This window comes from Pseudochaenichthys georgianus, chromosome 8, assembly GCF_902827115.2.
Source record: "Pseudochaenichthys georgianus chromosome 8, fPseGeo1.2, whole genome shotgun sequence".
Classification (NCBI taxonomy): domain Eukaryota; kingdom Metazoa; phylum Chordata; class Actinopteri; order Perciformes; family Channichthyidae; genus Pseudochaenichthys; species Pseudochaenichthys georgianus.
Genome location: NC_047510.2, coordinates 4,528,335 through 4,600,423, shown reverse-complemented (window position 1 = coordinate 4,600,423; position 72,089 = coordinate 4,528,335). Strand labels below are relative to the sequence as shown.

The 72,089-nt window shown below is 41.7% G+C and overlaps 3 protein-coding genes across 6 annotated transcripts in view; 1 reads left to right on the top strand and 2 right to left on the bottom strand.

Annotated features, from left to right (window-relative positions):
- timm29 (translocase of inner mitochondrial membrane 29) overlaps positions 1-1,786 on the bottom strand; it is a 2,630-nt gene extending 844 nt beyond the window's left edge. The window contains exons 1-2 of the mRNA XM_034088929.1: positions 1,563-1,786; positions 1-101 (exon numbers count right to left, since the gene is read on the bottom strand). The exon at positions 1-101 is cut by the window's left edge and continues 844 nt beyond it. Coding sequence (XP_033944820.1) covers positions 1-101; positions 1,563-1,668 — 207 coding nt within the window. The 5' untranslated portion in view covers positions 1,669-1,786. The remainder of the gene's footprint in view (positions 102-1,562) is intronic.
- Positions 1,787-2,004: 218 nt separating this feature from the next.
- yipf2 (Yip1 domain family, member 2) lies at positions 2,005-12,171 on the top strand. Its single transcript, XM_071203928.1, has 10 exons — positions 2,005-2,252; positions 2,461-2,526; positions 4,898-4,988; positions 5,033-5,099; positions 5,177-5,257; positions 5,404-5,491; positions 9,145-9,261; positions 9,360-9,526; positions 10,523-10,705; positions 10,796-12,171. The coding sequence occupies exons 2-10, from the start codon at positions 2,496-2,498 to the stop codon at positions 10,883-10,885; spliced, it is 915 nt and encodes a 304-aa protein (XP_071060029.1). The 5' UTR covers positions 2,005-2,252; positions 2,461-2,495; the 3' UTR covers positions 10,886-12,171.
- A 14,127-nt stretch (positions 12,172-26,298) lies between these two features.
- On the bottom strand, positions 26,299-68,997 carry carm1 (coactivator-associated arginine methyltransferase 1). 4 transcript variants are annotated; one of them, XM_034088965.2, is made up of 16 exons: positions 68,771-68,997; positions 51,123-51,245; positions 47,212-47,318; positions 45,269-45,373; positions 43,060-43,170; positions 42,778-42,955; positions 40,413-40,503; positions 39,752-39,833; positions 39,578-39,663; positions 39,406-39,495; positions 39,193-39,330; positions 33,753-33,842; positions 33,529-33,638; positions 29,821-29,898; positions 28,626-28,682; positions 26,299-28,133 (listed from the first exon to the last, which is right to left on the bottom strand). In XM_034088965.2, the coding sequence occupies exons 1-16, from the start codon at positions 68,910-68,912 to the stop codon at positions 27,994-27,996; spliced, it is 1,728 nt and encodes a 575-aa protein (XP_033944856.1). In that variant the 5' UTR covers positions 68,913-68,997; the 3' UTR covers positions 26,299-27,993. The 4 variants fall into 4 exon arrangements, with proteins under 4 accessions (XP_033944856.1, XP_033944854.1, XP_033944855.1 ...); XM_034088963.2 differs by having other exon boundaries at positions 29,782-29,898; positions 68,771-68,996; XM_034088964.2 differs by having other exon boundaries at positions 28,614-28,682; positions 68,771-68,996.
- Positions 68,998-72,089: the final 3,092 nt, after the last annotated feature.

The following is a 72,089-nucleotide window of genomic DNA, read 5'->3' as shown; positions in this document are numbered from 1 at the left end:
AGAGGCGTATATGGAGGCTTTGATTGGTCGCTCCCACGATCCCACCACCACTTCCCGACACGCCTCCTTGTAGTCAGTGAAAAGGCCGCGGCACCACACACCTACAGAGGGAAGGAAGCAGTACTTTTAATATTTGTTGTCAGCACCAGGAAGTATTTGGTCATTTACATAATCATTTTTGTCATTTGGATGCTGTTATTTTATTATCTTTGTTTACACTGTACACACAACATCTATTGCATGTCTGTCCGTCCTGGGAGAGGGATTTCAAATTCAAAGATTCAAAGGTTTTATTGTCGTATGCACAGTAGCTATAGTGTAGTTATGGCAATGCAAATCTTAAATACCAAGCTTCTCCAACAATGCAACATAATATATATAAAATACATACAACAATACAAATGTTTAAATAAAAAATAGTGCAAGAAGAAACAGAGTAGAATAAAGTAGTGCAAGATTATGTTGTGAGACAAATGTGCCAATGTTCCCCATACATTGTGGGGTTTCTTTGGGAGTTCTTCCTTGTGCTTTGCAAGGGTCTAAGGATAGAGTGCTGATGCTGTACACACTGTAAAGCACCCCAGAGACAAATGTAAAAGTACACTTCTTTCTCACCCCCTGCTCCTGTTTTAGTGTGTGTGTATTGTATGCAGTATTGGTTTCTTGCACCCTTTTTTCTGACGCCTGGACTCAGCCCTCTTCAGCTGAAGATTGTGTAATTCTGTTATACTTGCTTTTGTCTATGGGTTTAAAAATATAAATAAAATGGCAACTTTGTTGTGACTGTATTATTTGTTCATCTCTAACTTTGAGGTAATTCGCTTAGTTTTTTTGACCGTACTAAATAGTGAAATAAGAAGAGCCTTGGTGTCCTCAACACACACATCACAATAGGGGTAGGGTAGCATCAGCGCTTTGTATTTTAAGTACTAATTACTTCATGGAAAAGTATAACCTTCAGGATTGTCCTTTAAATCCAATGCACAGTATATTACAAAAATATACTTTAGGTGTCAGTGCTCAACGATAACTGTTTCCCCCAGGATTACAAGTGTATGGCTGTATTTATGACTGCCTATGTTTATTAATAATGTCACGTTTTCAACAAGGATGCCGTGTCCCACAAAAGGTTTCTCAGCATCCTCTGTGATGGAGGAGCTAATCATTAACTACTAAAATATATTTGATAAGGCAAGATGTAATGATTGTTCAGTGGACCGAAGCTATGCAAACACTATCAGCTGATGTGTGGTGTGGAAACAGCCAAGGCATGACTAGGAAAAGCGACACTATGTCAAACATATTTCAGCTAGCATCTGCAGATGTTTGATTATATGTGCTAGTTACAAATGGCATCTAAAATACATGACAAAACCTGTCTTGTGGTGTGTCGCTTCTCAAAACACATGACAAGTGAACTGTGTAGTATGGAATATAACTTTAACCTGTAAATCGAGAGAAACATAGTAGTGTCCCCATCACCGGAACGTTGAATTAACCTTAAGCTTACATTACACTAGCTAACGTTCCAATAGCTAGCATTAGCATATTGAGTTTCTCACCAACTTTACTCTTCTTCAGTCTCTCCCATCTGGTGCCGGGGACAGGAGCCGCTGCTGCCTCCGCCGCCGTGCACAGCGTCCTCCTCAATACACGCCACGAAGCCATTCTAGAGTAATTCAGTCCCGAGTGCAGTCAGTCACCTTCAGGCAGAGCAAACATGCTGATACTCAGGAAGACAGCTCACATTATGCCGGGGCCAAAATGGCGCCCCTCAAGGTGAATCATTTTCATCTTCCGACAGAAAACTCTACCTCGCAAACGTTCCGCTTTCTGTCACCATAGGCTTTCATATTTTTAATAGATCGTGTAATTGTGTTAGAAACAAACGTTTATTGATATTTTATTGAATCTAATATGTCACTCAACTACATATTACACAGTATTATACATTTAAATCAACAAACCTCCTTTTAGAAAGACTGAAATGGGTCACGTGACAGCTTTGTTTACGTGGTGACGTGTACCGGAAGCTAACAGACTTGACTGTCAACTCGCTACAAAGACAGACGCTAGCAGTGTGTGATTATTTTCTGTCCGTTTATTTAACCTACGTGCACTGGGGTTGATACATTTAATTTGGCTTCTGTAAATTCTTCAAACAAATGATAAACATAAGTGTTGTGTGAATGTAGCCGAGCGTTAGCCCGGATCAGCTGTCACACAGGACATCCTGCTGCCGAGGAGCACAGGTGGGTTTAACCTGTTCTCAGCACAAAGCCAAGGAACAACTATAATGTAAACATTATTTCTTAACATTCGAATCTATACTTTAAAGAGATTGCTTGGTAAGGTTGAAGATTGGCTAATGGACAGATGATTGATGTATAATACCTTATGTTTGACTGACAGAAAGGAATCCCTAGTATGTAAACGTGTCTTACCTGTATCTTCTCCTAGGTCTTGCGTGAGGTTGCTGTTTGATCACTGAAGCAATGGCCAGTCCTAATGATCTACAATTCCAAGGTAAAGGCTGACATTTAAATTAATCTTACTCAGATTGGCACATGTATGCAGGGACGTGCATAGACATTTTGGGGGGAGGGAGCTCAAGTGGGAAAAAGGGCACTTCCCATAATAATTTATAAAAAAATGTTTTAAATCAAAAAGTTAAATATAGTTGCACATCTCTGACTTACTGACCAATTTATTGTAATACCCTCACACTCACGCAATTGTTTAATACTTTAATTGTTTAAACAGAATTCTACAAAATAATCAGCTAACACCTTCTTTAGTATTCACTACGCACAAGAGCAGACAATAAACTAGTCAAATTAATAGTTATTAAATGAGCAGCCAACAATCAAAATTATGAAGTTACTGTTTAAGGACATTACATGCAAAAATATCGTGTTTTCATGTACTTGTACATTTTGTTATTTTGGTCTATTTTGGTTCCATGTTTTCTTTCACTCTAATGGAAAGAAAAGTTCCAAAAATAGTGTTTGCTATACTACCATGTCTGAATTCATCTATAGCCTAGATTTAAAGCTAATCTGCATATTTAAACTAAAATAACATTTCAGGGGAAAATACTGACTTGACGTAAGTAACTATCTGGGGAAGTTGTGAGGTGATATGTTTTTTTGTTTGTTTTTTGTTTTATCCTTTTCACCTGCAATGCCTTGGTAACTGCATGCAAATTAGTCACATTTTAATTAAGATAAGAGATAATATAGTAGACTACTTTATTACTAGTGTACTAGTTAACGCCTAATTTGCATATCAATGTGGCGATTGTGATGACGTTATTAGATACACATTTTACTGTATTCACCTGTAGTGTCTCCTCTTAAGTACAGTAGGCTACATTAGCCTGAATGCCATGATACATTGCCTTAGCTAAACCTTGAACTAGCTTATCCATTAGCTAGTAGCCTACCTTAGTTAACTATTTGTGTCTTTTGGCTAATTCGCTGTAAACTCGAGGCACTGGCAGTTTAGTCATTTGTTCATCACCACTCACCTTCAAACAAGCCAAGAAAAGCCGGCATAACATGGCACAGTAAAGTGGGAGGTGCTGCTACCTGTCTGTCTGAAGTGACCGTTAGGGTGGAGGTGCTGCTACCTGTCTGTCTGAAGTGACTGCCGATGTCCGCACCGCTGTGCGCGAGACGTGGAGGGAGGGAAGCATCGAAACTTCACAGTCTAATCTCCTGACCTGATATTTTTATTTTGTAATCAATATCTTTTTGGAAAGGGAAACTGTGCGCAAACAGTAGTAGGCTAGATATATATTCATTTATTGGAGAAAAAGAAAAGCACCCCATAAAAAGGGCACTTTCTCTGGAGGAAGAAAAAGGGCAAGGGCTCAAGCCCACTTTGATGTCTGTGTGCACGTGCCTGCATGTATGGCTTTGCTATTATAATCCTTCCTAATGCAACCTTTAAACCAAGCTTGCCTCCCAACATGTTAAGGAATGTTTGGGGGCAATTTTGTTAAGTGTAAAAGTATGCATATTTTAAATAAAAACAAATCTTGTACTAAATGCACAAAGAACAGTGTCATCATATGACTGAATGGAAATGAGTTGACATTGTGTTTCTTAACTACAGGCTCTCTCTGGATGTAATTCGTGATAATGGGTAAATTAGATAACAAGTTTAAAAGAAGGAAACATCAATTAGATACAAAATGAAAGTTATTTATGTTCCAAAAAAGTTACATTTTCCTGGTGTAAAACAGAAGTGAAATGTCAAAACAACGGGCTAAAATGCAGAGTCCAATCTTTAACAGATTAACAATAAAGGACTGTTTTGCTGAAAAAGACTCTGGCTAAGGGGGGGTCGTCTCCTCTGAACAGTCAGGGGCGCAGTGAGACATACACGAGAAGCAAGGACACATGATTTGAATTAGAAGCACCTCAGTTCTGCAGTAGATTTATTGTCACCCTTTTTTTGTTTTTTACCCTGCACAATTTGCTCAATATATACATTTTTAGTAGATGTTACTATTGAAGAGTACTCTAAATCATTATGTGTATTTTATGTGTGTATTATTTAGATACTCCATAGATATAAATATGTTCTACTGTTAATATGTACATATATATATGTTTTCACATTTTTTAAATGTTCCAATTTTAAATGTTTTGTCATATCTTTAACGTGTGTGTTATACCTTAAACACACTTAAAATGCTCCTTAATGTAACATGTAATCCAATCGAATCAGTTACAGTGAACTCTAGTGGCACATTGGTCATATCTAACATTTATTTGACTGCTTAAGAACTCCAATTTACATTATCCATTTCCCAAATAGTTTGGATTATTTTTAAATTAGATTAGTAATGTGTATCACTCAATACCCGTGTGTTGATGCATGTTTGTAGAGTTTGACGAAGCAGCAGAGCTGTTGTCTGCAGACCCCGGGGCCTCCACCCTCAGTATGTCTGCCTCAAACACCAGCACTACAGCAGCAGCAGGAGGAGGAGGAGGAGGAGGAGGAGGAGGAGGAGGAGAGGAGGAGGAGGAGGAGGGGAGGATGTGAAGCTAGACCTCTCAGAGGAGGAGGGTGAGGAGGAGAGTTCAGAGGTGAGTAAAGTTTCCGTTGACACGATGACATGGGCTGCTGCAGATATTTGATGTTCGATGTCTTGATGTGCTTCCAGCTGTTAGGAGGACAGAAACCAACGGGTGGCTTCTGGACCTTTGAGTACTATCAGTCCTTCTTCAATGTTGACACAGTGCAGGTATGAGACCCACCTCTCTGCAAACACACTCACAAGTCTATGATTATGGTGATTTTGTCAAGGTAAACCAAGATTAACTAAAACATGTACATATTCTATCATAAAAATAACTTTTGTTTTGCTTTACGCCCTATCATGTGATGTAGGTCCTGGACAGAGTGAAGGGGTCACTGATGCCATTACCTGGAAGAAACTTTATCAAACACAACCTTAGGAGCAACCCAGATCTGTATGGTAATGTGTTTTTATATTTCTCTTTTATACTTCTTTAAGATGTCTGGACTATGAAGGCCCTGTTTTAGATGGTTTTTTGCTATTGTAATAGTCATAGGCTACAATGATTGAGGTTAGGAGTGACACTATTTCAAATAAAAAATGGATCAAAGTTAGTTTTGATTTTGAACCTTGGAATGACTCTCTACTGTTGCAGGAAGAACAAAACACTGACCACGACACTGCATAGTTGCTGCAGCTCAAAGACAACACAGTGTAGTGTACCATTTAGCAACTAGCTGAAGTACAACACAATGTAGTTTACCATTAGCATACTGCTCAAGCACAACCATGTGTAGTTTACCGTTAGCATACACCTCAAAGACCACACTGTAGTTTACCGTTAGCATACACCTCAAAGACCACACTGTAGTTTACCGTTAGCATACACCTCAAAGACCACACTGTAGTTTACCGTTAGCATACACCTCAAAGACCACACTGTAGTTTACCTTGTACAGCTCAAGACCACACATGTAGGTTACCATTAGACTACAGCTCGAAGACCACACAGTGTAGTTTACCATTAGACTACAGCTCGAAGACCACACAGTGTAGTTTACCATTAGACTACAGCTCGAAGACCACACAGTGTAGTTTACCATTAGACTACAGCTCGAAGACCACCCAGTGTAGTTTTCTGTTGGCATACAGCTCAAAGACCATATAGTGTAGTTTATCATTAGCATACAGCTCAAAGAAACCATAGTATAGTTTACCATTAGCATATTGCTCAAGCACAACTATATGTAGTATAGCCTACCGTTAGCATACACCTCAAAGACAACACTTCAGTTTACCGTTAGCAAATAGCTCAAAGACCACACAGTGTAGTTTACCGTTAGCATATAGCTCAAAGATGAAACGGTGTAGTTTACCGTTGGCATACAACTCAGAGACAACATAACAGTTTATCGTTAGCATATATTATATATTGGCAAGAAAATCTACAAGAGATTGTACAGTGCAATCAGAGAGATCCAGTATGTCCACGTTTTTGAGCAAGTCCACAAATCCAGTCTTTGTCAAGTCTGTCACCACCTTCGCGCAGCTGCTGGCGCCACTTCGTCCGGTCCTCCGCCAGCCTCTCCCAGTTGTCCGTCGCAATGTCCAGGGCCTTCATGTCACGCTTTACGAAATCCTTGAAGTGCAGCAGTGGTCGTCCTCTGCCTCTGGAACCAGCGCTCAGCTCGCTGTATACAGTGTCCTTTGGCAGGCGGCCATCTGGCATTCTGCGAAGGTGACCGAGCAGACGCAGCCTCCTGACCTTCAGTGTTTGGAATATTGACTTGCTGCCCGTGTGCGCCAGCAGAGCCTCGTTGGTGACCTTGTCCCGCCATGTGATCCCGAGGATGTTGCGCAGGCACCGCATGTGAAAAGCATTTAGCTCTCTTTCGTGCTGCGCGTACGTTGACCACGCCTCGGAACCATACAGCAGGACGCTGACCACGCAACATTGGTAGATACGTGTCTTAGTGCGCTCGGTGAGGTATTTGTTGCTCCAGGCTCTTGCGCGCAAACGACTGAAAGACGTTGCGGCTTTGCCGATACGAGTCTGGATCTCCTTAACTAACGACAGGTCACTGCTGATTGTTGAACCAAGATACGTGAACTGGTCAACAGTCTCCAGCACATGCTCGTTCACCATTACCGGCGACGCTGCGCTTCCCGCTTGGTGCGGGAAGATGCCGAAGAGCATGGGCGCTAACACGCAGTCTTGCTTGACTCCACTGCGAACGGCGAAGCTGTCTGAAGTAGATCCTTCAAAGAAAACCGTTGCTGACATGTCCTCGTGAAGCAATTTGACCAGCCCGAGCAGTGTCGGTGGGCAGCCCAGTTTCTGAAAGATGGCGAACAGTCCTTCCCGACTCACCATGTTGAACTCCGTCCTTCGTCAGGTCGACAAACGCCATGTGCAGTGGTTTGTTTTGCTGTCTGCACTTTTCTTGCACCTGGCGCACCGTGAAGACCATGTCTGTTGTTGATCGGCCACTTCGACACCCGCACTGTGACTCTGGGTATACGCGAGCGGCCAGTTTCTGGAGCCGCACCTGCAGAATTCTGGAGAAGACCTTGCCAAGCATGCTCAGTAGCGAAATACCACGGTAGTTGTTACAGTCCCCTTTGTCGCCTTTGTTCTTGTAAAGCGTGATTATCTTGGCGTCCGATGGGAAAGCGCCCGCTTGCCAGCATTGACGGAGCAGCTTGTGTGGCAGTAAGCAGCTGTCACATTTGAGCAGGTCCATGCCCGCAGCTTTGTCCTTAGCAGTGTGCTTCAGCGCGTTCACTAGCTCTGCCATGGTTGGCAAGTTGTCCAGCTCAGCATTGACGTCAAAGCTGGGGGTTGAGGCCAAAGCCACGTCGCTGATGCTCCTTGGTTTGCCCTAGAGCTCCGAGTAGTGCTCAACCCATGGTGACATCTGCTGCCCTGTGTCAGTGATCAGTGCTCCTTCTGCAGACTTCAGCGGACACACCTTCTTTGCTCTCGGCCCAATAGCCTTGTTTAGGCCCCTGTACAGTTCCCGCAGGTTACCAGTGTCTGAAGCCTGTCATGTCATCGCAGAGCTTGTTCCAGTACTGGTTAGCACAGGATCGAGCTGTCCTCTGAAGTTCACGCTGCACATCCTTGAGTGCAGTGAGAGAACTCCTTGTTGCCCGTCAGAGGTCAATAATTTGTATGGCCCTCGGAGGATGTTGAAAAAATGCAAATGGCCCTTGAGAGGAAAAAGGTTCCCCATCCCTGGTTTAGAGTTTTTCTTTGATTGGTAGGTGAGATTGTAACGTCCATGCTTGCTGCCACCACCCCATCGAAGCAATAGACGTGGCGGGTCAGAACCTAACTGGCCAGGGGCTGCCTGGCTTGAGGCGGGTGGTAGATGACCATTGGGGCACGATGACCCCTCCCACTGACGCAGAGGACCGTGGCGCTCCGTGTTACGCCAATCTGACTGGAGCTTATAACTCGTAGACTGTCGCTCTGCCGTGTTGTTTCCCCGGCGCCTTTACAACACCGCGATGAAGAGTCCTCTCCATTGCACTTGCCCGGGAATGAGGGCTCCAGCGTTTCCCAAGCTGCAGGAACCACACTTGGCCTCCGCTGGCAGGACTCCAAGGAAAGACGGAGGTCAATACGTTGGCGCCAGCATCGGCTGCAGGAGATGGCCGTTGGCTCACGAGGAGCTCATTCGCTCTTTGACAGGTTTTGTATTTAGTCCTGCTGGGTGTCTCCATCACCCGCCACACAATACCGAGGCCAGGTGGGGGAGCCGGTTTAGTCGCCGTTAGCATACAGCTCAAAGATGACACTGTGCAGTTTACCATTAGCCTGCTGCTCAAACCCTGGGTCGCAAATAAATATGAAGTGATGCAACGTAACTAAGAAACATACCGAGGCAACGAGTACAACCCAGTGGCTTTTTTATTTTGGACAAAACACAACAACAATCTTATATATGCTAATAAAAATCAAGTCACATACATCTTCCAAACATCTTTTTGTTTCTTACAGCTTTAAAGGGCCAAGTTCGGGACTCAGATTTAGGCTGGAGGAAGATTGTTTGATGAGATTTACAATATTACAGAAAGTCTTCATGAACAGTTGTGTTTGTTTATAGGTCCGTTCTGGATTTGTGTGACCCTCGTGTTCTCAGTAGCGATCGGCGGAAACCTGTCCAGCTTCCTCAGTGAGAAGGGGAACCCTTCGTACCACTACAGACCTCAGTTCCACAGAGGTCAGTCCTCAACAAGCCTACATTGACCTCAGTAGTTTTTTCCTTCTTGTATTGAGTCATGCTGAGCCTGGAGTCTTTGTCCTGATTTTTGCTAACAGTGACGATAGCTGCACTCGTGATCTTCATGTATGCCTGGTTGGTGCCCGTTGGTTTATGGGGTTTCCTGACCTGGCGGCAAGGGGCTGAGAGGCAGATCGGAGGCTATTCATTCCTGGAGACTGTGTGTGTCTACGGCTACTCCCTCTTCATTTACATCCCGACCTCGGTAAGTCTATTACCTTTTAAAGTTTTACTAGCAGGTTCAGGATTACTTCTTGGTTTACTGTAGTGTAGAATGCACCACAGCAACTGTAGAAAGTAGTGAAAACCTCTATGAAACCTGATGTACTTATATGATTCTGTTTTTTTAGCGGGCTGGATACCTGGGTAGAATTAAAATAATGATGTGCAGAATCTCAGGAAATGCTTGGACAGATTAAGAAAAATATGAATTATTTTATCAGTACATTAGGCGAGCAGTGTTATTTTCCTTTTCAAACTGGGTTGTACACTAGTTATTGTACCCTACTGGTTACACAAACTGTATCTTACTAGATATCAAGTAAAGTAAAAAAGGTTGTCACTAGTTAAATAGTGACCATGATATTTTTCTCACTAGTTGACTAGCAAAATACATTTTTGTCTCACTAGTCTGGCTCCAACATGTTGGGTTTTTCCTTTAACTAGTTAAGTGTTGCCCAGTACTAGTGAGCGGCTGGAGAACACCGGTTCAATATTATTGGCCTTTTTTATTTGTGTGTGACTAATTGTGGTGTTCAGCTTTCTTACAACAAAATTACCTGCTAGTTGACATGTATGTTCAACCAGTTAAACTAGTGACCAAAACTCACTTGTCAATATTTATTTAGTGCACATAAGTGCTTAACTCAAGTTAACGAGTCAACATCTGTGCCTTGACTAATACACATGTAACAAAGTGTATGCAACTAGTTATCAAGTAAAGGCAAAATTAACCAAACTAGTGCAAGTAGTGAATATTGTTGACCTATACAAGTTAACCCGAAAAGTCTCTAGGCCATTTTGACCAAGAGCAAACGTTAGCGAACATAGCCAGGCTTTCTGCTGGCCAGGCAGGCGAGGTAACTGCATTACCACGAGTCCTCAAACACACACATGCCAAACGTGAAGTAGATCAGTCCAAAAGCTGGCGAGGTAATCAAAACTCAGTCACAGGATGGTTGCAATGTGCTGTCTTCTCCAGGTTCTGTGGATCATTCCCTTTGAATGGTTGCGCTGGACACTGATCCTGGTTGCCATGGTGATCTCTGGCTCAGTTCTGGTCCTCACTTTCTGGCCGGTTGTGCGCGAGGACACCAAGGTGATGGCAGTGGCTACAGTGGTGACCATAGTGGTTTTGCATACACTGCTGGCTGTCGGCTGTAAGGTGAGTGACGGCTTCATACGGATTACACATTTAACCTAGACAGAATAATATTACATAATGATAACAATAAATGTTTATGTTTTCTTTCAGATGTACTTCTTTCAGACCGAAGTCCATGTTCCATCAGTGGTGCCTATTACCCCCACGATTAACATGACAATTGCCACGAAAGCCCACTAACCAAAAGGGTGCTGGCAGCGAGGAAATGAAGGAGGTGTCGTTGTTTGGAATCACATGCAGCTATAAAACATGTAGAAGCAGGAGGGCTAAGTGATATGTTCTGTAGTAGCGTGATGAAGCGCTGGGACAGGAGTGTGGTTGTTTCTCATTTATCCTGAGTTGGGTCTACTGGGACACTGCAACATTTCTACATTTTTACTGTGATGTTTCAGGATGTGGTTTATTTTTGTAGTTGTTTAGTTTACAAATAATTTGAGAAAATGCTCGTTCAACATTTTCCAAGCCCAAAATTATGATTTTGTAGTAGGAGGTCTGAAATGTTATTTGCTGGATAAATCCGAGAATATTGTGAAAACAATACTAGGGGGTATTATCATGAAATACACAGGTTTTTCTGATAACATTAATGATAGCTTTGTTCTATCGATCCAGAAGCCTAAAGCTAAAGTAGCTAAATGGAATTCAGCTATCATTAATTTCCCTATTGAAACTTTATACACATATCATTCAAACTGTAACTACAGGCTACCAAGTAATTTTGAGTTTCAGATACCAGAAGTTTCTGACATTATTGCCACCTCCCTCGTGTATAAAAAAAAGTGTTAAAAAAAACAAATGGCTGCAAGACAACCAACAATGGCATTTACATCCAATCAATTCGACACATTGTAACTGAGCAAATTAGATAATCCGCCAATCCGGGCTAGTTAAATGATGAGACTGCAAGGCTAGAAGCTATGCCTGAACGCTATGTTTTTTTGCGCTGCTGTATAAATACTTGGGTAAACCCATGAAAGTAAACTCAGCCAAAAGCAGTTATTTAAAATAATTTGTTTTTCTGACCAAATACCTTTAAAACTACTTAGTGCATTAGCTTCAGCTGTATTTTGTGTTAATTGCTAATTAGCCAATGTTAGCATGCTAATTAAGATGAACATAGCAACATAGTAAGTTAGCATTTTTCAAATGGTAAACTGCTGCTAACATTATTTGAGCTAACTCAGTTAGCCACAGAGCTACTCTTAGTGAATACATTACATGTCCTGTTAATAGTTTCTATCTAATAAATAATTAGATGGTGCAGGGTTAAGAACGTTTAAATTATCTAAGAGTGATGCACCACCTCTCCAACCTGTAAGGAACCTTCACTTACAAAATGAGTTTTTGTGATGTTATTGCAGTTAGGATTAATTGACAAATTGAGAAATGTGTTTGTTTGCAGAACTATTTATTCCCTACTGTGATGCTGTTTAGGGATTTTTGTTGTTAATAAACGTTGTGCTTTATCCGGTATTTCATCTTAATTTAATTAATTTGACAATAAGACAATCCTGAGTTCTGATTGGTTAGTACGTTTCCTTAGAGCCAAAGGGAAGTCTCAAATAACACATGTTTCCACCTACATCAGCATTTCATCAAACTAGTTTAACGTAAAAGTGCACGTTGTAAGCCTCACAAGTTAACTAAGAACATGGTCCGTGGTCAGTGTATGTTTTGGTCATTGGATTTTCTTTTCACAAAAGGATATTCAAAAACAAAAAACGACTGGATATTTGATTTTTGTTTTCAAATTGAAAAACCAAAATTGAAATACAAGTCGTTTTTATTTATCATGGTCAAAATGGGATTTACTAAACTTAAAAAACGGGATGATTTTCATTTTCTACTTCTCAAAACAAAAAATAAAATCACTGGAGCCTCATCCCAATACCCCTCCTCGACACCTCTCTTCCCCTCCTCTGGGACATGACCCGGAAATCGATCAAGACACGCCATTTTGAAGGACGTTGAAATGCACACGGAGGAGGAGGGGTAAGGGAGGAGGGGTGCGGGAGGGGTGAGGGAGGAGGGGTGCGGGAGGAGACGAAAGGGAGGATACACCCGAGCAGACTACGCGGAAGTGTTTTCACTACTCATGTAAAACCCCGCCCCCACCTTCACAGCTGGTCCATTTCAACAGAGGAAAACCGACAACTGGAAGATGAGTGGAAAAGCGTCACATAAATGTAAAAGTGCTCACAGCTCCGTGGGAATTATTATGTGCAATTCATTTCTAAAAGGCCTTCACATTACTATAATTATATTTTTTAATTAAATGTAGGCTACATTTTACACCAAAACGGAACACCAAAGCAGGACCAACCATCATACATTGAATTCCTTGACTAACAAGAGAAAGATTCATTCATTTAAATAAATATTTAACCAGAAATGGGCCGGTTCTAAAGGTTATTCAGTTAAGCCCGATGAGAGGGGATACAGCTGTGCGCATGTCATCATTAACAGACGTCGTTTAAGAGTGACGTTTGAGTGACCGAGGACATCCCAATTAATACCTGAGGACTCCTCGTGTCTCTCGCTCGCATCTTACGGAGGCGGAGCTAAGACGCAAGGAAGGGAAGCGAGTGAGGGGAAGGAGGAGTCGAGGAGGGGTATTGGGATGAGGCTAAGGAAACCACAAGAAGCAGGGAAATGAGTTTTAAGAGCAATGGGACGTCCTTTCCTCCGGAGCTTCACGTGAAGTGATGTCCGTTTGTGATGACGCCGCACAGCTGATCGTCTGACAGCAGCTCTGTCCCCGTTGTTTTCACAAACACCCACGCCTACACCTTTACTGACACAAACATTTGTATCATCTGTTGTTGTAGACCCAAATAAAATAAATAAATAAATCTCAAAAAAGATAAACGCCATTCTTAAAATGTATAAACGAACAATAGTTTGATTAATATTGATTAGAGTGCACAATAGAAATAAAATAATTGAGAGAAGAAAAAGAGATATGTTATCTATCAAAACCCAGTTAGATTAACATTCATTGGATTGAACACTTTGTTTGTTTGGATATGTAACACATTAACATTTTAAATAGCACTTAATGACTGACTGAATGGAAATGACAATAAATGAAAATGTAAAACGAAAAAAGCGATCATGAAAATGTTTCCAACAAATGAATAAAATGATTTTTGACCACTTTGTTGTTCAGATATATCACATATTTGTAACTAAATGAAATATGAATTGAAACAAAACACAGTAGAAACCGAGGAGTGACTCTCGTGAGGTTCATGTATTTTCTTCACTCCGCTGGGAAACTGCGCTCATGTCAAGAAGCATCAGATCAGTGCATGCGCTGCCTCGTCCAATCAGTGAGCGATACACAGTAAGGGGGCGGGGCGAGTATCTGAGGATTTCATCGGAGGATGGTCTGATGGTTCCTCGGTTATCGCATCTCCATTATCGCTCCTCCGGCAGAAATAAGAGCCATGGGACGGTACTCAAGATGGCGCAGACAAATCAACTTCCGGTGAGACCGAGGAAATGAAAATAGTCGACCTGAGACGGGACCTGTGGGTTTTCTCCGGAAGTTTTTCCTTGTACGATGTGAGGGTCTCAGGACAGAGGGTGTCGTGTGTATTGTCATACTGATATTCTGTACAAACTGTGAAGTCTATTGAGACAAATGTAACATTTGTGATATTGGGCTATATACATAAACATTGATTGATTGAAACGCATATCTGGATGTGAATGTAGAAATAAACTTCTGGGTTCCAGGATTGAACTTTTAGAGCATTGCCATTATATCCTCGTGTCTTTTATTTTTGAAATATGTTGTTTAACTTCCGGTCCACCGGACTGCTTTTCTTCATTCTTCAAAACGGAAAAACCCAAATCTGACCGTTTTTTCAATTAGGTCTTCTTGTTATGCGTTTTTTTTTTCAGACAAACGGAAAAATGGCTTTTGTTGCCCGTTTTTTCGTTTTAAATCAAAAACGAAAAAAGGCTGGTATTTTCGTTTTGGCTTTTGGTTTAAACGAAAAATCAAACTGACAAAACGTACACCGACCGAACATGCTTAGTCTAGTAAAGATGTTTGCCTTAACTAGTTGACTTTTTGAGTGTGTGTTAAACTAGTAGACCGGTAAAGTCAAAACACTCTCCTATTAGTGAACTAGCGAGCAGTTTGGCTTACGGTACAACTAGTGGTAGAAACTGCGGTCTGATATCAAGGATTTGGAATAAATACTCAAGAGGCTGCAGACTCGTTCTTGTTGTGTTTGGTGTAGTCGGGCTTGGACAGCCGTGATCCTCGGCAGTGTAGAAGTAGAGTAAAGATGTCCAGCTCAACTTTACCCCTGAGGTGAAGAAGGAACTCATCACCTGTGTACAGATCAACTTAACAGACATGGCTTGTGGCCTTCACTCATTGGCTCCGTGTAGACATTGAAGGCTTGACCGCACTGCCAGCACCCCAGATGTACCTGAGAATAATTGTTGTTTCACTTCCTAAGCACCACCTTCAGGAGAAAGAGAAGCACTACCTGTGGTGGGGGCCACGCTGCGCTCCTGCAGTGAAGAGGGGACACTGGTGTTCTCACCAGTGGCGTCGCCTGGCCTGGGCGAATGTTTTTTCTGTAGCCCCGGACAATTCTCCCTCAATAATATAATACATTAACCGGGCTTTACGTGAACCTCATCAAGCAACACATCCTCACTCCCAGGTCGGCCTATGTTGACGTTATGTCAAGTCCCCTGCCGGCTTTTTCCAACGCAAGGGGGGGGGCCTTAGCGTCCATTTTCAACGCAAGGGGGGGGGCCTTAGCGTCCATTTTCAACGCAAGGGGGGGGGGCCTTAGCGTCCATTTTCAGCTTTCCGGGATGTCCATGTGCTTCTATGGACGCTCATGGAAGCACGGCATTCATTTGTGTCGACTGCCCTTAAAGGCAATGTGAGCGTCCATTCTCATTGGATAGCGGAGAATTGTACACCCGGAAGTAAATATTCCCCTTACTGACGATTGATTTTACAGTGATATCTGCACTACTCATCGACTAAAAAACACCAGATTATCCTTGTTAATTACACAACATTGATTGGTTTAAATTGTGTGCAATGCTTTTGTATTTTTCCCCTTCGATTCGGAGAAACAAATCTTTTTTCGGAGTAAATGATGGCAGAAGACACTACACTACCCAGAATCCCCAGCTATCATTTCTCGCTGCAGAAAAAGAAAACATGGCCGAACTTCGTTTTATTCTGGTGTAAAATGCCTATTTTAAAGTTAGTTTGGCTATTAAAATGCGTTTTGATGTCATTTGATGCGAGAAATATGAGTTGTTATTTCAGATTATGTGTGCAGTGGATGTACATGATCTTTAGTTTGCTAGTTATTACGAAGATTACTTCAGGAAATTGCGTCCAACGTTTTCATTGTTACCAAGGTGGTTGCTAGGGACGCTGCTATCGATATTATTTCTGTTATGTTGTGTAACTGTTTAATGGTGTTATCTTTATTGCTACCCCCTTCCCCGTCAATGTATAGTGTTGGTCCACAGCGCAAACATATTAGTTAACAAAATCCGCATCTAAAGATACGTTATTTCCCCCTGTGCAATTCCAGTCTCACATCTCACAGCACATCGTCATTAACAAATACCGGAAACAGACCGAAAACGTTTAAAGAAAATAAAATACCTTATTCCGAGTGTGCTTGCTTTTCTCTTTGAAAGTCATCACATAACGGCATTGTAATACACGGTTCGGCTGCATTAAATATTACATATCTGCCGTAGTTCTGTATTTATAGAGCCCTGATGAGAAGACAAACATGAGGAACTGAAAACGTGACGTGGATCATAAATATATCAGCCATTAAACAACATCTTACATTTCTTTTCACACAATACGTCTCTTTGCCGTATCAACACTAATTCGGCTCACTTTTATATTTGATCCAATTGGTAGATAGGCTGTATTTACACCATAAAGGTGCACAGATTATATAAAGAGACACCTGGTGGTTAAAGCATGTTATTGAATTTCATTATTTTTATTATTAGATATTAATAGGATCCCTATAAAGTATATTCATTACTCGTTATTCTCTACTAATAGTTAATTAAAGACTGTATATAATGACTATTTTGCACATCCCGTTCAAGATTTCAAGATGTTCTAAGGTTTATTGACAGATCATATAGGCCTACACAACTATGGTGTAGTTCTGCACTGAATGAAAAACTTGGGTCGCAGGTTCCTCAACAGTGCATTACAAGACATCTATCAATATTTGTGCATACCTCCAGCAATGTTAACTATGTTGAAGCACTTATTTTAACTGATATTATACATAATGTATTATGCTCTTATGATGTATGCAGATATTTCATCTCCGGCCTTGTCAGGTATTGAACAATCAATAAATAAAGAACACAGAATTGTTAAATATAAAACACAGAATTTGTGTGATTATACTAAATGATTTTCAAATAAACACCACTGCATATTTAACTGTTACACATGCTGATGTAACGCAAATGTTCCAACTTGGGATCAATAAAGTATATCTTATCTTAAGCTGATCGATGGCTACTGCCATATTTGCAAAATGTGCCTCTGAACCTTGACAAGTGCATGTTTCAGGCTTATCAATTAATGTAATGTAATGTTATCAATTAACAACAGGAGGGGTCACAAACATAAGTCCAGCTGTTAAATAAAGCTCTTCTGACCTTAGCTGGCGTGTGGGTATATATATTAATACTGCCCATTATGGGCACCAGCAATTTTCACCCATTTATTAATTATATGTTTTAAATGTGAGTGTTTCCTGTCCCCTAAACCTCCAGGGATGTACACAGTTTAATACTGGCAACTTCTTATTATGGGAAATACGAAAACGTCTTTTAAAACTACAACTCCCAGTAGAGACGTGCCATAGAGAACATGTTGCGAAACAGAATAGCCAGCATGTGTAGTTCTGGGGACGGGGTGGGGGAGGGGGGGACGCGGTGGACCCGTTCAAATCCAGTTTTGAACAGTCTGCCGTGGTTCCATCCCATTTCAAGTGCTGTTCGAGGCTCGGTAACCCTCGGAGCACACTCTCCAATCACAGAGCTTGAGGACTATCACGGGGTTTGACAAACAGAGCACATGGTCTAGTCCAAACGATAGCTGGGGATTCTGGGTAGTGTAGTGTCTTCATTGCCTTTAAGGGCAGTTGACACAAACGAATGCCGTGCTTCCATGAGCGTCCATAGAAGCACATGGACATCCCGGAAAGCTGAAAATGGACGCTAAGGGCCCCCCCCTTGCGTTGAAAATGGACGCTAAGGCCCCCCCCCCTCGCGTTGAAAATGGACGCTAAGGCCCCCCCCCTTGCGTTGGAAAAAGCCGGCAGGGGACTTGACATAACGTCAACATAGGCCGACCTGGGAGTGAGGATGTGTTGCATCAAGACACTAGAGAGGACGGCAGGACTGTAATTTCCCGTGTTCAATGAATGCAACAGAGGCAAGACACCAGACCAATCAGAGAGTCACATGGAAATAAACGTGTGCTTGTGTCATTCAAGCTCGGCTCTGTGTGTATGGGGATTATTCCCTATGTTGCAAATGTATTATCTTTTCAATTTACACACGGCATCTATTGCACGTCTGTCCGTCCTGGGAGAGGGATCCCTCCTCTGTTGCTCTCCCTGAGGTTTCTCCCATTTTCCCCTTTAAACTGGGTTTTCTTTGGAAGTTTTTCCTTGTACCATGTGAGGGTCTAAGGACAGAGGGTCTAAGGACAGAGGGTGTCGTATTGTCATACTGATATTCTGTACAAACTGTGAAGACCACTGAGACAAATGTAACATTTGTGATATTGGGCTATATAAATAAACATTGATTGATTGATTTATTCAAGAGTGTGGTATTTAAATTTGAGAGCATACTATATGTATTTCTTTCCCTCAAACCCTGTCCTCGCACTCAAATAGTGCCTGCTTGCACTTAGATTTGCTCTGCTTCTGCTCAAACTGTACGCTTGCACTCAGATATATTGCTGTTACAGATTGTTTCTGCTCTCAGATTTAGTCTGTGCGCGCTCGAAACTTTTGTGCAACAAACCTGTCAAAATCCCTCAACCAATAGGAGGCCAGGTACGACGCTGAAGTTGGCTTCCGATTCAGAGCATCCGATTCGGCAGTTAAGGGGAAAGTTAAGGGACATTTAATTTACAGCGCTGAGCGAACAATCCTCCGTGTTTGAACCTCTTAAATCGCTGCATAGCCGATTTATTTGGACTGGATTATCCCAGAGAGTCTAAAGATTATTTATAACACAGTTTGAGATTTGTGAAACCTTTATTCTATTTGTGAAAATAAACAAGGGAGATTTCAGTGCTTTTTTCGCATCCTGACCACATTAGACCAGGTCCTGATCTGAAACCACTAGACCCAGTGGCGTTTCTATATGTTCAAAAGTGGTGGGGCACAAAAAACTCAGATGTCTATATATAAGCTTCTGCAGAGAGGTTCATGGCTGGTGAGGCACTGGCACTGACTCTTCAGGTTTACAAATATATTAAATCAAAATATAATATTATTTTCAAAAGCTTTTTTTGTCTGATGCTTCAATTACTTTTAAACAGACAGTTCAACAGAAGGATACCCAAAAAAATGTAATTTTATAATTTAAATATTGAATTGTTCTCTTAGTAAGATCCCATTTTCAATAAAATTGCAGTCTTACCTTGACTTGAAGATTAAGTCCATTTGCCTATCCTTCTGGACAAAAATCTCTATTACTTTTTTGTAAAAGTCCTCCTTATCTTCTTGTAGTTTGAAAAGTCTATCATAAATCTAATCTAATCAATAGATTTTTGATTCGAAAATGATAAAAGTAGGGTAGACATGTGGATATTATCCGGCTGAACAAAACGTACATTTCTCTAACAGCTACGTTTCCCACAGATCTTATTTGGAGCTATTTTCTAAAATCCTATGGAGAAATCTCGTTGCTTTTTTGTGGAGGGAAGCCATGCGCAGCTTACTTCCTGGTTTTAGGACGCCTTACTGCAGCTCTCTCTCTCCTCCTCTTCACACACCACACTTTTCGCGGCACACGTACTTACAGCCAATGAGCTCTGAATTATGTGAGATGAGTATGGTGGGGATGGCAGCACTTTGCCCCTATGGTCATTATTTTTTGCCACACACATTAAATAGGAAAATACTCTGAGCATGCGCAGTGTAGTTTTTTGCAGTCACCGTTCACTTAGACAGTCAGAGGGAGGGGCAGGATCAGGTTGTGTCCCAACAACAGCTCAATAGGCACACACTGTAGACACTAATTAGAAGAACACATACTAAAACAGCAATGTACAGACGAATCAGATGATTAAACATGATCTTAAAATATATTTTATATATTTTTTTATTTATTTTTTGCATTTTGTTGTAATCATTATTTTAATACTTTCTGCTGACACTAGGTGGGGCTGTGCCCCACCTGCCCCTAATGACCAGTCGCCAGACCTACACTCATCAAATCTGGACTGGATTATCCCAGAGAGGCTAAAGATTCTTTATAACACAGTTTCAGATTTGTGAAACCTTTATTCTATTTGTGAATATACAAACACAGGTGGAAGGCAGAGGTTGCTGCAGCAGGCCAGGATCAGAATCAGAGTGAACCCAGCTGGGCAAGCCTTTATGCCTTCTTGTATTTCACAAATAGAATAAAGGTTTCACAAATCTCAAACTGTGTTATAAAGAATGTTTAGACTCTCTGGGATAATCCAGTCCAGATTTGATGAGTCTAGGTCTAGTGGTTTTAGATCAGGACCTGGTCTAATGTGGTCAGGATGCGAAAAAAGCACTGAAATCTCCCTTGTTTATATTTTCACAAATAGAATAAAGGTTTAACAAATCTCAAACTGGGTTATAAATCATCTTTAGACTCTCTGGGATAATCCAGTCCAAATAAATCGGCTATGCAGCGATTTAAGAGGTTCAAACACGGAGGATTGTTCGCTGTAAATTAAATGTCCCTTAACTTTCCCCTTAACTGCCGAATCGGATGCTCTGAATCGGAAGCCAACTTCAGCGTCGTCGGCCAGGGCTGAAGTCGAATAGTCCATTTAGCTTAGGAACCTTCCTAAAGGAGTGAAATGACCCGGAAGTCCCTCAGTGGCAGCCATGATAAGTGCCGTTCGAATTCTCTAGGATGATGAGAATGATAGGAAAGGAGGTTTCAAACTTCCTTTATAACCTCCTTTAGCTTAGGAACCACTGGACCTCCCTAACTGACAGGAGAAGGGAAAATGCTGCCCCACAATGCCTTGCAGCCGCAGCATTTGCTGTCACTCAACAGTCGGCCGTTCACGGAAAAAAACGATTATGACGGAGAAATGATATCATGAAAGTTACGGTGCTTATTAAGCATTTTAAAACATAGGTGGTAAGTAGCCAAAGTGCTTTGTTTTGAACGTTCATCAGTATTATAATCAAAGAGAGAAATATGAACGTTACTTTTTTACTGAAATGATCAAATAAAGTCGACATTTCAGTCTTTACTGAGCTGTGTGGGGTTTGTTCAACTTCTAAAAGATGTTTGAATGGTGATATACACAGAGATAGATGTTAAGGACTAACGTTTATAATAAATACATCTGTATTGATTTTTAAGATCTTTAGTTCATACAATCATACGTATTGGGATCATTTGTATTAATGTGGACCGGAGGGAGAGGGTGACGAGCATACGTTTCACTTTCCTTTTTTATTTCAATTCCAACTTTGGTCATGAAGAATATGTTTCTCTGTTGTCCACGTTCATAAAGCAAAGCAGCAGCATCAGAGCACGGTGCAGAGTCTCTAGATGAGTCCCTCGTTCTTATTAAACATCCATGTTGTAGTCCGCTGTATAGAAAACTGGTTTCCATAGTTTCCCCACAGCAGCAGACGCACACAATGACGTCCGCTGGCGCATCATAAACACGTCGGATAGTGAAAGTGCATTCGGATTCTCTAAAGTACCGCAGTCTCTTCTCCTAAGTCCTTTTGAATTCTCCTATCCACTATCCCTTAACCCCGTGACGTTTCACTCAGAGGTCAAGGAATAGACGATAGGGTTAGAACTTAGGAGCTGGTTTTTAAACTATCCGACTGCAGCCCAGGGCTGAAGTCGAATAGTCCATTTAGCTTAGGAACCTTCCTAAAGGAGTGAAATGACCCGGAAGTCCCTCAGTGGCAGCCATGATAAGTGCCGTTCGAATTCTCTAGAATGATGAGAATGATAGGAAAGGAGGTTTCAAACTTCCTTTATAACCTCCTTTAGCTTAGGAACCACTAGACCTCCCTAACCGACAGGAGAAGCGAAAATGCTGCCCCACAATGCCTTGCAGCCGCAGCATTTGCCGTCACTCAACAGTCGGCCGTTCACGGAAAAAAACGATTATGACGGAGAAATGTATCATGAAAGTTACGGTGCTTATTAAGCATTTTAAAACATAGGTGGTAAGTTGCCAAAGTGCTTTGTTTTGAACGTTCATCAGTATTATAATCAAAAAGAGAAATATGAACGTTAGTTTTCACTGAAATGATCAAATAAAGTCAACATTTCAGTCTTTACTGAGCTGTGTGGGGTTTGTTCAACTTTTAAAAGATGTTTGAATGGTGATATACACAGTGATAGATGTTAAGGACTAACGTTTATAATAAATACATCTGTATTGATTTTAAGATCTTTAGTTCATACAATCATACATATTGGGATCATTTGTATTAATGTGGACCGGAGGGAGAGGGTGACGAGCATAAGTTTCACTTTCCTTTTTTATTTCAATTCCAGCTTTGGTCCTGAAGATTATGTTTCTCTGTTGTCCACGTTCATAAAGCAAAGCAGCAGCATCAGAGCACGGTGCAGAGTCTCTAGATGAGTTTATAGTAGTCCCTCGTTCTTATTAAACATCCATGTTGTAGTCCGCTGTATAGAAAACTGTGGTTTCCATGGTTACCCACAGCAGCAGACGTACACAATGGCGTCCGCTGGCGCATCATAAACACGTCGGATAGTGAAAGTGCATTCGGATTCTCTAAAGTACCGCAGTCTCTTCTCCTAAGTCCTTTTTGATTCTCCTATCCACTATCCCTTAACTCCGTGACGTTTCACTCAGAGGTCAAGGAATAGACGATAGGGTTAGAATTTAGGAGCTGATTTTTAAACTATCCGACTGCAGCCCTGGTGTCCTTGCGGGTGCGTTCGCTTTACTTCTTACAGCGTCCCGTAAGGGCGGTTACTCTTTGGTTTATAAACTCCCGCCCTTGTACTTCACTGTACAACTTTTTTTGGGGGGGGTAAGCACAGTTAGTATATGTTTATAAAACGGACAAGTCAAATCAAGCAATCTGATGTTTCTTAGATATAATGAGCGTATATCCAGGGGATAATTGTAGTTACTTTTCACAAGCCAGTATCCCTCCGCGTCTGAGAAAAGCTACAACTGTTACATTACGTCCGTCACGAAACTAACTAACTAACAAAGCTTAAGATGGAAACATTTAAGGTTAACTTCGACCTCCAGGGTGGCCTTACTATGGAGGATTGAGAAGTGCCTATCTCCAGGAAAAAAAGCACCTAAACGACGACATACGCTGGCTGTTATTGTTGTTGCATAGCAACCAACTCGCACTATGTTTTGTGCAGAAGGCAACGGAGGGACGATTTTATTTTAGTCCCAGTCCCCCACTGAACGTAGCTATTATGTAAGGTATATATATATATACCAACTGTGCTTAGGATTGTTGCACAAAAGTTTCGAGCGCGCACAGAATAAATCTGAGAGCAGAAACAATCTGTAAACAGCAATATATCTGAGTGCAAGCGTACAGTTTGAGCAGAAGCAGAGCAAATCTAAGTGCAAGCAGGCACTATTTGAGTGCGAGGACAGGGTTTGAGGGAAATAAATACATAAAGTATGCTCTCAAATTTAAATACCACGCTCTTGAATAAAGATAGGGAATAACCCCCATATTTGTGTGTGTGTGGCAATTAGTGTGAGAGAGAGAGAGAGAGAGAGAGAGAGAGAGAGAGAGAGAGAGAGAGAGAGAGAGAGGACCGGTGCCAGCAGGGACCTTGTTGTTAGCATCTGGTTAGCTAGCTGCACTAATGGACAAAAAAATAAGAGAATAAAGGAAAAACAGTTATGAAGTAGCCTACTATATGGCAGTAAAACTTGAATAGAGTTTAAAAGGGATTTGTAAAATATCCATAGAGAAAAAGAAAATCTGTTTACAGTTCTTTTTCATATGGGTGTTGAGAGATGTATCCATAGACCTCTTAATGTTGCTCTCAAAGTGCACCAGATTGATGCTTTTAACTTCAATATTTAAAAAAAAATCTTCCCAGGGGAGCATCCTCCCAGACCCCCCTAGAGGAGGTGAGGTCTGCCCCCCACTCATAAAAAAATAGCACATTACCCCCTGCCTATATGACGTGAGCTGATTATCGAGCCTTCGTTGTAACAGTCGCGGGTGTACTGTGTGTGCATGTGGGGAGTGTTGCAGTAGAAAATTCCACTGTAGCGCCGCAGCCGCCGCCACTGTGGGCTAAGCCCCGAATGTTTTCACGTCCAGGTGACGCCCCTGGTTCTCACCGTCTCATTTTCTTTCTGAATAGAATATAAAAGTGCTTGAACTACACTTAGCACAGGAAACGTTTTCATGCTGACCCCCTGCTTGGTGCAGTAATAACACATTTCTGTAGTCCGAGCCTGAAGTTAGCATCCCCCTGGTTCCCTCCACAAAAAGCCAATGGGATTTTCCACTGGATTTTAGAATGTTGCAGAAAATAAGATATTTTATGTTTATAACTCTTAACACGTTTTTTTCAACTGGATAACCCACACAATAACCTTTTTTAATAATAGTTGAAGCACAAATGCACAAGTTAACATTAGGCTATAAACAATCTACATCACAGTCACATGACTTCATGTCGCTTAGTTAATGGCGTCTAATTAAGTTTGTAGTCATATTTAGCGACCGGCATTTAAGACAGTGTTTCTGCCATTCACCAGTGGGATGGGACGAAACTTAAAAATCCCTTAAAGGACACCTATCATGCTATATTTGAACAATATATTGTAGGGCCATACCTATATAAATATAGTTTTTTTCTTCAAAATACCAAACAGATCCTGCATTTTAGCCATGCCTCATTTCGCTCTTTCCAGTGCTGTTTTTGCAGGGGGCTGATTCTGTGAGCTGCAGCTGACCACGCCCCCCTGCAGGAGAGGGGAGCGTGCTCTGAGATCAGCTGCTGGGCTGCAGTGGGGAGAAGAGGGGGAGAAAAATAGATCTCTGTCCACCGTGTATTATTATTATAGAAGTAAGAAGAGAAGTAATGGGGCAGAAACCCTCCTTTTTACGCAGCGGTCCAGACATAGACATCAAACGGCGAGACATATTCAGTTGCCAGTTCCTTTGGCATTAGGGCAGGGATATCTAGATACTTTCCAAGGTTTGACATCATGAATTGTGCTACTTTTAAAGCAAGCAACGATGTTTTCAAATCTGTAATCAAAAAGCTCCTCAAAAACACTATCGAAGCAGTTCCTGCCGTTGTTACGTTAGTTCAAACAGTAACAACGGACTATTATCAATTTAAATCAATACAACAATTTTTTAAATCAATAAAATAATTTTCTAAATCCATAAAAGCATTTAAATTAATATTGGGAGTCATGTCGTTACTTTGTTGAGAATGTGGCCATGTAATAAGCGGGATAATGTGCACATTGCATAATGTGCCTTCATGCCGATCTAGATCCCTCTGGGCTCCTGATCAGCCTGTCCGTGTTCTTTTCCCCATAATGACTGCGTCGCTGCACATTATCCCTTACATATGATTATATAGAGTCATTATTCATTTGTTTTAAAGCAGGAGGCGCAAACGCTTGCCTAGGGGAGGGAGAAAAAGAGCCACAGCAGAGAATAAACAGAAGGGCAACCATGCAAGGGAAGTCTTCTTCGCTGCTTTTGTGGCAGACTACAGCGCCACTTACAGGCCTGGCACATGTACTACAGCGTCTCCAGCGCTTTCGAGCAGCAATGGCCGGCTGTGGCCCAACCTCACATTCCCCTGATAGGTGGAGAATTGACCAATAGCCGTAGCGCCACGGTCCTGACGTCAGGACAGTGTTCAAATCAGGATCAGTCTGTATCAGATCCGTTGCAGCCCCTTTTTTTAGAGATTTGGTTATGGAGGAAAATAGAGTGTTGTGTTTTCTGACACTTGGTGAGTTCCCTGGAACACCGTGGACACATATTCATGTATAAAAGACATGATAGGTCCCCTTTAAGCGAGCGAACAGGAAGTGCTTAAATCCTGACGACTAATTCCTGCTCTACTCAGTAACCAGTGGATCTTTATCTATTGCGGATTTTTGCTTGTTACTGCATTATCTATGTCTTATTATTATATATAGTTTGTTGAGCAACCTGAGTGCAGGCACTGTGTCTGGATCAGAGGTCATATTACTGGCTGTTGAGTACACACACTCTTCTCCACACTGTTCCGTGATAGTAGTGCTAAGCTGCCACATGCTACACAACAAAGTAAAGTACTACAACACTTGATTCCAGAATGGTTTCGGAACATCTCCACCACATTTAATTTGCTCTCTTTTTTTATGTCTTTTGATGTTTTTTGTGAAAGAAAAAAATAAAATAAAGATAACAAAAAGGTTAATCCTACAAAGAGAACTTTTTTCTCAGCTTTCTTAAAACTTGCTAACTTGTAAATTCCAAAGTCCGATAGTTGTGACACTGGAAGCGGTGCGTACACGTGTCAGTCCTTCTCTGCGTGACTGATGATGGGGGGGTGGGGGTGATATGTTGGAGGTTGTACATAGTGAGCCGGAGGGAGGCGGGGGGACTGGCCCCCCCCCCCACACATTGAAGTCTCTTTGCGACAGTCTCAGTAGATTCCGAGGAGAAGCAGGATGTAAACTAGGACGCCACGCACCCAGCACAGCTATTCTCATTCCGCCTGGGTCCTTTTGCCCCCTTTACAATCCTTCTGCTGGAGCATCGGGCTCTGGGGGGGCGATGGAAGCAGCAGGTGCACACAAACCTTCAGAAGACTCTCATTGGTCACCTTCCGTGTAGAACTCCTCTCTCGTTCCCACAACTTATACTGTGTGTACAACTTAACAAAATGTTTTTTCAGGAGATGTTGGAGGGATCAGGCTCGGGGGGGTGATGGAGGTGTGAACACTTGTGACCATCCTGAGGCTCTAAATCCACCCCAGTGACTACATTAAAACCTTTCGCAGCGTTTCAGGAAATATGCTGCCTTAATATTTAAATTTCTTCGACAGATATCCGTCTAAAATACGTCTTCCAAACCCTCTATTTCCTGATTTGGCTTATCGAGAAGATAAAAAGTGTCTCCTGGCTGTTAGTTCACTTTGGACGGTGCTCAAACCAGCCGTTGCACTATGACTGCTCACTAGTCTTACATTTAAAAATAGAACTAGGGTAGGTGTGTTTTTGATTTAAGGGAGTTTCTTCCTGCTTCTAGTCTAAGATAACGCTAGGCTAACCACATCCCGGGTATGGGTAGGATGGCATTTAAAGCTGCAAAAATCCATATTTTTGTATTTTAACAATAGTGATGGTAGTGTATTTCTCTCTGCTAAAGGTGTGCCATTCTTCCTAATCCTGATGTCCATCAACACTGCTGCTTTTAAGTAAAAAAAAAAGGTGTCCAAGTCACAAAGAAAGCATATTTCCCATACTCCTTAGGGTGCCTTCACATATAGATGGGTTCAGTTGTTTTGATACATCTGCCTAAAACCAAAACTATCTGCATGTGCAGAGCAAATATGTGTTGCATGAGTCTCCGTAGAAAAGACCGGATGAGATATGAAACGTCCAGAGAAGAGTGTTAAGAGGGTAATAGTGTCCTGTACACATGAAAGCCTCAGCTGCTAACAGGCAGCCGGAAAGGAAACACTTTGGGGTTCATTATGACACATAAAAAAAACCGAGAAGAGGGGGGGGGGGCTGAGAAACACGTAGAGGGAGGAGCTGTGCATCTCAGCAAATCAAGTCCCAGTGGATCCACGAGGGGGGGAGGAGGGTCTCAGTGTGGACGGATACGCTGATATGGGGATAGACTGAACACAGAAGAGTGAGCAGGACGACACTGGGAGGGGGGGGGTGCAGTGCCAGCACAGCACTGCTTTTGGCTGCATCAGTCTCCACCGGGGGAGGTCGGGGTCTCTTGTCATGCGGGGGAGGGGGGGTCGAAGAGGTCTTGGTGAGTTCTTAACTGCCATAATGCATGGTGTTGCTGGGGATGACCATGGGGGAGGCCATGGAAATGGCGGCGCCCCCCAAGGTGAACTGGTTGGTGACAGGGTAGTACGAACCGCTGCTGCTGGGACCGGATTGGCCTGTGGTGGCTCCTGGGGGGGGGGGGGGGGGGGGCAAAGAAAGCATTTAATTAAACGTGCCCTCTTGTAAAGGGTCTCCCTTTTTTATATAACTCCCCACCATTTGCAAAAACAGCTACTTTGCACAATTGTTATGTATATATAATCTGATGCCAGTATGCATCTGTAGTATTTATATATATTCCTGTAGCTTAGTGAGATTGTACAGTACTCAATTTATTCAGTGTTTTCATTATATTGTGTATTATTTAGATGTCCTTTCTATTGTGAATTTGTATATACGTTCATATACATTGTTAATTTTTTTAATATATACATACCTTTAATATATCTGTATCCTATTTTATCTTTTAAATATTTTTAGCTCAAGTAATGCTTGAAAACACTGCTGCTGGGACAAAATAGTTTCCCAATTTAGGATAAATAAAGTGTCTATCGATGTATTGCAAACAAGAATGAAGGGTTTTTGAGAAAGTGACGAGGGAGACGTACCCTGAACAATACCTGTGCTCATGATGGAGCCCATCCTGGAGTGGGTGTGGTTTACAATGCCGGTGTTCACTGTGACCAATCGGAGAGGAAAGCAGACATTAATGATGTGTGCAGGATCAAAACAGACATTTATGCATGTAGCTTCCTGTTCTGAGCGAAAGGCGCAAAGATGGCATGTCCTTGTTTCCATTAACAAAAAGCTTTTTGAGAGATTTTTCCCATTGGTTTTTGGTTCACAGGTTTATGATACTTTAGTGCTAAGTTTAGGAGGACATACATTGTCCGCACATAAATATAACACCACTTTTGTAATGGTTGAAGCTTACACTATTCAGAATTAAAAAGCTCACATTAGGCTATAAACCAACTACATGTTGGTCGCATAACTTCACGTTACCACCGCTAAGCTAAAGGCGGCTAATGTTGGCCCCAATTAATTTTGTAGTCCTATTCAGTCACTGGTTTGCAACCACCTTTTTTAAGACACGTAAAGCTTCAAAAATTCACCAGTAGAGTATTCATAAACATTTTGTGTCATAAAACAACAAGTGAACATCTCTTCAGCTTGTATAAAACACATATCTTATTTCAGGCATCTTGCTAAAAATATGTTCAAAATGACAGACTTAAAGACGGGGGAGCCCAAATATGCTAAAGGCTAACGTATTTCTTATAACTGTCAGAAAACTTGTTAAAAACACTTTCACATGCTAGTTTGCCCCCTACTAACACTTAACAGCCGAGACATTAGACAATGCTTAGGTCCTAGTGTGGTAAAGTTTTAATTTCAGTTGGAACCGAAGCTCTGAAAGCAGTTAAAGTGAAGGTGTTACATTGAGTGGGAAGTCCTAAAAGAAAACAGTGCTAGATTAAAAGCATAAACTAAAGATGGGGTAAGCTGTAATGATATGGCAGTAAAAGTTAAAAGGAAGTTTGTGATTTGAAGTATATGTAATAAAAAGACATGCATAAGGTATACAATATAGACATCAAATTAAGACACCATCCTCCACAAAGGCTTCGTGATTAGTAAAACACCGCATTTTTCACATTCAATAATCCCTCTAAACAACATCTCCCAACATGTGAGCACAGTGAGAATATGATGAGACCCTCCCCGTGTGAACAGTGCTCACTGGAGACTCGTGTTCCGCACCGCTGTAAGTACCATTAGATGTAGAGAAGTCAGGAGGAGTGCGGTTCGTACCCAGGGGGATGAGGTTGTTGTGAGACACTGATGGGCCGCTGCCAATGACTGTGCTGAGGTCATAAGCTGCAGGCATCCCTGGAGGAGACACAGACACAGCCATCAACACTTCATACAGACACATCCTGACAGACAGCAGTATAACTCGGCCACATGGGAAGCTACGAGGAGGGGGGATTCAGGGCAAACATCACGCAAAACATGATGGCTGTTGCATAATAGGTGGATTTCAGTGGCGAACCGTCAGGGCCTTCAAGGTATTCAGAGAATACCCTGGAACACTCCGATAAAACAAACAAAAAATCGATTTAATTATATGAATAAAATGTATATAAAATGAATAAATGAGAATGGTATCCGTGTTGTTGATCTGTAATATTACAGTGTTACGTTGATTTGTTTGTCCTTCTCGGACCATGCACTACACATTTCAGTGGTTTTGTGTTAGAAAAGAAAGCAACCAATCAGATCTTGTTCTGGGTCTCTGGGTAGAATATCCTTCACCAAGGTATTCTACATCCTTGATAGAAGGCCCTGGCCGTTGCACTGAATGAGAGCGTACCTTTGGACTGACAGTTTGATCAACCAATCATATATTGATTTGTAGCCAATGGGCGTTTTCTTTCAGAGTTCCCCTCGGTTCCAGGGTATTCTAGAAGGCCCGATAGTGAACTGGTTTGAGACAGAGGATCTAGATGAATGCGACGAAGCAATTCATGCCGTTTTATTGTTTTTAACGTTGAAATGACAAGTGCAACAGGTGAAGAGGAAGTTGTTGCGGAATTGTTGTGAGTAACCTTTTCAAGACGACAATTCAGTGAAAAGACGGACATTATAATGCCGCGGGGGGGGGGGCGTGTGTGTGTCTACAGAAGGTCCAGTTGTGATAGACACGGTTCGCCACTGGTGGATTTATGGTATTGGAGCAGGGGGGGCCAACTCAAACTGCATGGCAGGCCACAGTAGCATCAGAATCAGAATTGTTTTAAGTGGCAAAGCAGGTAAGAAAGGCATGCAATAATAAAACAAATTATAAAACACATTAGTAATACAATAAAAAGACAAATAAGTACACAACTGTGGCTTAACAATGAGTAGCCGCAATTTAAAAACATGAAGTGACATAAATAACATATTCAAGTATTAAGACCCTATAAAAATGAAATGTCGAGACTCTTGTAAAAATGTATGCTTTTACATGAAAGTGACTATAGCACAAAAGCTTCAGTAGTCACAAAACGAGATGCATCGTGGGACATGTAGTTTATGGACACTGTACTTATGTAAAGCGGCATATAATTGATGGGTACATTTTGTTTTTGCAAACTCTCGCAGGCCACATAAAAGGAGGTTTGACATTCCTGCAATCCAGAGACTGTGTCAACTTTTTGCTAAACTATCGTTGGACTGTGGGATTTCATTCAAGATTATAAAACAGGCACGTCTGGTCCTTTAAAACGATTGGCCGAGACACCATCTGTAGACATACAGCTGTGACCACACTACAACAGTATCACTGCACCCTTTACTCACAGAAGTTGTTCAAAGACATGGACAGGATAAAGACAGATGAATAAAGGTCTAGGGACAAGATCTTGTGCTACACTCTCCGGTCCAGCAGGTGGCAGTATGTTATCTCGTTAATGATGGTTGCAACTGGCAATAATAAAAAAAAAGAAAATAAAGAAGAATGGAGACAGACGCTGAAATAATAGAGAGCTGACGGGGATTTTTTGCTTGAGCAGCACTGTGCTGGCGCTTCATTGGATAACAAAGGTTCAAATCCAACATCTTTTATCTTCATACAGGCATACAAACGGCACCTGACATTAAAGTTATGCTAACATGAGATTCTAAATAACTCCATGTTTGTATTAGTAGCCTGCCTATTATTCCCACTTTTGTGTAGTTAGTGAGTTTGTGTACTTTTCTGTAGTTCTAGCGAGTCGGTGTTTCCATAAGAAAAAACAAATAATTTACAGAACAAATGGGAAATGTCCATCAAATATAATCTGTATTTATTATTGAGCTTGAAAAAAATTGATTGCTTTATAAAAAATGACATACTACAGGCATGTACATTTATATTTTATTCAAATTGTGAAATGAAAGCTTGCATGACTGCAGAGCTCCGTCTGTAGTGCTCTCTGTACCGCAGTGCATCAATAACGCGCACGGTTATGGCTCGTTTTGAAGTTTATACAACCATTGTCAATAAACTATCTCCAGCCAGAATCAGCCAAACAGGAGAGTCAGTAAACGTCCGCTCACAGGGGCGCATTAAAGCTAGTGCTTTAAGAGGACATATATTGTCCTCACATACATATAACACCACTTTTATGTAGTTGAAGCGTTATTACAATCTCCAGAATAACTAGCTAAAGTTAGGCTATAAACAAACTACATGATGGTCGCATAACTTCACATCAACACTGCTAAGCTAAAGGCAGCTAATGTTAAGTGCGATGATGTTCAGTTCTATTCAGTCACTTTAAAAAAATATATATATGACTGACGATGACAGTTATGCAGAGCTGAGTAAATGTTAGTTCATCTTTTAATTTTAATTCACCCTGGATTTAAGAAGAATAAACAAGCAAACAATCTGTAGCCTATTGCCTTGTTTGTCACATTGTTTACATTAGTACAGTATTTGAGTATATGTAATTTGTTACTTTCCAACACTGTCAGAGAATATTAAATATTCCTCTTGACACTAAATTGATTAAATGTAGCGGCCCATATCAGTTTCTATTCACAATCTAGAGCAGACGTGATAATACTTCAGTGTTGTTAACATGGGCACAGCATGTTCTCGGTATACGTCCATAAGCAATCACGCTGAGCTACGTCGATGCTGAAGTGGGCGTGGTTACATCGAAATTGGGTTGGAAACATGATAGACGCGTCCTGGAGGGTTCTCACAGTGATGGCATCTCGTTGTGCGCTTTTGAAATCGATGAGAGCGGCTAAAAGCGTATTACTATATGATCCACTTATAGTCTGGTTGCCAACATAGTGAACATGGAAATGTTGACTACCCCAAAGGTAACTGTTAGAAATTATAGTACGGGTCCCCAGAACATAGAAACTGCCGGATGCTAACATGCCTATGTTGGGCAATTTGCACACTAAGCATTAGTTGCGTTTATTCAAATGAAAGGCTATAATGCCAATGTAAACAATAGTAAAACTAAGACTTGGCCGATTTGGAAAATGTTGAGGTGGTTTTGGGGGTTATTTCTGACATTTTCAGGATCAACAATTGCCGTTTTGAATAGAAAGTGGCCATATTTGTACTCCCGGCTGGGCTGATTTTTACTACCATGCAAGCATTGGAAATAGAGAGCACAAAATGAAACTATTACCTCTACTGTGGACAATTATCTTTCAAATAAATAAGCAATTTGTTCAATCCAAATGATCCAGAGCCTCCTAAACCTTCAAAATGAACCCAAAGTGCATTAAAATCAGAGGGTACAAATATGGCCACTTTCTTGGCCAGAAATAGACTAAGAATTCTCAATAACCCGCCAAGACCACTCCAAAACTGTCCAAACCAGCCAAGCCATTTTTTAATTCAATATTTCCAGGTTCACTACAGGAATATGAGCTGGCAACTAGACTATTCTCCACGATAAGCGTGAAGTGGTGAAGCTGTGCCCCCTGTGAACACATGGACTTCCAGCAGTGTCTGTGTGTGTTCACCTGATACAGCCATGCCCTGCCCCATGCTGTAGGCCCCCGTGTTCCACATGTTCTCAGACGGGGAGGTGTAGTGTGAGCCGGGAGGGGGGTTGGGGGTAGTGCCTGTGTACCTGCAGATACATACACACACGTTTAACATGGGCGAGACGGACAGCGCTCCCCTCTCACATGATTCATGGAGCTGAGATCCAGGAGTGCTTCTGAGCTCAGGAGACCCCCCTCACCTGAAAAAGGGATTCTTCAAGTCCAGGAGGTTGCTGGACTTTGATCCCGTCTGGTCCACCTGGGCAACAATACTGATGTCGTAGCTTTGTCTGTGGAGAGGGATCCAATCACATTAAGTTAGCATATTAGTATAACACCATTGTTATTACAATGCATGACAACAAAAAACCTCCAGAGAAACATGGATCCATCATCCAGTGAGCTGCGGTCCAATAGTCAAAATATTCATGTCCTAAGTCTTTTCCTAACCAACTTTACCAATGTATCGGAGAATCCATGATTACTTAGAAATGACAAAATTACAACGGGAAAAGAGGAGGGGGTGCTGTGTACATCAGTGAGGCCTGGAGCTCAAACTTCAATGTTTATGGATACAAATTGAAGCAGAAGCTTCGAACATCCTTAAACTCATCGTTAGAGCCATTTTACTTTAACAAGATTAATATGGTTGGAATATTGTTTAAATGCTTTAGATCAGGGGTGGGGAACCTCCGGCCCCTGGTCCGTATACGGTCCGCGAGACCATTTGATACGGCCCTCGAGGTAATTTATAAACACATGCACAAAAAAAAAAAAAGAAATCTAGACCACAAAAGAATTAAACAAGCGAGTATCTATTTTTCCTTGCTTCCTTGATTGAACACAACACGAGATTAACGTGTCATTGCGTGGTATATGTCTCGTCTGGCAGGGGTGTAGTGCTGACGGAGCGCTCCGGCACTTCACAAATTGCAGTACCCTAAAGGAGGCTGTGTCTTTAGTTGTAAGCCCAGTGGCATCTGTTCATCTGTCACACTGGTCATACCGTCAATAGCGCCATCGAAAATAATATGATACAGCACAACTACTTCTGGGTCTTTGTGTGTCATTCAAGCTCGTGTGTGTGTGTGTGTGTGTGTGTGTGTGTGTGTGTGTGTGTGTGTGTGTGTGTGTGTGTGTGTGTGTGTGTGTGTGTGTGTGTGTGTGTGTGTGTGTGTGTGTGTGTGTGTGTGTGTGTGGCACGAGCGTATTGTGTTTGAAGTTGTTATTAGCATCTGGTTAGATGCCAACGAATATAAGGAGCTTTTTCTACAACCAGTGCGGCTTTCACACCAGCGCTTTTCAGTTTCTAGCTCCGAGCGGGAGCTTTTCTGGTTCAGCTCCGGTTTCCCTTTTCAGCTCCCGCTCTGTGCACACCGCCAACTGGCGCCCCAGAGCTGCCCTTGCTGCGTCATGACGTCACCGTTTACATCGCTGATTTGCTCCCCAACGGCAGCCATTACGGCGCTCACAACAACAACAACTGCGTCGGGTCGATGATCGTGTTGCTTTTAATCACACGAAGCCAGAATAAATTGAATAACGACTTCTCCAACCTTATACTTTGCTCCAGAGTGCCGTGGTTCATTGTTTATTAATGTGTTTCTGCAGCATTTACCGACCGCTGCAGTTTGGCTGCTCTTCCACAGGAGTTTATTCTCCCGTTAGCTCCCGGTTAGCTCACACTGCAGCGGCCGCTCTAAAGTATCACTGTCCGACTCACACAAGCAGCTGATGCATATCCCCAGTTCCCTTAGCCTAAGTGAATGTGTGTCAGTCTGAATTGACGCTGTTTGGTATCACAACGCTGTTATGAAAGTTTCTCTGGTATAAAACGGGTGATGTTGGCATAGCAACCGAAGCTAAACTGACTACTTTCATCCGATAGCTGCAATAATACAAAACAACACGTCTGCCTCTCTCCACAATGATCGATAACAGCGAACGGATGGTCAAAGTAAGGCACAAATAAACAGAATCACACGAAGCCTGGTTAGTGTTGCCTGACTTTATAAAGTGTGTTTATAGGCACTACTGCTTGTAGGCAGGCATAACAGTCGACCCATGGGAGGTGGGTTTAGTTTCCTGCACGCCTCGACGTAGAGAGACGTAAGCGACGCCACCTCTTAGCTCCGAAGCTCTTGCCTCTGGAACGACAATTTTTTGGAGCTGGAAATGAAGCGGATTCCGGAGCTAAGAACCGGCGCCGCTGCGGTGTGAACAGGAAAACCCGGCGCTTTTCAGGCTCTAGCTCCGAGCCGGAGCTGAAAAGGCGCTGGTGTGAAAGGGGCACAGGCGGAAGAGAGCTCTCTCCTGACAGCCTGAGAGGCTCAAATAACCTCAGCTCAGTGAGATCATTAGTTATAAAAAAATAAGAGAATAAAGTAAACGGGTATAAAATACTATATGACAGTAAAAAAAAGTTGTTATTAATAAAGAAGAATACAGTTTGAAAGGAGAGTGATTTGTAAAATATCCATAAAGAAAGAGTAAATCTGTTCACAGTTCTGTTTCATCTGGATGTTGAGAGATGTATCCATAGATCTCCTAATGTTGCTCTCAAAGTGCACCAGATTGATACTTTTAACTTCAATATTTATAACAAACATTCCCGGGGGAGCATGCCCCCCGGACCCCCCTAGAGCAGCGGTTCTCAAACTGTGGTCCGGGTACTGCAGGTGGCTCGTGGAAAAAAGCTAAATAAAATCCACTTTTTATTGCTCTATCGAAATCAGTCGCATTGCCCCGAAGACACATTTTGAGTTGTATACACTATTGGAAAGAGGAGATTCCTAGCTTTCTAATGATATCAGGCAGTGGGGTAGTGATATCAGGTAGTGGTCGTTGGGCTCATCGGACATTTCTGAGAGAAAATCTCTAATGTCCGAGTGCAAGACGCGAGTCTTGTAACCCCTCCCCCGGCCCTGGCACGAGCGTGGAAATATGATTGGCGGCGATTGCATTTGAACGGGACGGCGCAAAACGAGAAGCATCCGGACCCAAGTACTGTAGACGGAATGAACGAGATATTTGCGGTCTACAATGACAGAGCTGAGACGCACTAAAGCTTTGGATCTTAATCAGTTTGTGAGGAGTTTTGCTGATCAAGATGGTAATCGCCGCATCATAACAGTAATTGACAGCTGATAGGAATAATATGATTGTTAATATTATCCTATTAATTCAGACAAACATCGATGACAGTTAATTAATGTACTTATTGCAGCAGTCTGCATAGATTTGATACCCCTGGTCTAAGAGTGAAACAAACTCATTCAGTTATTGTCCAGTTAAAATGCATGACATTATGTCTGCCACCTTATATATTTCTATTTAAGGCTTTACTGATGTGCCACAATAATGTCACCTAATGTTATTCAGTTAAAATATCAATATTTTGACTTTCCAAGTTAACATTGATTGATATGACTGCGATTAAATCAGCATATACTTCTGCCAGGGGATGCCATCCATCAAAATCTCCTGCCACCACCCCATGAATATTTTTCTAGATCCACCCCTGAGTAGGCTATATTTTTCATTAAGTTAATTTCAGGACAACTTTGGGAATTTAGTTTGTTTGTTTTGAGATTTAAATAGATTTTGAAAGTGGAGATAGAGAGAGAGAGAGAAGCAGCGCTGTCTGCGTAGTTGCAATACTGTAGCTCAAGCATTTATGCAACTTAGGCCTATACATTGTTTATGTAACTTATATGCCAGTGTGTCCATGGTTTTGAGTCTGTGTGCGTTGAGCGCAGCGCCGTCTGCTTTTTGCAGTACAGTAACTAAAGTAGGACTAAGCATACCGGTAGTTTTTTGTTTTGTGAGTGCACTGCGCGCGTGCGCACTTGTGGCAAAAGATTGTCCCAATCTTGACCTGACTATCAACATCGGCACCTCTGTTGTTTCCACGACTCAGACTGCAAGGAATCTGGGTGTCATCCTAGATAACAACCTGTCCTTCACTGCAAACATCGCTGCTACAACCCGCTGCTGCAGATACACGCTTTACAACATCAGGAGGATGCGTCCCCAGCTGACCCAGAAAGCGACGCAGCTTCTGGTCCAGGCTCTCGTCACCTCACGCCTAGACTACTGCCACTCCCTCCTGGCTGGTCTACCTGCATGTGCCATCCGACCTCTGCAGCTCATCCAGAATGCAGCGGCTCGTCTGGTCTTCAACCTTCCTACATTTTCCCACACCACGCCGCTCCTCCGCTCCCTCCACTGGCTTCCGGTAACTGCTAGAATCCACTTCAAGACAATGGTACTTGTGTACCATGCTGCGAATGGATCTGGCCCTTCCTACATCCAGGACATGGTTAAACCGTACACCCCAGCTCGTGCACTTCGCTCTGCATCAGCCAAACGACTCGCTGCACCCTCGCTGCGAGGGGGACCCAAGTTCCCATCAGCAGAAACACGTGAGTTTGCTATCCTGGCTCCAAGATGGTGGAATGAGCTCCCCATTGACATCAGGACGGCAGATAGCTTACACACCTTCCGGCGCAGACTGAAAACTCATCTCTTTCGACTCCACCTCGAGCGATAGAATTACTAACAAAGAACTGCTAACAGAGCACTTATATACTAATAAAGGACTGGCTTACCTAAAGCCAGTTGAGTAGCACTTGAAATGTTTGGCTCTATGAAACCTGATGTACTTATATGATTCTGTTTTCTTCAAGGTTGTGTCTTCCTGGTCGAATGTACTTATTGTAAGTCGCTTTGGATAAAAGCGTCAGCTAAATGCAATGTAATGTTTGGGATGACCTAATTAAAATACCATCCGCCGTCCTCTTTGAGAAACATACACAACGCAGACAGACACCGGTCACACGTGCGACAAAAGTATCAGATAGGATTCAATTGACTTTTGATTGTCTATAATCAACTATAAAAAAATATCTGTGTTTTAAGACTACGTTTATATATGTACTTATTTTTACGGTTTGCATATGAGGTGGTCCGCGAAAATCCTTGATAATAAATAGTGGTCCGCATAAACAAAAAGTTTGAGAACCCCTGCCCTAGAGGAGGTTAGGTCCCGTCCCCCCCATTTAAATCTTGTCCACATGGATAGGAAACTAAATGCATTTGCACACATCTTGTGTCCATATCTTTCTGTTTTGGTGGTCATGCCACACCGTGCACGTGCATGCATGCGCGAGTTATGGTAAGATATCTGGATTAAGAGGTTGCTTTTTCTTTGCACAGCATGAAAGAAAGGCCGAATGAATGGGCTGTGATTTTAGTTTTTTTAAGCAGAGGTCAATCATTTGTACGGCCCTCGAGGATGTTGGAAAAATTGAAATGGCCCTTGAGAGGAAAAAGGTTCCCCACCCCTGCCTTAGATGAAACTAACTTCATTATTTATTTTGTGAATTACACTTGGATTTAAAACATGCTAATTTAGATAATGAGTTTGGTTTAGGTCTCTCTTTGCTGACAATAAATGCGCGCTGTGAGGCAGGATATGACATGCAGGACAAAAACACCACGACACTCATCAATGCAATGATTCAGATAACTTTGAATGATTTGTTTGGTTAGCTCTTTTTCTATATGTGAGTACTTTGAGAGATTATTTACAGGCCATATGGACCAACATGCTAGAGAGCATAGCGTTTAGCATTGTACCTCTTGTTGGCCATCAGCACGGCGGTGCCGGACAGCGTGTCTCCGGCCTTGGTGAAGAGGGGGGACTGCAGCAGACAGCGCACCTGGTACCAGTGGGTGAGGGGCTCTGTGGGGGCCGTGGACAGCCAAACCGTCATCCTGCACAAACATGAGGGCAGGTCAGTGAGGGGAATTATTCAACACACATGCAGCATGAGTGGAACTGTGACTTACGATGAGCCCACAAACGCAACGTCAAACCAGAAGGCCAGACCGTGCACCAGACCAGAGTGCATCATGTGGAACTTAAAGGGAATCTCTATCCTGAGAGCAGAGAGAGGCAGGTTAATGACACACCACACAAACACACACACATACAGTACACGTACAGAGTACAGACACACACCTGTAAAGATCCTCTTCTTTGGCCTCCAGGAAGTTGACTGTGTATTTGACTGACTTGGCCATCAGGATACGGATATCAAATGTGTCCTGTGGAGGAAACACAACAACTCCTGTTTCACACAACTGTGATATTGTGTAAAAACATCTGTGTGTGTGTGTGTGTTGGATTACGTACCACAATTGGCTGGCGGAAATACTCATCCACTGCTGCCGCCCGCAGGGCAGAGAGGTCTACACCGTGGAAGGAGGGCTGGTACCTGAAAGACACATCAGTTCGATCAGTATGGGACGTTTTCATTGGTGCTAACCCTAAGACAATGAAGGCTCGATTATGAAAAAAGCTTCTAACGTTTCAGCTAATCTGGCCGATTAAACCTCTGCTAAGGTTAAAAGGTGTGTCGGAGCTTTACATAGAAATTATGAGGTGACAAATCTTTATCTACTCATAATAATAGAGTGTTGCAGGAATGAGTGCTAAAAAGTGAGTGACCTTATTTCATGCGACCATGATGCATTTCATTTATAGGGAGTCCTTGAAATGCTAACTTCAAGGTCACCTTGACCTGTACCACTTGATGATGAAGGTGTACTTGTACAAAAAAGATATTCAAAAACAGTGTAAACATGACCACACAGCCAAATTCACTGAAAACACCAATGCAACGTATGGAACCTTTAAAACATTCACTGTCTTTAGGAGTTTAGGGTCAAATAAACTGCAGTGATCATTTGAAGCATCTTGACACTGTGCTCGACCATTAACTTAAAACACAAAAGACACTGATTTAAACTCAAACTGACGATTGTCCCTTAAACGGTGGCCGCCCCTTCCTCACCAGAAGTTGGCCTTGGTGAACTGCTCCATGTAGAGCTGCTCATCTGTGAAGGGGGCCAGGTGGACGTCACCGATAGTTGGGAACATTTTGCCTGAAACGCACAAACACAGAAAAACAATATTAATATACAGGCGACAATTTACAACAAACGCTGCTGCGCCTTCCACCCTCCATCTTAACATTTAAAGAGGCCCCATTATTATTATTATTATTATTATTGGGGTTTTACCTTTCCCGAAGTGTAGTTCTACATCGTTTCTCTCTGCCTGAAACGCCTCTACAGTGTTGTCAGGTAACACTAGCGCTTCTATTATATTGGCTAGCACTCCAACACATTGTACGTGATAGGCTAAGACAGTGGTTCCCAACCTTTTTCACTGAGGCCCCCCTTGGGTAATTGGAAATATTTTCGAGCCGATTTACGATTTACTTGTCCGAATACATTTTTCACTTGTCCAGAATGGACAAAAATCGGGACCACTGGAATCTTCTTCTTCGTCATCATATTTTACATTTTCCCACGGTTTTTACGACACCGCTAACGTAAGTGAGCGGTAAGATTTTACTGCATCACACATAGGGTTGGGTATCGTTTGGATTTTAACGATTCCGGTTCTGCTTTTCGATTCCGGTTATTTTTGGTTCTCGATTCCGGTTCTTTGAGAGGGTAAAAATAAGTCCCATGACAAACTGGGAGAAAAATATATTTATGAAAACATTAAGTCAAATCTGTATTCCTATTTACAAATCACTTCATACCGTTTAATTTCTTACGGTTATTAAATACAATTATATAAAAATAATCTCTGCATTGTTTAGTTAGTTCTAAGTGGTGCAGTTTGAGAATGTACAATTGGCCCAGTCTCCTGATGTTACACTGCAACCTGACTGTGAGACACAGTCCAACCACGCATGTCCAACACATAGGCCTAATAATAATAATAATAATAATAATACATTATATTTATAATAGCCTATAGGCTTAGCGCTTTTCTACAACTCAAAGACGCTTGCACACTTACACATGTCCTGCAATACACATGCTGCAGCTGCCCAGCTGCTCACCGTTTGTAAAAGTAAATAAATAGTATTTTCATTTCAATAATGTAGCTACTTTCTATACCCTGCTTCATAAACAATACTGACATCCCTGTGCTCCTCCGAGTCTGGGGGTCCGGGGATGTGAGGACAGCGCGAGGACACAGACAGGGAGGCTGCTTCACTTCATAAAGGAAATGGCGGTCAATATAGGAGCTAAAACGCTTAATAACCTTCATTACGTGTTAGAGAAAGAACATAGCGTCACTTGTCCGCCGGACAAGTCAATTGAAAGATCTACTCGTCCGATATTGTAAATAACACATCCCGGACGGTGGGACGTGTGCTTTTTCGCACACTGTAGTTACTTTACAGATGTGAAATATAATCAAGTCTTAAATCAGACTTTAGTTACACCTGGAGTCAATTCACAAGCTACCCTGCAGTATACTACTTTTACTTAAGTACTTGATCTGAGTACTTCTCCCACCTTACTTACTTATAGGAGCAACAGAACTCCGAGTTAAGGAAGTCGAAAACGGTGCATTTCTCCATATGAATATGATGCGTTTTGGCCAGCTGATGGGACAGATTGCTCTTGTTTCCGCGAATAGACTTATGGCAAACGAGCATTGTACACATCGAGCCTTGTAGATTGTCACTTTTGTTTGGGTCCCACACTTCCGTTTCGCTTCTCATGCACTGATTCGCTAAGCTGAACAGCCAATCAGAGTGATTTCTATGGCCGACAGCCTACCAATTCAACATGTCGAATCGGCGGCGGGTGTCGGCACGGCGGTGCAGGACACACCAATCTGAGTAGGGCAACACGACATCTATCGACGCCGAAAATCGGCTTGGTGTGTAAGGAGCTTTAGATGTCAAGGGAGATGTATGCCTCATCATACTTTGTTGATCTGGGCATGAAAGGCCACTTTCTTTTTAACTGCCGCTTGTGTTAAAAATGTGTCAATTTTACAAGCAAACAATGTTTGTTTGCAATTTCTTCCCAAGCTTCACGTGCCCTCCCTGCAATAGCGCTGCGCCCCCCAGGTTGGGAACCACTGTGCTAAGAGGTGTGGTAAGCAGTTGAGCAATCACAACAAAGCCGACCAGCTAACCAATCAGAGCAGACTGGGCTCTGGTTTCAGACAGAGGGTGAAAAGAGGTGCTGCAGCACAGGCAGTATGAGAAAAATAGAGCTTTTTGAACATTAAAGCATGGAGACATGTCACAGTAGAGACACTGAATACTAATATGAACTTAAAAGAATGAGCACGATATGTCCTTTTTAAAATGTTTTCCCATGAGCCCCAAACGTCCTCACCGTTGGGCTTGAGGAACTTCTTGGCGTGCAGGTAGCTCTCCAGCATGCGCTCATTGAACAACATGTAGCCCATGGGCTCTGAGATGATGATGTCCACCTGCTCCGGCAGCGTCACCTCCTCCACCTTCCCCGGGATGACGACCACCCGGTCCCCGAGGCGGTTACTGTTCACGAGCACCTGGAGGCACACCGCACATCAATGTTAAAGTAAAAATGTATCAGCGGAGTGATATGGTATCAGAACATATCAGTCTGATAATAGCATATTAAAAATGGATGGACCTCTGCGTGCTGTGCCATGGTGCTGGCCTCCACTGCGTACACCTTCCTGGCTCCAGCCTGGGCTGCAAAGAAAGAGAGGATCCCCGAGCCGCAGCCCACATCTAGCACCACCTGGAGGGAAGAGAGCGGGGTTTATTACAGGTCTGTGCAGCACCATCAATCTGTCAATAATTTTTAAAGTGTGTGCATATCTGAATAATAGCAAGGCTCAGCAAGTCCATGGCTTTAGGTTAATAACATGTTCATTTAAGTACATGTTTTAAGCTGAAGCTTTAATCCAAAGCGATTTACATACACTTCAATAACTCTCCCACACTGATAGATCTATAGAGTGGTGCAGGATTAAGTCTCAACCTGTTCAGCCCTGAGCCTGTTTTTCACGTCTCAGGCTCTGTATCTATATCTTCACTTCTAAAAAGGGGTAAATTAATAATCTTTTTTCTCAAAGCACTGATAAACCTGTAAGTTGGATGTAGAAAAGTATATCAATATAGAATTGTTTTATTTTAAAGTAAATTCAGATTGAACATAGTAAACAAATGTAAATGATTGTGTCTGTCCAAAAAGAAAACATTACTGATAGTGAAAACCACCCTTGAATGATGGGATCGGAGACTAAAAGCTTTAGGAATCCAAACTATAACATATAATAAGTACCCTGTGTCAAGATTGATGCAAAACAAGTGACATTTGACCTTTTTAGAGAGATTTAGAAAAAAGAACCCACTTCTGGGGTCATTTGGGTGCATTTTCCATATCTCTGGAACCCATCTGTCGATTTTGATGATTGACATCTCTTTTTAACCGTTAGAGCCAATAGAATCGAGGGGAAGTTCCTCAAATCCATTTAAACATTACTCATTGGTGAATAGAGTAGGGTTGCCAGAAACTGACCATGATCAAAATCCATTATTAAATACAGGCTACAGCTTGTATTAATAATAGCAGCATTGCAATAAATAAATTGTGCGTGTTGTGCATCGCGCATCTTCAAATGGATGCACTCAAAACGCATTGTTGAGGTTGAGCTGTGATAGACCAACGTCTTTTCGCAGAGCTTGCATTTAATTTCCTTTGGACTTGTAAGTTGTAAGTAGTTCCACGAGGAGGAACTATTTTTACCTGCCGCTTTGTTCATCTTTAGTCGCACGTGTGAGGGAGAGGGGGGGTGGGGGCGGGGGCGGTATGTAGCGTGCTGCAGCAGCAGTCTGCTCTGCACGCAGGCTTCCTCCAAGTTTACAGTAAAACAAACTGGTGGTGTGACCAATGGCCATTTACAATTATTAATACTATTACTATTATTAGCATTAGTCTATATTTTGGTTGAAACTAAGCCAGAAAAAAACAAAAAAAAACATAAATAATAATAAATATATATATAAAATCAAATCGATTTTAAAAAATAATATTCGATTATGGAGACTGTAACGAATATTCGAATAATCACTGGCATCCCTAGAATAGAGTGATGCGCAGCCAGAATGCCCAAAACCGGAAGCTGTCATACACTCTCGTAGCTATCACAATAGCTATATATGAAAACTCAGTTTTTGCCATAAATATGACAATGGATTATCAGTAATCATTTCAAAGTGACAGACACATTGGATTAACCTTGAGCCGCGTTTTTATCGTTTTAATGCCATTGAACACAACTTTTGATCAGAACAACAGCAAAGGTAAGACAATGTCCCATGTTTGCTCCGTAAAGCTACGTTGTGTGATGTCTGGGTTTGCTTCCCCTGCCGCAAGTTTTGATCGCTCAGTGATGATACTAATACCCCTAGAATCTGTGGAATCTCAGCTTGCTCGCTGATATCTTGTTTGTGCAGATCCGATAAGTAATTAGTAAGTTAAGCATTTATACCGTAAGTTCGGTGTTAAGTGCGGTAGCATTTTTTCGCTCAGGGCTCATTTAGACGCTTCTTGTGAGACTTATGTTTTGTTTCGGTAAAAAAATGTTTTTATCGTCAGTTCGCTAAGTTTCTTCCCGTTAAGTGGGTATGACACAATAGGTTTTTAAATGTTAAGAAGCCCTCCGACACAGTTTCGTGAAAAGAAAAACCGGCAGACCCCGAAGTTTGAAAAAAAACAAAAAAACTCATTAACTACCCCTTTTTCTATTTATCTGTAGAGCTACTGAATATTATGGCTGCAGTCTTATTTTTTGTAAGTGTAATTTATAAGCTATACAGCAGTTGAAGTATACCTTATCCTTGAAGTCCGTGTGGTTCTGGAGAATAGCCCGTTGGTAAGTCCCTGTCCGAACGTAGTCCTGCATCATGTTCTGTTGCTGAGAGAGGTAGCCATAAAACTGCAGAGACAAAAACATTAATGCATTTTTTATCTAAATAAATCAATATTGTGCTAGCAGCCTCAGGGAGGACAAACAAAACATATCCTCACATTTCAATAAGTTGAAAAAAGTCATAATGTATTGCAGTCAAAAGCCTAGGTTAACCCGGGTGTGGGACACAACGTGTCAGTGTTTATTGAATAAAGAATGCTCAGAGTGAGGCTTCATGGGACTGACATTACATACACATTTCTTCCTTCACAGATCTTACTTCTATCCCTCTGTAAATAACATGTCCTGTGTTCCCTTCTGAGCAGATCCTGTTTTAGTTTTATTATTAGATAAATATTTGCAAAGATATGTGTATAATATCTCAATATTGTCAGAAGTAAATTTATCCAAGTTTAGTGTAATCTTTTTTTATTTGATTGAGTTAAAAAGGAGTGGCGGGGTTAGACCTGGGCATTATGAATAGCCCTACACGTCTAAAAACTGCTGGTATGGAAAGAGATTTCAAAATATTGCCACCGTACAGCCACGAGACAAATTGGTGATCTTTGTGATATTGGTCTATATCAATAAAATGTATGCAGAGGTGGGAAAGGTACTCACATCTTGTATTTGAGTTAGGGCTGTCAGTCGATTAAAATATTTAATCGCATGATTGTCCATAGTTAATCGCGATTAATCGCAAATTAATCGCACATTATTTTTCTGTTCTAAATGTACCTTAGAGGAATATTTTTCAAGTTTGTAATACTCTTATCAATATATGAGTGGACAAATATGCTTTATGCTAATGTTTATTATCATTTGAACAATGACAAATATTCTCATGAATATTAAACACAACAACCTCTGAACATTACAAATATCCGCCTCAATTCAACCTGGAACCTCTCATACAATACAAATTGTGTGTGTGTGTGTGTGTGTGTGTGTGTGTGTGTGTGTGTGTGTGTGTGTGTGTGTGTGTGTGTGTGTGTGTGTGTGTGTGTGTGTGTGTGTGTGTGTGTGTGTGTGTGTGTGTGTGTGTGTGTGTGTGTGTGTGTGTGTGTGTGTGTGTGTGTGTGTGTGTGTGTGTGTGTGTGTGTGTGTGTGTGTGTGTGTGTGTGTGTGTGTTCGTTGGAGCTATGTGCAACTCAAGGCATATGCTCGAACGGGAGCTGCCTGGACGCTGCAATCATGAGTGTGCTGACTTCTCCTACAATGTCCCGCTGTCTGGCTTCCTGCATAAAGTCAAGTGCTCGGTGCAGTTGTGGCGAAATGTCGCTCCTGTTTTCATTTAAACAGCTCCTTATATCCGTTAGCGCAGCTAGCTAGCACCAGATGCTAACAACAACAATACACGTAAGGTCTCTCTCGCTCGCTCGGGCCACACAACACACACCCTCCCGGTCCTCCCGATGGCCAGTCGGTGCCTGCCGGTGAGCGTGGAAGTGTGGTCTGCCACAAGCAGGCAGCAGGAGCGGGGCTGTCAGCATCAGCTTGTAGATGGTATTTTAAACTCGATGCGCTCTGAAACTACGGGGCGGCCGAGGAAAAAATAATACACATGCGGTAATCGCGTTAAAATAATTAGTGGCGTTATTTTTTTTTTGGCGTTAACGCATTATTAACGCGTTAACTTGACAGCCCTAATCTCAACATTTTACTCAATTACAGTACTTGAGTAAATGTACTTAGTAACTTCCCACCTCTGAATTGTAAAGTCATTCAAACAGGTTCCAAAACCAACCTTTTAAAAATGAATGAATGCAATGAGCGTTGTGAAACTATAGATAGTCCTCTAAGAACAGAGTGAGTTCAGTGTCATGTCTGCAGTGTGATGTGTTCAGTGTTTGAGAGCCGCTCACCTGGAAGTACTGTACAGCAGAGGAGTCCTCTGTTCTGTCGCTGAAGACGGAGCGCTCATTGACGTGTCCGCGACTGTTCTTCAGCAGGTTATAAAATGACTGGAAGTCTAAACACACAAACAATTACAATTCATACTACATTACACCATCAGAAAAAGTTATGGTGAGTGTTTGGAATTATGAATTTAACTACGCCTAACAGTTTGTACGCTCGTGTGTCAAAGACGGTTAAACACATGCGTTATGTTTTTACATATTTATATTGTGTGTAAATAGTGTCTTTATTTTTTATTTGTTGTAACAGTCTTTAACCTGTTAAGCCCCAAGCCTGTTTTTCAGGTTTCAGGCTCGAAAATGACATTCCCAGAACAAATGACCATATCTTCCCTTCTAAAAGGGTTAAATGAATAATCTTTTTTCTCAAAGTAATGATAAACCTGTGAGTTGGATGTAGAAAAGTCAGAATCAATATAGATGTTTTTTATTTTAAAGAAAATTCAGATTGAACATGGTAAAAAACTGTTAATTTTAGTGTCCGTCCAAAAAATATGTTGTACCTATAGTGAAAACTAACCTTGGATGATGGGTTAGTAGACTAAAAGCTTTAGGAATCCAAAGTACAACATATAATAAGTACCCTGTATCAAGATTGATGCAAAACAAGTGATATTTGACCTTTTTAGACAGATTTAGCAAAAAAAACCTCTTCTGGGGCCATTTGGGTGGATTTTCCATATCTCTGGCCCCCCTTGCTCGTTTTTGACATGTGACATCTCTTTCTGACCGTTCGAGCCAATAGAATCGAAGGGAAATCGTCCCGCACACACTCATGTTAAAAAAAAAGTGCGTCTTTGCACATGCAATCTTTCTGCAGAGCGTAGGAATATCCCTGCTCTGATATTTGAAAACAGAATTGCAGTTGTATTGCTTATAGATCAGAACATTTCAAAGGGGACACAGTCACATTGGATATTAACCTATGGATTAACTACAGCATCGTTTTTATCGTTTTAATGCCATTGAAGACCAGTTTTGACCAGACAAAGACCAAGGTAAGCCATGTTAGCGTTTTAGGCTACCTAGCAACACATGTTTTGATGTACGTCTTTGTTGATAACGTCGCGAGTTTGTATCTTTCAGTGTTGAGGTGGGCACCGTGAGATTCTGTGTCTTCACGATAATAAACGATGGGTTGGATGTGCAGCTAGGATAAGTAATAAGGGAGCTAGGAGTGATTTTCGGTGCAGTAATAGGTTAGCATTTTTCGCTCTAGGCTAATTCAGAGGCTCACTGTTAGCGTTGTGTGTTTCTTTTGAAAAAAAAATGAAAAAGATCAGTTAAATTCGTTTTTTCTTGTTATATGGATATACAATATTCATAGTTTATTAGAATGTTAAGGTTCCTTAGACGTTGTTTGCTGCAAATGACGCGATTTCGGCCCCGGAACCGGGTCCGTGGGGCTTAAGAGGTTAAAATGGTTTTATAGGAGATGTTGTGCTATTTTGATTCCATAAGTTGTTTTCTTTCAGGCTTTTGGAAGGAAAATGTACAAAATACACATTTAAGTGTTTATTTATACTATAGTTTGTCTATTTGTGTCTGTAGGTTTCTCCTAAATTCACCAAAAGTTAGCATTCCAACTTAACATAAAGTACCGCGACAGCTGTTTGCACCATGTAATCAGAGGTATTGTTGGAAAGCACCGTCTCTCCTGCACAATCTCATCGGATCCAAATATGGTAATTTCCTTTGTATCAGCAACCAATCGTGAAAGTACAAAGGGGTCTCAACCAAAAAACGAAATCTCATTGGCTGGTGTCAATTTCTGACAACGTAATTCGTTCAGATGCGTCACGTGGTGTGCTAAAACACTTCTTGTCAATCTCAAAATGGCAAAAGCGAAGAAAAACGTTCACAGAGAAGACGACAACAATTGTCACTTGCACGAAGCAAGGTTATACAAAAAAGAAAAATGACCTTGACCATGAAATACCTTCACGGAGTGCGTCGATGCGCAAGCTGTCATCCAAAGAACAGGAGGGTTTAGCTAGCGCCACACAGCAATCAGGTCGTTTTCTCAAAATGAGTTTTTTCTCCTACTCTGAGTACGAAATTTCAACTTCAGTAGCACGTAGATACACCAAACCTTCCAGTTAAATTCCTAACGGTGCCCTTACAAATATAATCCATTTGTATTTGTAATCATCTCGCGACCCCCACTTTGGGAAACCCTGCTCTAAGAAGCGCGGCTGTTTCGGCTCCCAAACGGCTCTTCATGTTCATGTTACCCAGTTTACCACGGAGCCTCAGTTTCGCGGCTGCGAGGCTCCGGTGCTCGCAGTTCACGGGCGTGCTCCACTAGCACCACTCATCGCGTCCAAATCTTGCACGCCCGGTGTTGTCCTGTGGCAGGCACCGCCGATGTCGGGGAAACGATCCTTAATACTCCGAAAATAATCCCACCAGACTCCTTTGTCTCTCCATCAGAGGGATGTCCTTGTCCTTTTCGTTATTTCAAGCGATAAAAACTCTCGATCTTCTTATTAATATTTTTGGACGCCCTTGGCTCGAGTTCAGGGCGTTCCGAGCTGAATAGGGGCGTCAAATGACGGCAAGATGCCTCCCTGGCGGAAACGCTGCTTCTGATATACCGGAGGTAGAATAGTGCTGAAAATGGAAGGAGCTAGATGGACATTTAAATGAAAGTATAAAGTGGAATATTTAATGAGAAGATTACACTTCTTTAGGGTATTGCAATGAAGATCGCTGCTTTAATAATTAATTATTCCAATGTTGGGTAACAAGTTCCTCTAAACCGGAGCCCATGGAGTGGTGCAGGGTTATGTACTAATCCAGGAATTGAGTCAGCATTTTAGCACTTCCTGTTTCTCGTCTGGAAGTCAACTTTTTTTTATGAAGTGTTTTTGGTTAGAAGCCTGAAATGATACAATAACACAAGCTGAAGACATTTTAAATGTTTTGTTCTGTAACATAATTTGTGCTTATGCATAGTTCCGTAATATTGCTAGCATTATTCCTGAACCTTTGTACCATCGTTTTCTGATTATTTTGGTTGTTATATTTGGTTATTTCATTCAGTATTAAGAGCAAATATAAGAATAAGACCATACATAGAGAGGTGCAGGAACGAGTCCTAAACCTAGAAATGTGTTGGCATCTAAGCACTTCTGGGCTCCAACGTTGTAAAGTAAAGGTTTTGACTAAATTATTGGTTAGCAGCCTAAAATAAGATCTGTGGTTGGTTATACAAGGTTACGAGATGTTCTCATGTTTTGTTCTGCAACAGTAAAAAAAATCAGTAAGCACTCCACTGGTGAACGTCTGAAGTTTCTATGGGCCATAAAAACAGCTACTGTTAACAGGTGCCTAAATGAGACTACTAAACGTCATCAAACTGACTGCTAGCCGCCATTAGCTTAGCGATATTGACATGCAGTTGTGTGACCGCAATATAGGTTGTTTATCGCCTACACTTACTTTTGGTGATTGGATTTGTTCTTAAACTATTATTAAAGTGCTGTTTATATGTGGAGATTATCCTGCTGAACAAAATGTGTATCATAAACATGTATTTGTCAGAGATTATTTTCTGGAACATTGAAAAACCCAGAGGATAAATTCCATTGCTTTTTGTCGAGGGAGCCCTTGTGATGCTAACTTCCAAGTCGGCCTATAAAAAGACATCGTCACTGCACCGCTCTATAGAGGCTCTCGTACATCTCCCAGCCTTGTTGTGTTGGCCGTGTGTGTGTGTGTGTGTGTGTGTGTGTGTGTGTGTGTGTGTGTGTGTGTGTGTGTGTGTGTGTGTGTGTGTGTGTGTGTGTGTGTGTGTGTGTGTGTGTGTGTGTGTGTGTGTGTGTGTGTGTGTGTGTGTGTGTGTGTGTGTGTACCTGCAGGTGAGGAGAACTGCAGCAGGACGCTGTTGCAGCCCAGTGTGATGATGAAAGACTGCTTCCCAACACGGCTGCACTCAGTCTCCCTGGAAACCGAACACTTGAACACACTCTCCTCTCCTGAAACAAAAAAGTTAGGACAACATGAGACATGTGTGCAACACGGCTTCAACACGTGTATCCCTCCACCTCAAAGCCTCTGGACTCTGTATTATCACAGGTGATAAATGTCTTACTCACCAACGTATCTTACAAGAATCTGAAGTGTATTTATTCATTTTATTATCATTTACTACCTAGATAGCACTACTCTGTGCTCTCATTTTGAGATCAGAGGACATTTTAACATTAGATGAACCTCTTTTTCACTTTGAATTTGGAAGAAGTGGCTGCAAACACTGAGTGCCAAAAAATATGAGATTACATCCTCAAGTAAAAAGGCTGTACTTCTGTATTTGCATTCACACACGCAATTTTTTTTTAACATGGGTCTCAATGAAAAAGAGATGTTGATCTTAAGGCGAGAAACGGCAGGTAAAAACATCGTTTTTCATGGTCGATTTTGCGCTATTTTGATTCCATAACATGTTTTCTTTCAGGCTTTTGGAAGGAAAACGTACAAAATACACATTTAAGTGTTTATTTTACTATAGTTTGTCTATTTGCGTCTGTAGAATTCTCCTAAATTCACAAAAAGTTAGCATTCTAACGTAACATAAAGTACCGCGACAGCTGTTTGCACCATGTAGTCAGAAGTATCGTTGGAAAGCTCCGTCTCTCCTGCACAATCTCATCGGATCCAAATATTGTCATTTCCTTTGTATCAGCAACCAATCGTGAAAGCACAAAGGGGTCTTAAACCAAGAAACAAAATGTCATTGGCTGGTGTCAATGTCTGACACCGTGATTCGTTCAGATGCGTCACGTGGTGTGCTAAAACACTTCATGGTTAGCTTTCCGTTAGAAATCTATATCTCGGAATGGCAAAAGAACGGCGAAAAAAATTTTCACAGGGAAGACGAGAGCAATTGTCACTTGCACGAAGCAAGGTTATACAAAATATAAATGACCCCGAACATGAAATACCTTCACGGAGTGCGTCGATGCGCAAGCTATCATCCAAAGAACAGGAGGGTTTAGCTAGCGCCACACAGCAATCTTTAAAGGTCGTTTTCTCAAAATGAGTTTTTTTGAAATGTCCACTTCAGTAGCACGTAGATACACCAAACCTTCCAGTTATATTCCTATCAATATTATGAAGGCTTTTACAGAAGGGTTTGTTCATAAATCATTCATAGCCTGAATTATATAACATTTTATACCTAAAAACATGGTGAAAATGGATATTTTAGGGCTGTTGACAGTATTTTCTGATTTATGGAGTGATAAAAAGAGATATCCAAAATCCCTTCTGTAAAAGCCTTAGATACTAAAATGACTACAAAATGAAACAAGAATGTTGAACCTAGCTTTATCCAAAGTTCAGATTTCGGTTCCTTAAAATATGCACATATTTAATGAGATAATGGCTCATTTGCACATTTAAACATGCTATTTCAGAAAACTTGTAATACAAAGAACAATTGCCTTATTGTAAGTAGTTAACTGGATACATTTCTAGCTGATATCTTTAAGTTAAAAGAATGACCCTATTCATCTGGGGTGTCTCGCCTTAAATGTGACTACCGACCTATGAAGGATTTAATAAAACGATAAAGCTGCAGAAAATGCAATAAAGCATTGGTTTGCTGAAAGCTGCACTTTTAAAATCCGGGGTCTGGAGGTGACATTTGGTCATAATAACGAGCACTGAGGACGACAGCCAGAGAGTGTTTCTTCTTGCTGCAGGCACATGTTCGGCCTGACATTTCAATTTCAGATCGCACACAAGCTGCTCCTGTGTGGGAGAGTCTCTTCTTCCCCTGCCTGCTCACACTGTGGACCATTATCCACAAATGCTCAAAAATGTGTTTACCTTTTTTTTTAGATCTTGAAAAGTAACAGAGATACATTTTTACCTATTTAGACCCTCCAGAAAAACGCGGGCAAAAATCCTTGATTATGCGATCAAACATGCGGGGTTTTATGTGATTTTATGCGGTGAAATTGCGGGAAGTTGCAAAATATGCGGAAAGTTGCGAAATATGCAGGAAAAAAAAATCAATATTGGGCTGTCTTATTTATTTATTCTCTCTCACACACAACCTGCCACTAACGTTAAACCCCTTTACTATTCAATTAAACACATTCAATGTTTATTTATTGTAAAAGCAATTGGGCTATTTTAATCACACTCTCTCTCTCACTCACACTCACACACACACACACACACACACACACACACACACACACACACACTTCTCCGCCTCATTCTGTTTTCATTTACTCGCTCGTTATCTGACCAGCTTCAATCTTGTAGGCTACTCACTTCGTTTCTTGTAGCCCTCAAAAGGGTTTTGGAGGCCGATGCCTCGGTGAACGTGAGTTGTTTGGCTTTCTTGTCCGCAGCAGCAGAAAGCATTTTCGAATCTTTGAATGAATCATAGTGGGTCGTCACCGTGGATTTTCTCTTATGCTCCAACACACAGTTGCACGGGGTGCAGAATAGTTTCCCCCCCACTTTCATGCAAGACATCGGGGTACTGCTTTGCCCGGTCTTTAGCAGATATGTTCGTCGGTAAATGAGATGGATTAGATTTTTTCATCTTGGTGAAGAGAAACTCTCGTGTGAGCTCCACACGTTCACTCTACGGTGTTGTTTACCTTCTGTGATGCGCGAGCTGATGACGTCGCGCATCATCATCACTTCACGTCAAGATTAGTTAACTTTTTTTTTCAACTTTGTGTTGAAAAATGCGGGGATTATGCAGCCTTTTGATAAATATGCGGCTTTTTAAAAATCTGCGCCATTTTGCTGATTATGCGGGAAATTCTGCGATCGCAGAATCGCGTTTTTCTGGAGGGTCTACCTAATAGACTTTGGTAGTATTTTTTATAGTATGTCCTGTGAAATAAAAATCTATCCCAGACGTACTGATGATATCAGTGTTCATTGTTACATGAAGATCCAACTCAATGTCTACGCAAGACGTTATAGACAAAAGTAAATACAGGGTTCATACACTTTTTCACCAATGATTTTCAGTGACTTCTCCATGACCTTTACCTAATTTTTCATGACCAAAGAAATTACTCAACGGTACCACTGAAAATGGTTTATTTTAACATGGAACAGGAAAATAAGGTCTGCATATCAAACATGTTGTGCCTATCTAAAACAAATCAAATAGCTTACTAGCTTCTACACGCTAAAGCAACTTAAAATCTCTCACCAGCAAAACACCTCGTCAGTTAAATGCCATTTTACGTTTCATTACTATACGATACAGTATTTATTATCATTATAGTATTACTATTTTGGCAATTAGATAAATATAAATTATATTTGATGCAACTTTGGTTACATTTCCATGACTTTTCCCAAACTTTGGGGAAATATTGTCTTCCATAACTTTTCCAGGTCCTGGAATTAGCATTTTGAATTTCCATGACTGTTCCAGGTTTTTAATGACCGTAAGAACTAGGGCTGTCCCGAATACCATTTTTCGGGCTCCGGGTATTCGGTAGTAATCAACAGCGAATATTCGGCCCGCAGCGAACCGCTTCAACACGTGTATTTCGGTGTATTCACGGCATTCATTTTGTTATTCTACAGTATTGTTGTTTTATAGTTATTTATTAATGTAACCCAAATTTGTGTTCTTTGAAATTGAAAAGGATATCGCATTGTGTTTGTTACTTTCGTTGCAGTTGTATGTCTTAAGTGTAATTTGGCTTGGCTTCCTATTTATGGACATGCTTTTATTTTGAAGGAGAGTTAGTGCAATTGACAGGAAGTAGTTGTTGCTATGGAAACAACGTAACAGAGATTAACGGAGAGAAAAGTAATATCTACATATAAAGACGGAGAAAGTAAACGGTAACGTTTATGGTTAAGTGTTAGCACCCCCCGAAGAGGCACAAGCTCTTACGTTGATATTGGAGATTTCAATAAATTCAATTTGGAAAAAACACGGAAAAACAAACAAAACGAATATCCGAATAATGAAATTGAAACCCGAATAATACTCCAACGAACGGATATTCGGTACAGCCCTAGTAAGAACCCTGTAAATACAATATATCAATTTCGATGTTTTCGACATAGTAATATCATAACTGTATTTTCTTCCTATTTTTAAAAGCTGCATTGCAGGGATTTGATTTAATTTGCAAAAAGACTTTTCTTACGGCTCTCTTTTTTTTTGCTGTAGTTACTGAACTAATCCACATAAATGATGTTTTTTTATTTATTTTGTATTAACGTATTGTGTAAATATATTGTTAAAGAACCAATGGTCAACCCTATAATATTGTCACCACATGAATATTGACATTTAGTTTTGGTATACTATTTCTTCATTCCGCCCAGCCCTGATATGTTTTATTGCCAAAAAACCTGACAATTATCAACCAACTGTGTGTGAGTCCGTCTCCTGTCCCTGAGTGTGAGGGTTCCTACTGCAGGTTTAAAAACACAAATATATAGTTTCATGAGTTACTTGCAGCTGGTCACTGTACTTTTTATCAAACTTACGGAAGTGCTTGTGTGGGGACTATTTTCAGCGGCGGACACATCCACATGAAGTGCTCTTGTGAGTATTTGTGGCTGCAAGAGGGTGTGTGTTGTATAAATAAACCAGAGTGTGTGTTTATGGTAATGGAGGAACCGAGCCAAAGCTATCTTTCCGCTTTAGGAGAGAGACGTGTGAGGGAAGCATTATCACCACCACTGTGTGTACGCTGTGGCTCGTCTTCATCATACATTCATAACTGGTATTACTATGGAATTCTTATGGGATATTATTTTGAGTGAAACTCGCCAACTAAGCATTTAGTTAAAGGTCTGCCTGTTTAAAGTTTGAAACATTTCATCACTTGGTTTTTTAAGATAAATAACTTACTATTTATTTAAACGGTGACCTGCTTTATAAAGAAGACACGGTAATAGATGTACCATGTTTTATTATCATACAAACATGGAGACAATTAGTAAGTCACCATTGACTGTTAAATGTTCAGTTTTTAAGTTGATGATTTTAGGAATATGGAGTCATTCAAATGTAGTGTGATGAAGACCTGAAAGGTAGTTCATAACAAAGATTTTTGGTTCCCCTGGCATACAAGGGGAATTTATAACACATGGGCAATGGTCCATCTCTAACTGTGCCTGTGATAACCACACATTTACATGACAATAGATGATATGATTGTATAAGACTTTTACGAAGAGCTGCTGTGATGCAAGTCCAATTTCAGACTTGATCTGACCAATAAAGCATTATCGTATCGTAATGATCAATAATTATAAAACATATCATATACAGTGGGGCAAAAAAGTATTTAGTCAGCCACCAATTGTGCAAGTTCTCCCACTTAAAAAGATGAGGCCTGTAATTTGCATCCTAGGTATACCTCAACTATGAGAGACAAAATGAGAAGAAAAAAATCCAGAAGATCACATTGTCTGATTTTTAAAAAATGGATTTGCAAATTATGGTGGAAAATAAGTATTTGGTCAGTAACAAAAGTTCATCTCAATACTTTGTTATATACCCTTTGTTGGCAATGACAGAGGTCAAACGTTTTCTGTAAGTCTTCACAAGGTTTTCACACACTGTTGCTGGTATTTTGGCCCATTCCTCCATGCAGATCTCCTCTAGAGCAGTGATGTTTTGGGGCTGTCGCTGGGCAACACGGACTTTCAACTCCCTCCAAAGATTTTCTATGGGGTTGAGATCTGGAGACTGGCTAGGCCACTCCAGGACCTTCAAATGCTTCTTACGAAGCCACTCCTTCGTTGCCGGGCGGTGTGTTTGGGATCATTGTCATGCTGAAAGACTCAGCCACGTTTCATCTTCAATGTCCTTGCTGATGGAAGGAGGTTGTCACTCAAATTCTCACGATACATGGCCCCATTCATTCTTTCCTTTACATGGATCAGTCGTCCTGGTCCCTTTGCAGAAAAACAGCCCCAAAGCATGATGTTTCCACCCCTATGTTTCACAGTAGGTGTTCTTTGGATGCAACTCAGCATTCTTTCTCCTCCAAACACGTCTAGTTGAGTTTTTACCAAAAAGTTCTATTTTGGTTTCATCTGACCATATGACATTCTCCCAATCCTCTTCTGGATCATCTAAATGCTCTCTAGCAAACTTCAGACGGGCCTGGACATGTATTGGCTTAAGCAGGGGGACACGTCTGGCACTGCAGGATTTGAGTCCCTGGCGGCGTAGTGTGTTACTGATGGTAGCCTTTTACTTTGGTCCCAGCTCTCTGCAGGTCATGGACTAGGTCCCCCCGTGTGGTTCTGGGATCTTTGCTCACCGTTCTTGTGATCATTTTGACCCCACGGGGTGAGATCTTGTGTGGAGCCCCAGATCGAGGGAGATTATCAGTGGTCTTGTATGTTTTCCATTTTCTAATAATTGCTCCCACAGTTGATTTCTTCACACCAAGCTGCTTACCTATTGCAGATTCAGTCTTCCCAGCCTGGTGCAGGTCTACCATTTTGTTTCTGGTGTCCTTTGACAGCTCTTTGGTCTTGGCCATAGTGGAGTTTGGAGTGTGACTGTTTGAGGTTGTGGACAGGTGTCTTTTATACTGATAACGAGTTCAAACAGGTGCCATTAATACAGTTAACGAGTGGAGGACAGAGGAGGCTCTTAAAGAAGAAGTTACAGGTCTGTGAGAGCCAGAAATCTTGTTTGTTTGTAGGTGACCAAATACTTATTTTACCGAGGAATTCACCAATTAATTCATCCAATTAAAATCCTACAATGTGATTTCCTGGATTCTTTCCCCCCATTCTGTCTCTCATAGTTGAAGTGTACCTAGGATACAAATTACAGGCCTCTCATCTTTTTAAGTGGGAGAACTTGCACAATTGGTGGCTGACTAAATACTTTTTTGCCCCACTGTATATTGTTCTGAAATGGACATGAGTTCTTTAAATATATTTAATGCTAATCATTTAGAATTTTACTTGAGTACTTGAGTAATGAAGGACATTTACTTGTAACAGAGTATTCTTACACTCATGGCACTTTTATAAGTTCAACATCTGAGTACTTTTCCCACCTCTGAGGATGATATAAAGCTGGAAAGTGACTACATCTAGCTACTGTTCTGCCCCGTCAAACACTTGTGTAGCGGGAGAAGCCTTTAGGTGGTGCAGCAGGCTCACAGACTCAGTTAGCAGCCTGAAACCTCCGGAAGGATTAAGAGCAGCCCGGCAGATTAAGAGAGATGCATCCTCTGGGAGAGAAGCCAGCAGCCACGCAGCACGGCTCTCCTTCCACAAGCCGACCACTAACACCGGTGAACAAGAGACAAGATACTGAATGTTTCCCGAGGACATGTTGACTGCAGGGGTTAGGGATCAAACCCCTGACCCTCTGATTTGTACACACAGTTACCCCTGAGACATAGTCGCCCACATAAGGTGGCAAAATGTAGGAACCCCTTTCTTTGTCACGGTTGACTACTTGATTATAAAGTGAGAGAAGTACAGGTATACAGAGATGAACCTGTACATCTGCATTTTTGTTAAACATTTACATTTAATTATTGGCAATTTTATATAAGTAAATAAGGTTTTGGCGCTGCGCCCTCTTACTTTCGCCCGGGTACTTTTTTAATTGGAAGTACATTTTCAGTTACAAGTGTTTTTGTTTTTTTTAATAATTTTTACTCAAATGTAGTGTGATGAAGACAAGAACAGTGCTTGTTTACGGTTCAAATCATACAAGTATCCTGCTGTAAATGTGTTCTTTTGAATGTATTAACTGTATCTGCATTGATTGATAAGGCTCCCAGTCGGTTTCACTACAGGATCCCCGAACTCACTGGAAAAGGCAGGGAACTTTCTCCATCCCATGGAGCTGACAGGAAAACTATATTTTGCCTCCAGTCAGCCAGTCTAGTTAATTATACACAACACTGCTAGTGATGTAAGAAGATATGTTGATACACTTGAGTAACGCAATATTCAGGGCTCGACATTAACGACTGCCCGATGGCCCGGGGCCATCTAGTATTTAGCTCGGGCAATGAAGCCTCACCTGCTGGTTGCCCGATTGGGCAATCTATTATGCCAGTATCATGCAGCTCGCGGATCCAATAATGAGTGACCCGACAGTAAAACTAAACACATATATAACTAGTTTAGGTAGTTGGAGAGGTAATTCAAATAGCTACGTGTGATATTCTAACCTGAAGTGTGTGTTTTGTCCACTCACCGCTGCATGTGATTATGCAGAGCTGCGTGTCGACTCGTCAGCAGCAGCTGATCTCTCTCTCCTGTCAGATTAGACTCGTGTTTATGTCCATATCGATCAGATCCAGCTAGTTCTAGCTAATAATATGACTACCTGCTTATTAAAAAGACACCTAAACAATAAGCGTCGCTAAACTCGCTATGCAACCGGGTGAGGCCACAAAGTATAGCACAGCATTATGCATTTGTTTACATGCCCACCGGAACCCCGAGGCATTACCAACAGATCAACGCACAATCAACCCATACAGGACATCTCTTTCTCCACATTAAGTGTTAGACATTAGAGTTGACTCTTCTTGTCTGTCACATAAGTGGCACAACTGAAGCGGTATTGCGCTAAGGGGAAATTATTTTGACCATACATTTTGACCGAAGAGATTTAGATTTGCCGGCTAACGGGAACTCTGACGTCGCCATTTTGTGTGCTTCGCGGATGCGCTCGTCTCCTCTCGACTGCTGCTCGGGTCTGCTCGGTCAGCTTCCGGATGAGGAGGCATTCGTTCGACCAACTTACAGTAGATAACATTACAAACACTTTTAACAGGGGCCATAATAGTGTAAATAATGTTTGTTTTGGCAGTTATAACTGAATGTAATGTTTTCTACTTTTTTACATCTGGGAAGGCATTTGCCTTCATCAGATGGAAAGTGTCTTGACCAACAAATTAAGTATTTCTTATAGCTATGCAGGGCATGCAAGCGAGCAGGGGCGGCGGGTAGGCTACTGTAGGCTAGGGAAGGCTAGCGCTGCTATGCAGCCACCTGTGCACTGTTCAACGAAGCCAGTTCAACAGACCCTGGATATGTTTGAGTTATCTTAACTAACCCTAACAAACGAGATCTCGCTAAGCGGTCCTACGACGCTGGTAAATCAAGCCAGGGTTTCTCTCTCCTGCTGAGAGGGCGTTCACGTGAAAACCAATCACAAACAGGGACAAGTGAACTGACAGCACAGCGTCATACTTCATTAATGAAAAGTAAACTAATATTAGACAAATATGAACTTTAAACATCCATGATTTAAACATATAATCCAGGAAACAAGCCACATAGTTGCACCTGTAAGGTGAATATATAACAACTGGTTATAAAATAACTATCGAGTGTTTGAAAGCGTACAACAGTTTTATGATATCACTGCCCCATCTAAGACACGAGTGGATCTGACTTTAAATTACATTTGAGTTGAGTGTTTCGTCAACTTAATGTGTTGCTTAAAAATAATACTTCTGCATACAGTAGGCAATAGACGTGTTCACACTGCGGTACTTTTCCCACAAAGGTTCATGCGAACTTAGTTCATGATCGCGTTCACACCAAAAAGAGCCGGTACTAAAAAGTAGTTCATGCGAACCTTTTTATCCCCTCGAAAGTCCCTGCTAGAGAGCAGGGACTTTCGAGCGGCTCTTTTTTGAGAAAAGAGCTATATTTCTGATTGGCTGGGCGGATTGCAAACCACGCCCCGTAAAACTCCCAAAAAGTTTTGTGAAGCCGCCATTTTATTATCCTCGCATTAGCATTATTAGCATTAGCCCAGCGCAGAAACGCAGAGAGACTAACTTATGGCAACACAAAATAAAACATGGGAGCGGTGGAGATGAGGAGGTGTCGGCGTTCTGGCGATTTACTCGGAAGGCTTCAGTAGAAGCTGCTGTGACTCCCAGCAGCTTCTACTGCCAGTCCCCAACTCCGGGGACTTCCGGTCGGGGACTTTGGGCGGCAGTATACGCCGTGAAGTGGTTTGCAGCCTGCCAGTAAACCCAAAGCAGAAGAAGAAGAAGAAGTGACATCAGCAGCTTCATTTGCCTAATCCACCCCCAGGGACTTTTTCTGGTGTGAACGCGATCTGTACTTAGTTCATAAGAACTAAAGAGTTCGCATGAACTAAGTTCGCATGAACCTTTGTGGGAAAAGTACCGCAGTGTGAACGCGGCTCATGTGACAATGTGATTGTTGCATGGCCAGATACGGCTCAGCTGACTCAGAGAAAGAAATATATGATAGCAGTGTGCGAAAAAGTACACGTCCCACCGTCCGGGACGTGTTATTTACAATATCGGACAAGTAGATCTTTCAATTGACTTGTCCGGCGGACAAGTGGCGTTTTTCGCCCTGATTTATTGATACATTCAGTTTACAAAAGGCAGAACTCATTCGCAAATTGTACGTGTCCGCCATTGTTCGTTTAGAAATGTTAGTTTCGGTTCTGCTTGTCGATTCCTAAGGAAATGCATCTCGCCGCTTTCTGTACAGTTAGACGGGGGCGGAGCGGGCGGGAAGTGTAGCACAGTGGCCGGGTTGGGAAGCAAAACTCGGTTCCGAGGAGGAACAAATAACAATTGTCCGGTACCGGGATTAATAAGCGTTGTGAGGACAGGAGGCGAGGCCGAGCCCCTCTGTCTGTCTGTCTGTCTGTCTGTCCACTATCCCTTAACCCCGTGACGTTTCACTCAGAGGTCAAGGAATAGACGATAGGGTACGATAGGAGCTGATTTTTGGACTATGCGACTGCAACCCAGGCTTTAGCTGGGACAAAGCCGCATCTCTCTCTCTCTCTCTCTCAAAATGAAGGTTATTAAGCGTTTTAGCTCCTGTGTTGTTAATACTGACCTCCATTTCCTTTATGAAGTGAAGCAGCCTCCCTGTCTGTGTCCTCGCTATGTCCTCACATCCCCGGACCCCCAGACTCGGAGGAGCACAGGGATGTCAGTATTGTTTATGAAGCAGGGTATAGAAAGTACATTATTGAAATGAAAATACTATTTCTTTACTTTTACAGACAGTGAGCAGCTGGGCAGCTGCAGCAGGTGTAAATAAATGCGTGCAAGCGTCTTTGAGTTGTAGAAAAGCACTAGGCCTATAGGCTATAAATATAATGTATTATTATTATATGTCCTATGTGTTGGACATGTGTGGTTGGACTGTGTCTCACAGGCAGGTTGCAGTGTAGCATCAGAGGACACTGGGCCAATCGTACATTCTCAAACTGCACCACTTAGAACTAACTAAACAATGCAGAGATTATTTTTATATAATTGTGTTCAATAACCGTAAGATATGCAACAGTATGAAGTGATTTGTAAATAGGAATACAGATTTGACTTAATGTTTTCATAAATATATTTTTCTCCCAGTTTGTCACGGGACTTATTTTGACCCTCTCAAAGAACCGGAACCGAAAATAACCGGAATCGAAAAGCAGAACCAGAATCGTTACAATACAAACGATACGCAACCCTTTTTGTGATGCAGTAAAATGTTACCGCTCACTTACGTTGGCGGTGTCATAAAAACCATGGGAAAATGTAAAATACGATGGCGAAGAAGAAGATTCCAGTGGCCCAGATTTTTGTCCATTCTGGACAAGTGAAAAATGTATTCGGACAAGTACATTGCCAAACTCACTTGTCCATGGACAAGTACTCTCTAAAAACTTTTTCTCACACTGGATAGGCTATATTATGATATTATATGATCGATGATGTGATATGAATGATAAGTGCGACACGTCGGCGTCTTCTCTGCATACAGCAGTTTAAACTGTATTTCTTTATCCTGTAATATGACTTGATAGATTTAAACTCCGCACACTGAGCTCTGATTGGTCAGCAGGTGGTGCTTTCACTGAGCTGATCTTTTTTCTATAGACGCCGGAGGCATGCGGCGTCAGGTAAAACAAGTTATTCAGCCTTCCCAAACCTGAGCCTCACGCGCCACCTATGCAAGCGAGCAAACACAAACAAGAACAAACAAACAAGTGAAATGAAGAATAAAATTGAAATTGTATAATCAGGGTTTCCCACACAGACTATACTTGGGCGGGCCGCCCAGGTATATTAACGACCGCCCAAGTATATTTCGCGACTTTTTTTTTAAAATAATTGTTTACTACTTTTTTTTTATTTGTCCGTGACCACGACGCCATCTGCGATCGATTAACTTGTGGACAATGATCCCTCGCTCTGATCTCGCCTCCTTCTGGCCTGTTAAGTGGCCTGCCTCACACAGGGTGACTGGCTGTCCACATGATGTGGCCTGCCGACATGGCCACTGTCATACAGATCATAAATCAAAGCCCTTGATTGGTCTCTGTGTGTCATTCAAGCTCGGGATAACCTCAGCTCAGATGAGGTAAATGACTCTGAGTGTTTAGATAGTTAATTTAGTTCTCAGTGGGTCTCAAACGGTGTGGTCACCATTTATGTAAACACATATTTCCATTTGAGAGGGTAGTGATTGGTCTAATGCAGGGGTCTTCAACTAAAATTCAACGAGGTCCAGTTAGAGAAAATCTCCCCATGCAAAGGTCCGGAACATCAAAATGTCTAAGTTGCTTCATGAATTAGTGTGATATATATTGAAGTGACCTGTAGCTTTATCAACGTCTGCATGTAATCAACAACTGACTGCCAATCAAATAAAGAAAGTACAATTAAAAAACAACAATATTTATTGTCAATTAACATTACTTAAATACTGTGGATATGTGTAATGTTTAAATATTGAAGTTAAATGCATCAATGTGGTGCACTTTGAGAGCAACATTAAGAGATCTATGGATACATCTCTCAACACCCATATGAAACAGAACTGTAGCATATTTTCCTTTTTGGATATTTTACAAATCACTCTCCTTTTAAACTCTATTCTTGTTATTTTTAACAACTTTTTTGTTGCTGTCATATGGTATTTTATACCTGTTTTTCATTTAGTCTCATTAATAACTATAATGATCATATCAAGGTGTGCCTTAACCTCACTGAGCTGAGGTTATTTGAGCCTCTCAGGAGAGAGCTCTCTTCCACCTGGTTGTAGAAAAGCTATACATTAGCATAGCTAGCTAACCAGATGCTAATAACAACAGATCGCCACTGTGCTTACAACTAAAGACACAGCCACGCAAACACTGCGGCATGTGTACGGCTACTTATGGGTATTGCAATATTTTAAGGGCTGGAGCGGCGTTCCGGTGCTCAGCACTCCTTTCAGACGAGACATATTCCACGTGAAGACACGTTACGCTCGTGTTGTGTTCATGAACCTGTCCTTGGCCAGGAAAAACAGGTACTCGCTTGTTTAATTATTTTTGCGGTCTAGATTTCTTCTTCTTTTTTGAAGTGAGAAGTTGTCCGTCTGTCGGACTGACTCCCTCCCCCCCACCCCCAAAACGAAAACTTTTCGGTTCTCCACGAATTACACAAGTCACCCAAATCAGCGTTAAAAAAGCGGGAGGCGCCGAAAAATCCCCTATTAATGTATTGATTATAGCTCCGGGTCCGTATAGGTCGGCGTCTGGGTCCGGATCCGGACCGCGGTCCGCCTGTTGCCGACCCCTGGTCTAATGGATGGTGAGGTGGGCTGAAGATCGGAAGGCTGTGAGTTCAAATCCCACCAGGAACACCACCACTAGTGTGCCCTTGAGTAAGGCACTCAACCCTTAGTTACTCCGGGGAGAATGTCCCTGTAATCAGTCATTATAAGTCGCTTTGGATAAAAGCGTGAGCTAAATGAAATGTAATGTGATTAGTAAAAATATGCATGAATAAATAAATAGTTAACTAGGTGAAAAAAGGTAAGATACACTTTTAAAACGTGTTGAGAGAAAACTAGTCTTTGCTGCTGCCTCCAAGAGGAGCAGGGGGAGAGGAGGGAGACAGGAGAGGCTGATTCAGGAGCACAGACACACTCACAACTATAAATGAACCAAAATAAATTAATAAACAAGTTTCAGTGTTTTTTTCATATTGGAAATGGTATGTTATTGGTTATGGCCATGATTTTCTGATTATTGAAATGTATACAGTTCTGTTTAATATAGGTGTTTCCATAGATCTAGTCTCTTTATTTTCACCTCAAAATGCACCAGATTGATGCATTTAACTCCAAAATAAAAAATAAAATCTTACCGGGGGGGCATGCCCCTGGACCCCCCATAGAGGATTTGAGGTCGACCCCCACTAAAAATCACATGGATAGGTTCCTAAATACATTTATAATACATTTATTTTTTAAAAGTAACCCATTTCCATATGTTCATGTGTGGGTAGTAGATTTAAACTATAGGGCTATCATTATGGGCCCTGCATGTACCTGTTCGCTCTGCCATCGCGTGAAGGGTCTGCAAACAAGCGACCAACAGAAAGGTTAATGTTGTTGCACGTCACCTCACACACCCCCCCCCCCCCCCCCCCCCCCCCCCCCCCCCCCCCCCCCTACCACCACCCCCACCCCACCCAAGTATATTTCAGTTATGTGGGAAACAGATCTGTGGGAAGCACTGGCAGTTAATGGACCAGCACCAGAGGTGTTCCCATACACACAGGTGTTGGAGCTGTTCTTCATGAAATCCCAGAAGGATGAAGTGCTCTGACAAACAGTGCCATCTTTGCGCAAAATGATTATACCGGAATGAAAAGTCAATAAATAAACATGTTGTTAAGACTTTTTGGGCCATCTCCCAAAATCCTTAATGTCATGCACTGATATTATTATACTATTTGATGTTACCCCGTCTATCTTTAGATTTAAGCACGGCCACTTCCGAAAGCATCAACACAGCGTCAGTGTTTTCACCCCACCAAATATGAACTTGAATGAAGCTATATAAGCTACCATCGCTTCCTAGAGGATCTTTATCAAATTCAATTGGTGAAAATAGCCCTTTTTTTAAATATGAAAGAACAGCATAATTATGCAGAGCCTAAGTAAATGTTAATTATTTTTGTAATATTAATTCATGTTGGATTTAAAAATAATGAACTAGAAAGCAATATGTAGCCAACTAGCTAATTTAGTTTGTCACATTTTGTACATGAGGACAGTATTTGAGTACATGTACCTTGTTACTTTCCAACACTGTCAGAGGATAACAACAAATATTCAAAATATTCCTCTTGCTGCAGATGGCTGTAACGTTTTTCATTTGCGCCGACTGATAAACAGCCCATAACGTATTTTCTCAAGCTAGAGTAGACATGATATTACTTCTGCATGGTTAAAATTAGGGATGGCACGTTTCCTTAATACATACATGATCAGTCACGCTGAGCCACGTTAATGCGGAAGTGAGCTTGGTTAGATCTAAACTGGATTGGAAAAAAGTGCAGCGATAGTAATGATAAGATCCCACTGGTCGCTCACCAAAGCCAATAAAGTTCTGTTACTTGCCAACCGTCCACGGCTCCTCGAGAAAGCAGAGACTCACGGGGAGAGATATAGCACTAAAGTAAGGCCATAAGTTGCAGCAATACTTATGGAAGGAGTACATGAACAACACTGATGCTCTGTCGGCTCAAACAGGAGGATCAATGCTTTATTGTCAATGGCAGAAGCAAACCATTATAACTTCACCCCTTACGTTCTAACCTTTCACAATAAATGCCTGATTACTACAGTAGGCTTTACTTATTAGAGGGAAGTTCAATTAGTTCTGAGCATTTAAAGCAACTCAAAAAAGAGTTCACAGCACTGCCTTGCATTGAAAAACCTGATTATTCTAAATGGCAAACATACTTCTGTTTTGGATTTTCCTGCAACAGAAAATCACATGTTTACTTATTCTCATACACTTGTTCGGGTGCATCTCTGCACACAGCACAACAGCTTAATAGGGGGCGTTACCTATGCTAATAATACACTTGTTATAATCCAGTGGATTGTTCGTTCGGCACACCATCTGGGAGGTTGAGCATCTGGAATTGAATTCTCTTATTTTGTCTCTTAAAATAAATTATAACGGAAATGTCAGGCAATGTAACAGCTGAAGCAACTAAATGAGAAACGTAATGGCCGTATGTACATTTACTTATATTTAGTACACTGGGAAATGTGTTAATTTTTACATTGAATATTGTGATTTCATTTTCAGTAACATACTATTAGACATATTAAGAAGAGAAGCTTTTCGTATTCCTGCACATACACTCGTTCAAATTGGGAATGCATAATTAATTGAAATTGTATCGAAATAGCAAGGTAGAGCAGGTTTGTTACAGGCTAAATGTGTTTTCAAATGTCATTTTTAAATGAAGTTATGTTGAGATGCAGATGTTTGGGCCTACAAATCGTATTCTACAGACTTAACAAAACATTGTATGTTCTCCTAAAAACATAAAACAATAATTATTGAATATATTTGTCTAACTATAATGACAATTATTCTTCAAAAATAGTAATTGCTATTAGTAATTTTTTCCAATGTTTGCAGCCATTGCCCAAATGCAGTTCAACTACTCATTGATCTGGTCAAAGTTTGATCAAATATTTTATGTATGACAGATATGTTATTTAGTGGCTGATTAACAGTGTGTTTACCATACCCATAATTATCTCATCAGTCTTTTTCCCTTTACAATTCTAGTACTTGATTTTTCTCTTAGGGATAAATTAAACTTAAAAAATATGTCTATGTGTGCTGCCAGAGATGTGTGGGGGCGGTTTTCTCTGTACCATTCAAAGTGGATGCGGGGTGTACCGCGTCTGAGCGGAGGAGGTCTGTGTCGGCAGCTGCTGCTTCTTTTCAGCGGGACATCCCATTGACTAAGAAAAGCCTCCCTCCCTCCCTCCCACCACACATGAGCGAGGGACCCGGCTATTGTCCCAATGAGAACAAAGATGAATGTATAAGTAATGAGGGCCCGGCCTCGCTATGCTACCCAAAATACCACTATATCCAAAAAGTTAAATCTTCACAAGTGTATGTGTTTACGGCTCCTGGCTGAACGCCGCGCTGTGCAGGACTCAGGAGGGATGCCCTATGGTCCACACAAGCTAAAACAGCAAATAACACGTCTCTAAGAGGAACCCAGAAACATGTTAAATTATTATTATGAATGTGACAAAATAAACGTTAGTCAGACATATCAAGACGTTAGACGACCGTTGGTGCATCACCGGGTTGGTGGCATTGTTTAGCTAACGTTAGCATGGAGCTAAACACAACTTAACGCCACTGGAGTGACTAACTCCGCTCACGTCCCAGGTTAGGTGCTAGCTGTGTTGGTGTGGGAGCGGGCGGCTGTGTGGGAGTAGAGAGCTGGGGCTCTAACAGCGTTAACACGCCATCAAACGAAGACAATTGTGGAGTTTATGGGGCTCCCTCGTGATGAACATGGGGAGGCGACGTGGTTCTCCAAAACGGGTTAGCTTATTGGCGGCTAACACTACGTATGACCAGATTAGCTTTATAAGCATTAGCACTGCATAGCATTAGCACTGGCAGTTAAGACAGGCCGAACATCCGAGAAGCCACTAAAGGTCAACTCACCATTGGAGAGATTGATGAGAGCAGCATCCTGTGTGCTCTTCACTTCCAGCCGCAGGGGCTGCTGCTCTGAATGTCGCTGTATGTCTCCATTCGCGTCTCCGATGGAGAGGAGCCGCACGCCAGGGAACACCGAGACCGCCATCTTCGATCTGGAAGTGGAGACAGGTCGGTGGCGCTCACATCCAACCAAAGCCCTAGGAAGTGCGCCGGACTCTGAGGAAAATATTCGTTGTGGCCAAACGGCGGTACTACACTTCCGTATCAGTCGATGGGCCCTGGAAGACTTTTTCTAACATTGAGAAGGAGACGTCTGTAAATCGTTGGATAATTTTTTTTTAACTAAATAAACTACCCAGTATGAACATTTGTATAGCCCTTATTAAAAACATTTGGTCCTCAAGTTGTAAAATGTGCTAATAACGTTATTATGAGTTATTTTCCTGGGCATTATGAACTCGGCGGACCTAACCCACGGGACCGCGCCGCCCGGCACGTTCATGTGACGTGTTTAGTACTACATGAGTTGTACTTTACCATGGATGCACAATAAGAACGGATTATATGATTACATTAATACTTTCGTGACGTTTCGCTCTCTCAAAAGTTGGGCCATGTTGTCTTCATGCGCCAATGAGCAACTCTCATAGGAATGAACGAGGCCCCACCCTGATCTAACCGCGTACTGCTCTCTGCTGGAGGCAGCAGGCCAGACTTCGCTCCAACAGCGCAGCCTGGCGGTCAGACGCGGCATGTCATCCTCTCACTTTCATTTTACACAACACTTTTACCTACCAGAGGTAAATTGGGCCCAGGCCCACCCAATTTACTCATTGGCCCACCCTGAGAAAGCTTCGGTGTCATTTAAAAAAAAAATGTATTCACCCATGGAGAATATCCAAGAATTCAAAGTGAAATTCAAGTGAACAAATATCGAGTTTAATTAATGTTGTATGTGTTTTGTCCTCTGAACCAAACTCATTTACGGTAAAAACTGATTGTTGGTTCCGGCGCGCCATAATAACGTGAGAGAGGCAGAGCTGCCTGCAAAATAAATGATGGCTCGAATTTCACCAATGAACTTTGTTTTTTTTTAAAAAGCCAGACTCCAAGAAGAGCCCCCACTGCCCTCATCGAGCAGCGATCTATACGATCATTTTCTGATAACGATGAAATAGCCCCGCCTCCCTCTCCCCACGTCTCCCTCTCCCCACCTCTCCTGCGAGATGGGTCTGGATCACAGAGAGGTCTGGATGCACACCGCAGCAAGGAGGCGGATCCTAAAGGGGGCGGATCCTATAGGGGGCGTTTCCTAAAGGGTTATGAACCCCGCCCCCCACGCATTCTAGGGATGTGAATGACTCTCAGCTTTACTGTGCCTTTTCTTTTTTTTCTGCATTAACTGCTGCCATCGTGTGTTCAGAAATTGTGTAGAAGCCTTAATGTTTCAAATTCAAAGCCCTATTTCAAAGCTCTATACCAAAAATGAGAGGCTTTATTTAAACTAAACACGTGTTTACTTGAGAGTTCAGTCACGTCTGTTCTGTCTGTTAATAATAATAATTTATTTGTTGTTGAGAGGGTAATGGCGTAGCTCGTTTTTAATCATACTTATGTTTAAGTCCTGCATCCTCCACAACTGCACAGTGCTGCATATGTGTTCCTATAAACAGACCAATGCTTAAGTTATGGAACGCTGCGGGGAAAAGGAGTTACGCCTTCCTAACCAGCTCTCTCCTTCCGCTGTCATCGGACACAATGGGCTGATGTCTTTATACTTGAGTAATTTGTGCATACAAATATTGTGTGTATAGGCTTTACATGTTATACAAAATAAACTTGTATACTTCTCTCATATATTTGTCCTTTTTTCAACAGTGCTACTCTTTGTACAGCCCAGGATGCTGATGAAAACCGTATGGTCTGATTCTATTACACTGTTGAAAATTAAATAACCTTGTATTTTAATGTTTCAGATAGCAATGATTTTTAATAGCAATCATTGATGTAAGATTCAGAAAACTGTCTTGCCTGCCACATTTTGAAGGGACACATCATCCGCCTAGACAAGTACACAAAAACAGATACAGGTCAAGCTACTTAAACATTTGTACCGGGCAGATATGTAACTGCTAAAGGACAGACTATTAGAGAAGATGAACTTTTATTAATCCCTCATGGGGAAATTATTTCTCTGCATTTGACCCATCCTAGTGTTAGGAGCAGTGTGCTGCCATTTTGAACGGCGCCCGGGGAGCAATGTGGGGAACGGTGCCTTGCTCAGGGACACCTCGGTAGCACTTGGTCTTGCCGGGACTTGAACTGGTGACCTTCCCGTTCCCAAGCCAAGTCCCTATCGACTTCGCCACCACCGCCCATTACTACTATAATATTGTATTATGTATTACTACTTTAACACAGAATAACAGACAACAGGAGTCAAAGAATAGGCAAACATTTTGCACTGTCATACACGGGAGCGTACCTACAGTCAGCCAGCCCTATCATCATCATCATCATCATCATCATCATCATCATCTTTATTTAAAGAGACTCTTGGTCCATTATTACAAAACATACAACACTCAAATACAAACTAAAAAAAGGCAGCCATACCAATGTTTCCACAGAGGTGACTGGTATCGTACAGCACTGAGACACGGATTTGAAAGCAGCATAATGACAGAGTTATGAGAAACATTCAATCGACAGATGAATTTGTACATCAGACCTCTCAAAAGAGCATGGAACGTGTTGACTCGTGCATTACAGAACATGTCACTTGCACTGCACCACCTTGGTTTTCTAAGCAGTATACGCAAACAGTCATTATATGCAACCTGGAGCTTCCGGAGGCTCGCCTTCTTATACTTGACCCACAAGGTTCACCTTAACCTTATCTGAACACCAAGAGAATTTTCTAGCCAACATGTTGGCTTGTATATATAAGACACGCCGCTGTCTATACATGTCATCATCATCAGCCATTTCATCTGTGATGATGTGTCCCAGATACTTCGTGTTACAGCAAACAGACAGCACCTGTCCTGACAGATAGAATGTTGGAAAACAAAGGTTCTTATCCCCTGTTGCTCTACAGATCATTACAGCGCTCTTCTTAGCATTGTATTTAACGTCAAATTTGACTCCGTAATCAGAACAAACATTTAGCAACTGTTGAAAACCAGCACTGCTAGGAGAAACAATTGCCAGATCATCGGCATACATAAGATGGTTTACAATCACATTACCAATCACACACCCTGTTTTACAGACACTTAAATCATCTGATAGATCATTCATATAGATATTAAAAAGGCTC

Excerpts from the sequence above, each read along its gene's own strand:
- yipf2 (XM_071203928.1), top strand. The coding sequence starts at position 2,496 with ATGGCCAGTCCTAATGATCTACAATTCCAAG. Across the intron at positions 2,527-4,897 it reads TAATGATCTACAATTCCAAG|AGTTTGACGAAGCAGCAGAG; the intron begins GTAAAGGCTGAC and ends GCATGTTTGTAG. Across the intron at positions 5,258-5,403 it reads TCAATGTTGACACAGTGCAG|GTCCTGGACAGAGTGAAGGG; the intron begins GTATGAGACCCA and ends CATGTGATGTAG.
- carm1 (XM_034088962.2), bottom strand. The coding sequence starts at position 68,912 with ATGGCGGTCTCGGTGTTCCCTGGCGTGCGGCTCCTCTCCATCGGAGAC. Across the intron at positions 39,664-39,751 it reads ATTTCCGCCAGCCAATTGTG|GACACATTTGATATCCGTAT; the intron begins GTACGTAATCCA and ends TTTCCTCCACAG. Across the intron at positions 39,331-39,405 it reads GTTGCGTTTGTGGGCTCATC|GATGACGGTTTGGCTGTCCA; the intron begins GTAAGTCACAGT and ends ATGTTTGTGCAG.